The sequence below is a fragment of the Pan troglodytes genome, chromosome 3 (assembly GCF_028858775.2).
Source record: "Pan troglodytes isolate AG18354 chromosome 3, NHGRI_mPanTro3-v2.0_pri, whole genome shotgun sequence".
Classification (NCBI taxonomy): domain Eukaryota; kingdom Metazoa; phylum Chordata; class Mammalia; order Primates; family Hominidae; genus Pan; species Pan troglodytes.
The window spans coordinates 171660575-171730037 of record NC_072401.2 but is presented as its reverse complement, the minus strand read 5'-3'; the positions used below and the strand labels follow the sequence as shown (position 1 = coordinate 171730037).

The following is a 69463-nucleotide window of genomic DNA, read 5'->3' as shown; positions in this document are numbered from 1 at the left end:
GTATATAAACATCTCCATCACAGTTATTATTTTCCTGCACGTCTGGATGAGATGTTACATCTTTCAACAGCTAAAATTCTCAAGCAGAAATCTCAACCTCAAAGATCAAAGCAGCTGACCCCAAGCCCAAATCCCTATTTCTAAGGCAACCAGTGGTAATTATGTAGGACTGATTGAAGAGACGCAGGGCCTGGAGGAGGACCAAGATGAGGAACCTGACAATTCTCTTCACTGTGGGAACAGAAAATTATAAATTAGAGAGACTTATAAAAGCCTTCCCCATACTTTATTCAGTACTTTTCAACAATAACCAAAATTGCTTAGTCCAGCATTGCATAGATGAGTGCCTTGCTTTGGTTTTGTTTGTTTGTTTTTAAGTCACCATCATAGAATAGTCGATTTGTAAATCGACTTAGAGTTGCAGCTTTCAAGCAAGGGATTATTCCTCACCACAATCTTAACAAATCTATTTCTTCAAAGAAAACAGCAAGAAAAAGAGTGAGCACACACAGTGCCTTATGACTTAGTGTTTGTTTTTGTCTGCTGAGATTATCTTTCCCTCATTAGGAAACTATAAAGTGTTGGAAAAATGGAGCCTTATTCATTGCTATTGCCACTGTGAATTTCTCCAACCTTCTGGAAAAGCAGTTTGGCAGTGTCTACCAAGAAATGTTAAAATGTTCATACCCTTGAATGCAATGTGTTAGATACTGTGGATTAGCTCACTCAGCATAAATTCTAATTTCCTGCTTGTATCTTTGAGCACTGTAAATGCAAAATGCTCCATTTGCAGATGCCCCTGCAGCTACAGTGTCAGATATGGCTGTCATTCAGATGCCTGGATTCAGGGGTGAGTTAAGAGGGCAGCAAGGTAAGATGTAAGGCACGCGTTTTTCTGACACCGATCCTAGCTAAGGCAGTATGATTTTTATAGCAAATAGCTTATTAGTTTGGTGGCTTTCTAATTCTGGCAGAAGCGGTGAAATGCTGGTGCTAGAAATGGTTCCTGGAAGCTCCATTTACTTTTTTAGCAATTCCAACATCTTTGGAAACCACAGAATACGTGCTAGTAAATAATTTTCAACAATTTTGGAAATCATAGAATACATGACAATAAACACTTATTGCTTTAATCAGCTAGAGTAGTTTTCATTATCTGCAACTGATGCCAATCAGTATAGCCAGGGGTGTCAAGGGTCTCCAAGCTTGACGATTTACTAAATGGACTCACCTGTGATTGTGCATGGAGCGAAATCTGGAGGAAACTTCCAGGCACAAGTTTCCAAGTCTCCTGTCTCAGTAGAGTCTCTGTGAGGTCCCAAAGGATGTACTTAATTCCTCCGGCAAGGATGTGTGATAACACATGCAACCACGCCTCACCTCACCTGAGACTGGTGGCCCAGAGTTTTTCTTAATGGCCATCACATACGCATACAGTGCCTGCATGGCTGACCTCAGTTACTGAAGCTGCAACCAGAGAGGGAACGCAGGTGTTCACTGTAAATCACATTGTTAGGATAAACTAAATGGAAAAACTAAATGAAGTACAGTATGGCTGAAGACCTCCCAGCAGGCAAAATGCTCTATATTAGTCAGAATATTGCAAGGGCTCAGTTCCAAGGAGCCAGCCAAGGGCCAGTCATGAAAACCCCCATTCATTGGTAATGTGTGTGGTTTAAGTGGCCGAGATCCGCTCAGTTAACCCTTTCCTCCCTGCCAGGGATCCCACTTTTAGACATTTGTAGTAAAGAATTATGCAAACTATGGAAGATGCTTTAAAAATGTGAAGATAGTAATTGCAGTTTAAAATAGCAGAAAGCTGGGGACAGGGGCAGAGGTGTTGTGACTTTTAAAGATCTCACAATAGGAAAATGTTGTCAATTATGGTTCATCCACTTAACTGAATTTGAGGCAACCACTAAAACACCATTATGAAGCAGTATTACTCATTTTATGATGAGGCGGTAAGGTAAAAATGAGCATAATAGGAATGAAAACCCAGGGTATAAGCAGCATAGCCATAGTTGGCCAGGCGCAGTGGCTCACGCCTGTAATCCCAGCACTTTGGGAGGCCGAGGCGGGCGGATTACCTGAGGTCAGGAGTTCGAGATCAGCCTCGGCAACACGGTAAAACCCCGTCTCTACTAAAAATACAAAATTAGCCGGGCGTGGTGACACATGCCTGTAATCCCAGCTACTTGGGAGGCTGAGGCAAGAGAATCGCTTGAACCAGGGAGGCAGAGGATGCAGCGAGCCGAGATCATGCCATTGCACTCCAGCCTGGGCAACAAGAGTAAATCTCCGTCTCACCTAAAAAAAAAGAAGCATAGCCATAGTTTAATTTCAACTATGTGAACACAGAAAACATTACTGAAATGGTAACAGTTGGGTAATTTTTTCCTTATTTTCAAAATATTCTATAACGTGGCTCTTTTATCATTTACAAATACATTTAACACCTTAAGTGAACTGGTGACATGATCCCTTTTTCAGTTGGACAAACAGAGATTCCTAAAGGCAATGGTAAAAATATATAAATATCAGTGGCAAAGGGGCTACTACCAAGCAATAGGAACCACATTGAAAGTCACATCCGTGCAGTCACCGTCAGTGTGGGCCTGAACAAAAATTACATGGGTTTCCTACCGTGGTCTGCTTAGCTTCTGTGTGGAAGCCATGGTCTCCCTGGTCATGGTCTACAATGACTTCAAGCAGCTGGAGTAGCTGGTCCTGGTGGTATTCAACATGGCAATTTCAAGGTGGCCGATAATGGAGCAGTTGTCACTTGGCATAGTTCTCTTTTAATTTAAATTTGACTATTTGTCCACTCTAGGAATTTCCTCCCCTGCACATAAGATGCTTTCCCTGTAATTCATGTAGAGCATAGTATATCTTCAAATTTCTTTTCTAACACAACTAATTAAATACTCAGTGGGTAGGAAATATTAACTTTATCAAAAGTAGGTTTAATTATTTTAGAGAATCTAAAGTCTTAATGAAAGTGAAATATCGACCGGTCATATAATTTTCACTAGTGATGTGTGTTTATTAACATTTTAAGTTCTCTGAAGTCCAGAACCGTATTCTTTCTCTACGACCCAGTGGTAACTAGGAATATCTCATTTTAAAAAGGAATGTATTGGTTAGCATGCCTTCACAGTTAACCCTAGTTCCAAGCTTCAGGATTTAAATTTTCACATATATGTGCGTGTGTGTGTGTGTGTGTGTGTGTGTGTGTGTGTGTGTGTATATATATATTTTTTTTTTTTGAGACAGACTCACTCTGTTACCCAGGCTGGAGTCCAATGGCATGATCTCAACTCACTGCAACCTCCATCTCTCAGGTTGAAGTGATTCTCCTGCCTCAGCCTCCCAAGTAGCTGGAATTACAGGTGCTCACCACCATGCCCAGCTAATTTGTGTATTTTTAGGAGAGATGGGGTTTCACCACGTTGGTCAGGCTGGTCTTGAACTCCTGACCTCAAGTGATCCACCCGCCTCTGCTTCCCAAAGTGCTGGGATATAGGCGTGAGCCACCGTGCCTAGCCTTTACTTACATATTTTACTCATTCATTCAGCAAATATTTATTAAGTGCCTATTACTCTAGACTCAGCATATACCAGTGAACAAATTAAAGAAATTCTTTACCTTCATGGAGCTTATATTTGGGGTAAGGGATTAGTGAGGGATGACAGTAAAATGTATTAAAGTACATCATATGTGAAGTGCCACAGAAAAAATAATACAGGGTAAAGGGATAGAGCATGAAAGGGCGGGGGTGCTGTTTTTGTTTTTTGTTTGTTATGAGATGGAGTCTCGCTCTGTCGCCAGGCTGGAATGCAGTGGTGTGATCTCGGCTCACTGCAACCTCCACCTCCCAGGTTCAAGTGATCCTCGTGCCTCAGCCTCCCTAGTGGCTCGGATTATGGGCACCCGCCACCATGTCCAGCTAATTTTTATATTTTTAGGAGAGACAGGGTTTCACCATGTTGGCCAGGATGGTCTCGATCTCTTGACTTCGTGATCCACCCTCCTCGGCCTCCCAAAGTACTGGGATTACAGGTGTGAGCCACCACGCCCAGCCTGGGTGCTGTTTTTAATAGAGGGCCCAGAGAAGACCCCTAGAACAAGTGGCATTTGAGCAGAGAGCAGCAAGGGAGTGGGCCATGCAAATACTTGTGCAAAGATACCAGGCAGCCTGAACTTGCAATGCAGAAGCCCTGAGGAGGAACTACATCTGGCTTGTTTGAGGAACCATAACAGTCCAGAATGCTAAAGAGCAAACAGAGGTGTAATAGTCCACTAGGGTTGCTGTAACAAAGTACCACAAACTGAGTGGCTTAACAGAAATTTCTTGTCTCACCGTTCTGGAATCTTGAAGTCCAGGATCAAGGTGCCTGCAGGGCCATGCTCCCTCTGAAGGCGTAGGGAAGGATCCGTTACAGGCCATCTCCTAGGCTTGGTATTTCCTTGGCTTGTGGCAGCATCACTCCAGTCTTCACGAGGCATTCTCCCCGAGTGTGTGTCTGTGTCCAAATGTCCCCTTTTTACAAGGATACCAATCATAATGGATTAGGAGACCCATCCTACTCCAGTGTGACCTCATCTTAACTAATTACATCTGCAACAACCTTATTTCCAAATAAGGTCACATTCTGAGGTATTGGGGGTTAGGACCTCTAAACATGAATTTGGAAGGTAGGGAGACACAATTCAGCTCGCAACAACAGGAAAGTGGTAAAAGAAGAAAAGTCAGAGATAGGAGTGAGATGGCCAGACTAGGAAAGGCCTTACAGGCCATGTGAGTGTCCAAATTGTTCTAATGGAAATTGGAAGCCATTGGAGGGTTTTAAACAGCAGAACAGGTCAGGCACGGTGGTTTACACCTGTGATCCCAGCACTTTGAGAGGCCAAGGTGGGCAGATCACAAGGTCAGGAGTTCAAGACCAGCCTGGCCAACACAGTGAAATGCCGTCTCTACTAAAAGTACAAAAAAAATTAGCCAGGCGTGGTGGTACACGCCTGTAGTCCCAGCTACTTGGGAGGCTGAGGCAGGAGAATCACTTGAACCCAGGAGGCTGAGGTTGCAGTGAGCAGACATCAAGCCACTGCTCTCCAGCCTGAATGACATCTCTAAATAAATAAATAAACAAACAGAACAGCATGGGCTGACTTGGGTTTCAAAAGAGCACTCTGACTCCAGCATAGAGAATGGATCGGAAAGAACAAAGGTAGAAGCTGGAAGACCATGTAGGATTCTGGAGACAGACGCTCTATTTTAATTAGTGTGATGGGAGAGAACTCTGATGTCTTGGCATTTAAGGCAAGACCTAACTAAAGTGAAGGGCAATTCACAAAGATGTCTGAGGAGAGAAGCAAAACTATTTTTTCAAGAAAAACTGAATATAAAAAGGCCACTCAATGAATTTAAGGTAAAATAAGTATTATATGCCTTCTCCTCTCATATAATTTGAGTATATAACTCATCTTATTTCTCTCTTTAGTATGATTTGGCCAATTTGCTTTTTCTTTCCTTATTCCTGCTTTCAGATTTTTTAATTTCCATTTTATTTCATGTGCTTCTTGTAAACGACTTCGTGCCTTTTTTTATTTGGAATTTAAAACTGAAATTGAAATTTTCAGTACTAACCTGCAAAATGGTCATAATTTCAGTACCACTTAGTATTTAAATAGCTAGACTGCCCGGATACTACAATAATGTGTTCATCAGAGTCACTGAAAAAGCAATCAAAATTAGAACCTTATAGAGTTCTTCAATGACTTTCCATTTAAGAAAGAAACTAAGTAAAGAGAAAATAGGCAAAGTGTGGTGTCTCATGTCTGTAATCCCAGCACTTTGGGAGGCCAAAGCAGGCGATCGCTTGAGCTCTCTGGCCAGCATGGGAAAACCCTTTTGTACAAAACAAAAACAAAAACAAAAACAAAAATAGCTGGGTGTGGCGGTGCACACACAGGAGGCTGAGGTGGGAGGATTGCTTGAACCCAGGAAGCAGAGGTTGCAGTGAGCCAAGATCGCAGCACTGCACTCCAAAGGGAGACTGGAAGAAGAAGGAGGGGGGAGGGGGAGGGGGAGTGGGAGGATGAGAAGACTTCTCGCTACACTTCAGATCTACTGGAACCTGATTTGAATGTTCAGCATTTTCGATGCTCTTTATACTTGAGGCATTGCAGCTACCTGCCAGCCTCAGTTTGCAAAGATTTCCCATAGGGTCTTATTTTCCAAGGCTCCTGGAATCCTGTCTGAATCATCTTGAGAAGGAAGCAGCAAAATAGTAGGGGACTTGGAATTCCCTAGACACCTAAACCACCACCCTTCCAGCAATGTAATACATAGGAAAGGTTTAAGAAAAAAGAAAAAAAAAGGAGAGGAAGGGAGGATGGATCTGCATACATCTAGACCTAGCAATATCAGTTCTAGGGATTTGCCTTAAGGAAATAATTTAAGGCCCTTCATTACAGCATTTATTAGTGAAATAATTAAACAACCTACATATCCATCCACAACAACATTCCAGTCCCCCCACCAGCCGTTCTCCCTTCGCCTGCCTGACTCCTACTCATCCTACAGGGCTCAGCGTAAATTCCACTTCCTGGCAGGACCCTGCCCTAGGCCCTAAGACTAGTTAGGGTCTTCTGTTAATTACACATAGGACACGCCGTCTCTTTTCCTGTGTAGCACTTACCACACTAAGAAGTAATTATCTGTGCAAGTATTTGTTAATTTCTGCCTGTCCCCTTCTCCCCACAGACCATAATCTCTGTGAGGGCAAGAACTATATCTTCACAGCTGTAACCTCAGAACCGATTGCAGTGCAGATGTCTTGCTCTCAATAGATATGTGTTGCCATGGAATTGTACACTTTATTATTTGTTTTTTGTTGTTTTTTTTAATTTCTTTGAGATGGAGTTTCGCTCTTGTTGCCCAGGCTGGTGTGCAGTGGCACGATCTCGGCTAACCGCAACCTCCGCCTCCCAGGTTCAAGCAATTCTCCTGCCTCAGGCTCCCGAATGGCTGGGATTAGAGGCGCTCGCCAGCACACCCAGATAATTTTTTTTGTATTTTTAGTAGAGAAGGGGTTTCACCATGTTGGCCAGGCTGGTCTTGAACTCCTCACCCCAGGTGATCCATCAGCCTCGGCCTCCCAAAGTGCTGGGATTACAGGTCAATTGTACATTTTAAATGGGTGGATTTTATGGTATGTGAATTACATCTCAATAAAGCTGTTTTTAAAAAAGGTTACCATGAAAGCAAATTAATTGCTTGATTGATTAAACATTAACTGACGAAAACAGGTATACAGTAGTAGCCCATGATGCGGATAGAAAAATATTTGAATCGTATGTCTGTTGACATGAGAACACATTCAAAAAATATGAGACCAAAGAGTCTTTATAAAGCAGTTTCTACAATACAATCCCATTTTTATTTGCGAACAAAAGGATATGTTTATTCAAACTGTATGTATGGATGCCCACATTGCCAGGAATCGTTCTGAGTGTTTGTGAACTATCAGTGAATAGGTCCTTGTTATCGTGGAGCTTACATTCGAATATGGGGAAAGCCCATAAGTAATAAGCATAATAGGCCGGGCGCAGTGGCTCACGCTTGTAATCCTAGCACTTTAAGAGGCCAAGGCGGGTGGATCACTTGAGGTCAGGAGTTCAAGACCAGCCTGACCAACATGGTGAAATCTTGTCTCTACTAAAAATACAAAAAATTAGCCAGGTGTGGTGGTGCATGCCTGTAATCCCAGCTACTTGGGAGGCTGAGGCAGGATAATTGCCTGAACCCAGGAGGCAGAGGTTGCAGTGAGCCAAGATCACGCCACTGCACTTCAGCCTGGGTAACAGAGCAAGACTCTGTCTCAAAAAAAAAGGAATAAGCATAATAAATAAGTGGATTGCATAGGATGTTAGAAGTGTAAAAGGACCATGATGGGTTGGAGAGGGTAAAGAAGAGGGTCTGGGAGTGCAGGGGAGGAGCATGTCGCAGTGTTCAGTGGGGTGGTGCTCAGTCCTCATTGAGAAAGTGAGAAGGTGAACAAAGACTCATGTTAGACAAGTGGTGGCTGAGGGAAGAGCAAGGCCCTAAAGCAAGTTTGAGCCTCCTCAATTCAGCAGCCCAGGAAAAGGCAGGAGACCAGCATGGCAGCAGCAGAGAAAACAAGGCGTGTGCAGGGCTGCCTCACTTTATTGAGCTTTACTTTATAACACTTTGCAGAGACTGCATTTCTTACAAATGGAAGGTTCGTGGCAACCTTCTGCATTAGCACCATTTTTCCAACCACATGCCTTCACTTTGCGTCTCTGTGTCTCATCTGGGTAATTCTCACAATATTTCACTTTTTAATTATTATTATATATGTTATGTTGCTTGATAATTGTCTTTGACATTACTATTATAATTTTGGGGGTTGCCATGAACTGTGCCCCTGTAAGATAGCAAACTTCATCAATAAATGTTATGTGTGTTCTGTTTCACACACCAGCCATTTCCCCATCTCTCTCCTCAGGCCTCCCTATTTTCTGAGACGCAACAATATTGAAATTAGGCCAATTAAGAATCCTACAATACCGGCCGAGCAGAGTGGCTCACACCTGTAATCCTAACACTTTGGGAGGCTAAGGCGGGTGGATCACTGGAGGCCAGGAGTTTGAGACCAGCCTGGCCAACATTGTGAAACCCCATCTCTCCTAAAAATACCAAAAATACAAATCGCTCCTAAAAATACAAAACAAAAACAAAACAATACACCTAGCCAGGCATTGTGGCACATGCCTGTAATTCCAGCTACTTGGGAGGCTGAGGCAGGAGAATCGCTTGAACCTGGGAGGTGGAGGTTGCAGTGAGCTGAGATTGCGCCACTGCACTCCAGCCTGAGCAACACAATGAGACTCCATCTCATCAATCAATCAATCAATCAATCAATCAAAAATCCTACAATAGCCTGTAATCCCAGCACTTTAAGATGCTGAGGCAGGCAGATCACTTGAGTCCAGGAGTTCAACACCAGCCTGGGCAACATGGAGAAACCCTGTCTCTACAAAAACTACAAAAATTAACTAGAATGCTGGTGCACACCTGTAGTCCCAGCTACTTGGGAGGTTGAGATGAAAGAATCACCTGAGCCCAGGAAGTGGAGGCTGCAGTGAGTCAAGATTGTGCCACCACACTCTAGCCTGGGCGACAGAGCAAGACCCTGTCTCAAAAAAAAAAAAAAAAAAAGAATCTTGCAATAACCTCTAAGTGTTGAAGTGAAAGGAAGAATCTCAAGTCTCTCACTTTAAATCAAAAGCTAGAAATAATTAAGCTTAGTGAGAAAGGCATGTTGAAAGCTGAGATACGCAGAAATCTAGGCCTCTTGCACCGAGCAGCTAGCAACCTCCCGGAACCTCGGTTTCCTCCTCATTTGTAAAATGGGGCAAATCTGCTTCCAGTTGTTTTGAACATTAACTTAGGTAATGCATGCAAAGCACATAGCGTCATTGTTGTTATTTGTGAGCCTTAGAAGACTCTGCTATACATGTCTATTATCAGCAGTTAAAAGGTTCACCGAGATGTGATGCATGACTTTCTCCCTCATCTTTATTGCCAAATCCATTTTTCATTCTCGTTTTCCTTTCTCATGTACTTTGAAGACCTCCTTCCTTGGCAGACAGACTTTGCAATCCCAGGGACTCCAAGTTTCCTGCATCACAGTTAGCACCACAGAATTCATCTGGAGCCTGGGGAGAAATGCCCCAGGCGTCCTCCAAACATTTGAAGCTTCTCCAGCTTCACTTGTCTGTTTCTTACTTAGTCTGTGCGCATTCCGCCTAACTTTGTATTTGCTAGATGAAGGGGATAATGATTATGACTGTTTCAGTAAGCAAGAGCAAGTGAGGCAATTAGTTCAATAAATGTTAATTAAGTGCTAACTATATGCAGCTACTGTGAGAGGTGCTGGAAATACAAGATCAGGAAAAGAGCCCATGTCCAGAAGAAGTTCACAAAAATCTCTTAACTATTTTAATCCCAACAACAAAGTAACTTTCCTGGCTATTACATAATGTCACATTTGAATTTCTCAAGATTTCTTTTTTACCTTTCTTGGTCTTACAAACTTCACGTGCCTGAAATTTCTTGTGTTTGCCTTTTTTTCCTCAATAGAGTTGATAGATACCTCTGCTGGATGGGTCTCTCTTGGCAATCCTGAATAAGCAGTGTTCATGGTGCAAATTAAGCATTTGGAAAGCACATTCATCTTTTTAAATGCAGTATTTAGCAAGTTCTTGCTACCTGGAAAGTGTTCCATAAATATTTGTTTAATCATGAAAAGGATTTTCAAGTTGTCAGGGTACAATTTAATTTCAACATGCTCAGTAAGTTTGGGGAGAGCAGACAGGATGTGCATAATTTGGTATTCTTGGGAATAAGGAGAAGGTGGAGCAATGTCTGGGAACTGAAACTGACACCCAAGAACTTGCATCTGAACTTTGTTTCTTAGACCTGAGCCCCCTTGGAACTCAGCATCAGCCTCAGGTCAGGGCAGGTTGGTGGTTGAAGCATTTAGGGAAGGATGTTTATAACAACTTATTTTTAACTTATTATAGGAGTGCATGCTCATCACAACCAAAATGAGTAATTGAGGTAGTCAGGGGTAGAGCAGGCCTTCAAACTCAATTATCTGTCCCCTAGAGCAGGGTTGCCCAACCCCCAGTCCATGGCCCAGTAGGAACTGGGCTGCACAGCAGGAGGCGAGCTTCATCTGTATTTACAGCTGCTCCCCATCACTTGCATTACTGCCTGAGCTCCGCCTCCTGTCAGATCAGCAGGGGCATTAGATTCTCACAGGAGCGTGAACCCTATTGTGAACTGCACATGTGAGGGATATAGGTTGCACACTCCTTATGAGAATCTAATGCCAGATGATCTGTCACTGTCTCCCATCACGCCCAGGTAGAACCATCTAGTTGCAGGAAAACAAGCTCAGGGCTCCCAGATTCTACATTACGGTGACTTGTCTAACTTTTCATTATATATTATAATGTAATAAAAATAGAAATAAAGTGCACAACAAATGTAATGCACTTGAATCATCCCAAAACCATCCCCCCAACCCCGGTTCATGGAAAAATTGTCTTCCACAAAACCAGTCCATGGTGCCAAAAAGGTTGGGAACTGCTCCCCTGGAGTCATGATACAAGACTGTGTCACCTTAGGGCTGAGCTGAGGATCACCTGAGTGATGGGTGACCTCGGGGCTGGTCTCAGAGCCAGTGAGAGGAGTGGGGGACATCTTTATGCTGGGGTTCCAGAAGAGGACAAAGCAGCATTGCCCATATGTTTGTGAGATGTCGTCAGAAAAAGATAAGGTAGAGGAGTGCAGTTATGCAGCAGGTTCAGCAACACTTAGAGATCTCTCACCTACAGATGGATGCTTAGCTCACACTGCTCAAGAGAAAGGAGCATAAATGCAACTTAGCCCCTAAGTTGTACATTTCAAAGACTCAGAAATATGCAGCCAGAGATTTGTTATCAACGGTCATCAGGAGGGAAGGATAAACACGAAAGGTTTGTGGGAATGATAATTGTTAGAATGTCCAAGCATCAATAATTTGTGACAACCTAGGACATCTCAAAAGTCTGTATGTTGGATTGCTTTGAATTGGATTTATCACATCCTACGCTATCGTGAAAAACAAGTTTGAAATGTAAATGAGCAACACATCTTGACCAGCAGGCGGCAGTCTTACCTCATATAATTTCTTTAAAAGCTTGCAGAAAGAATTACAGTAAATTATTTTATTCTATGTGATATCTCAACAGGAATCTAAATATAAAACTCATATTTAGAATGAATTATAAATTGAATATTATTTAATCATACTGTGGCCTGGAGTTCCATGACTAATGATAACTAAACCTGTTCATTCAACTAACTGCAAAAATACAAGACACGTGTAGCTATTACTTGAATTTACCATCAAGACATATTTCAGCACACTAGATAGAAAAGTATAATGTCTAGACTACTCTTAAGTCATAGGGGGGCAAATACAGTTAAATATCAATTTTCCAATTAAGATATTTAATTTATTTTGCCTTCCTATGTCAGGCCTATATAATTTTATATTACATACCTCAGAAGTCTCATTCATTTTTTTCAAATGTATAAGTTTTCATTCACTCTAAAGAAATATTACTTTCAATGTTTTAGAACGGTTAATGTATGGTTGCAATTTTTATAACATTTAAAAGCATATGTCACATACTTAGTTCATTTTGTGTTGCTATAACAGAATGCCACAGGCTAGGTAATTTATAAGGAAAAGAAGTTTATTTGGCTCATGGTTCTGGAGTCCTGGAAGTCCAAGTGCATGATGCTGACATCTGGTGAAGACTTTAGTGCTGCATGATCCCATGGCAGAAGGCAGAAGGGCAAGAGGGGGTGAGAGCACGAGAGGGCCAAACTTGCTTTTATAACAAACCCACTCCTACAATAACAACATTAATCTATTCATGAGGGCAGAGCTTTCATGGCCTAAACACCTCTTAATGGTCCCACCTATTAAACCTGTCATAGGCTGGGCATGGTGACTCACGCCTGTAATCCCAGCACTTTAGGAGGCCGAAGCAGGTGGATTGCCTGAGGTCAGGAGTTCGAGACCAGCATGAGCAACATGGTGAAACCCCGTCTCTACTAAAAATACAAAAACTAGTAGGGCGTGGTGGCAGGCACCTGTAAGCCCAGCTACTTGGGAGGCTGAGACAGGAGAATCGCTTGACCTGGGAGGCAGAGGTTGCAGTGAGCTGAGACCAGGCCATTGCGCTCCAGCCTGGGTGACAAGAGCAAAACTCCATCTCAAAAAAACAAAAGCTAAAATAAAACAAAACAAAAAACCTGTCACAATGGCAATTAAATTTCAAAATGAGTTTTGGAGGGCATACTCAAACCGTAGTACATGCTATTCAAAATTAAAATGACAAACTCCACTTGGTAATTATAGTAAATTTATGTTTAGTTGCAAAATATTTACTGAGTCTATTACAGTAAGAACACATTTTTCTTTTTTTCTGTTTTGAGACAGTCTCACTCTGTCTCCCAGACTAGCGTGCAGTAGCGTGATCTTGGCTCACTGCAACCTCTGCCTCCTGGGTTCAAGCCTTCTCCTGCCTCAGCCTCCTGAGTAGCTGGGATTACTGGCGCCCACCACCACGCCCAGCTAATTTTTGCATTTTTAGTAGAGACAGGGTTTCACCATGTTGGCCAGGCTGAACTCGAACTCCTGACCTCCAGTGATCCGCCTGCCTGAGACTCCCAAAGTGCTGGGATTTCAGGTGTGAGCCACTGTGCCTGGCCACATTTTTCTTTATTTACTTTATTTACATTAAGGAAATCTCTGGCTTCACTAATGCTAATGTAATGCATTAATAAGCATGCCTCCGTCCCCAGAATTATGCTGGGCTTTAAGAAGTAAAAGAAAAGCTTCTTGCCTTCACACATAACCTTGTCACAGAGACAGGCCCAATAGAGTCTGATGTCCCTGGAAACTCTCAAATTCCCAAATACATGATTGAATATACATTCCCAGCAATTTGCTTATGTTATCAAAGTGGAAAATGGCGGCTGGTTTGCTTTTTGGACAATGTATAGTCAGCTGAGTACTCAATAATTAACAGACTCATTGCTACCTCACTGCTCAACTCCACCCCAACACGTTCACACATCCACTTTTTTTTTTTTTTTTTGAGACAGAGTCTCACTCTGTCACCAGGCTGGAGTACAGTGGCGCGATCTCGACTTACTTCAACCTCCGCCTCCTGGGTTCAACTGATTCTTCTGCCTCAGTCTCCTGAGTAGCTGGGACTACAGCCACGCGCCACCACGTCCGGCTAATTTTTGTACGGAGTGTCACCATATTGGCCAGGCTAGTCTCGAACCCCTGACCTCATGATCCGCGCGTCTCGCCCTCCTAAAGTGCTGGGATTATAGGCGTGAGCCACCCTGCCTGGCCTACATATCCACTCTTAAGATTAATTAAGGTGATTAATCTGAAGGCGGAAAAGTTTCATGTGCCTAAGTATCGGAGTTCCTTTTCATAATAAAACCAGAAAGTGCTCAATTTATAAATGCCAGGAACCTAGTAAATGCATGGCATGATAGATAACATATGGTGGTTATGCTTTAAATATCGGCTAGAAAAAAATAAGGAGACAGAATGAACCAAATTACTAGAGGTTGGTGGTGAAGATTGCAAGTGCAGAGTTGGGCAAGGTCCCTGCCAGTGAGAACAAAGATTTCCTAATGACGATAAGGTGAGCTGGAGCTGGGATGATGGGGAGATTCAGAGAGACAGAGAGGAGGAGAGGGGTCACTGGGTTGGGAGAAAGGCATGAGGAGCCTAGACGCAGTGCCTCATGCTTGTAATCCCAGTATTTTGGGAGGCCAAGGCGGGCAGATCACCTGAGATCAGAAATTCAAGACCAGCCTGGCCAACATGGTGAAACCCCATCTCCACTAAAAATATAAAAATTAGCCTGGCATGGTGGTGTGCAGCTGTAATCCCAGCTACTTGGAAGGCTGAGGCAGGAACATTGCTTGAACCCGGGAGGCAGAGGTTGTAGTGAGCTGAGATGGCACCACTGCACCCCAGCCTGGGCAACAGAGGGAGACTGTCTCAAAATAATAATAATAATAATAAGGTTGCATCCAAGAATCTTCCAGAATCCTACTGGTGCTAACCCTCCATAGGCTGGTTATTGTCATTATGTCCCCTCAAAATTCACGTCGACATCCACAGATGCACACAAAGGGAGAATGCTGTGTGAAGACTGGAGTTTGCTGCCACAAGACAAGGAACTACCAGAAGCTGGGAGAGAAGCCTGGAACAGATGATTCCTTAGTGCCTTCAGCGGGAGCATGGCCCTGCAGACACCTTCATCTTTGACTTCTAGCCTCCAGACCTGTCAGACATTTCTGTTGTTTGAGCCGCGTCTGTGTCCACATATTCCCATTTTATCAGAACACCAGTCATATTGAATTTAAGGGCCCACCCTACTCCAGCATGACCACATCATAACTAATTACATCTGCAACAACCTTATATCCAAATAACCTGACATTCTAAGCTTCTTGGGGTTAGGATATCAACATGAATTTTGGGGAGACAGAATGACAATAACCAACCTATGGAGAGTTAGCACCAGTAGGATTCTGGAAGATTCTTGGGTGCAACCTCTTTATGGTACTTTGTTCCAGCAAACCAAGCAGACTAATAACACCTATCAATCAAAATGCACTGCCTTTATCTCAATATTTTATATATATAAACATATACAGTGAAATCCAACATAAGTAGTCAGAGGTAGTCACCCCATTAGACTTGCAGATTGGGGAGAAACTCATGCAGAGGACTCTAAGTAAATTCTCATTCACCAATTAATTTATTTATATTTATTTATTTTGAGATGGAGTTTACTATTATCTTATTATCTGTTAACCATATTTCCCTACAGCAGGCTCAATAACAAAATATAACTCCTTCTGTAGGAAAACACAGTTTGTGAAAAATGTTTTGTGTATGTGTGTTTCTAACTTGCTCTTGTTGCCCAGGCTGGAGTGTAATGGGGTGATCTTGGCTCACTGCAACCTCCGCCTCCCAGGTTCAAAGGATTCTCCTGCCTCAGCCTCCCGAGTAGCTGGGATTATAGGTGTGCATTACCATGCCCAGCTAATTTTTTTCTTTTTTTTCTTTTTAGTAGAGATGGGGTTTCACCATGTTGGCCAAGCTGGTCTCGAACTCCTGACCTCAGGTGATCCACCTGCCTCGGCCTCCCAAAGTGCTGGGATTACGGGCATGAGCCACTGCACCAATTTAAACTTAAGTGTGGCCGGTGGTGGAGGCCAGTTAAAAAGTAGCAAAAGGGTCCATATGAGGCTACTCCCTGGGTTTTGCATGAGGTAGAAGGCTGGTTGCACCCATGCTCTATAAATCATCAGCTTGTTGGAACATCGTCCTGGCTTTAGGTGTCCACACTGACTTTCTTTGAGTCATTTTTCTTGTTCTCAGCCAAACATTGCCTCAGCTGGCTCATGTACCCTGTGCGGTGGAACTGGGCTTTTAGCTTGGACTGCCACTCTGAAAGATGATCCAGAATGCCCCTGATACTGATCCTCAAACCTATGACTCTCCATCTTCAGGGTGAATACTATGCTGATGCTGAGAAGAAAAAGAAAATAACTGTCCATATATCCTTGTTTATTTACTGTACTTATTTCATTGGCATCCCTGTTTCCAAAAAGGGCTTGAAATGACTTACAATAAAAACACCTGGCCAAGATGTACATTATCAACCACGTGGCCTGAAATGGACAGGGTAGTTACACATTCCATCAAGTCTGCTTTCATGGAATGGTAAGTTCTACTCAGATACCAAATGGAAATGCATGCCTGGTCTGTGCTATTAGAACAACATGTCCTTATGTTTTGGGATCTTTGGGGTGTTGCTTTTTCTTTGGGGTGTCCGGTGGCACCTTTGCCTGAGTTCTTGTCCTACGTCCTGGATTCTTCCTGGAAGAATCCAGAAAGAATGTGGTATTTAGACAAATGAAGGGTGAACAGGACAAAGAGGAGTTTTATTGAGTGCTGGAACAGCTCAGAGGAGAGCCACAGTGGGTGGCTCCTTTCTGCAGGAAGGTTGTCCCATCAACTCTGCAGCTCTCAGCAGAGAGGAGCCTCCTCCCAACGTGTGCTCAGCTCTCAGCAGATACTGTAGCTCCTCTCTGCAGCTGGTGGTCCCATCATCTTCCCAGCTCTCCACAGATAGGATAGCTCTTCTCTGCAGCTGGTCCTCTAGTGACTCTCCATCCTCTGATCTGCCCTGGCTGAGCTGGGGAGCGGGGTGGGGCTTGCGTTTATGGACCTCATAGGGTAGGAAGTATGTGCCAATTGGTCCATGGGGAGGCCAGAAAAGGCACCACAAGTCCACACTCCAGTGGGTGGATCTGGCAGCCCCTCCTGCAGCCTTCCGGCCCTCCCTGGCCCCTTCCACCCAGGAATCTGCCTCCTGCCATTCATGGCACCCAGGCTTGGCCAGACTTTGCTCCAAGATCAGAGCTGGTGCCAACAGTAGGGAGAAGTCAGGCAGCAGGAGCAGGGACTTCCAAGCCTGCAAAAGCAGGGGAGCCTTCCCAGGCCCCCAAGAGTGCAGGAATATCTAAGTCTGCAGCCACTGGTTTGGGCGACTGCAGCTGTGAAGCAGGTAGGAGCAAGGGCGGGGCTTCTGCCTGGTCCGTCCCTAAGACCCCCCAGCTCCACATCGAGATCCCTCTCTGCCTGATCTCCCTGCTCCCCTGTTGTGCTGCTCCCCGCTGCAAGCTGTGGGGGAAAGTGAGGGGGCTGTCTGCCTCCTCCCCATGCCCTGCAGCGGCTGGCGTGATGGCAGCCGCACCGGACAGCTGCTGCTGCCATCACTTTCAAAGACTGAAACAAGTTTTATCTGCCATGACATTACTTTTTACATAGAGCAGCTAATCAAAGATAAATTGGTCAATACAAATGGCAGAGAAAAGTCGGGGGAAGTTCTTATTTCTCATTCTTATTATCTGTTAACCATATTTCCATATAGCAGGCTCAATAACAAAATATAACTCCTTATGTAGGAAAACTCACTTTGTGAAAAATGTTTTGTGTATGTGTGTTTCTAACTTGTTCTTGTATATACTTTTTTTTTTTTTTGAGATAATTTCTCACTATCTTGCTCAGGCTGGAGTGCAGTGGCAGGATGACAGCTCCCTGCAGCCTAAACCTCCCAGGCCCAAGCAATCCTCCCACCTTAGCCTCCAGAGTAGCTGGGCCCACAGGCAGGCACCACCCTACCCAGCTAATTTTCTTATTTTTTGTAGAGACGGGGTCTCCCTATGTTACCCTGGCTGGTCTCAAACTCCTAGGCTCAAGCAATCCTATTGCCTTGGCCTCCCAAAGTGCTGGGATTACAGGCATGAACCACCATGCCTGGCATTTGTATGTACTCATTAGTGACAGAACTAAAAAACAAGAGACAGAAAAAACTATAATCTGAACCAATTCTATAACAGGAAAACAAGGAGCACACACACAAAAAAAACCCAGGAGAAATAAAAATGAATTAAATCAGTGAATAATTTTTATTTACAACAATACAAGCACTATAAACGCAATTCAAGAAAAGAGGTGGGAGTGGGGAATGATTTACACAACTTAAATGTTTTAACAAATTAATCTTAATTTTAAAAGAAGAAATCAGAGCCCAATAATTAATTTTAGAAAGAGCAAAATGATCATGGGCCTTTTCTCTGAGATCCCTTGAATTATACTAAAGTGTCCCAAAACAAACTAACAAAAAAGAACCATTCTTCAAATATATATATATATACATACACAGTAGGGTTGCATTTGAAACACAATTCCACATATACCACCTACAAATTACTCCATGGCAACACGGCATGCTCTACCCTGAGAGCTTCATTAAATCACATCCTTGCAGAAAGAAAAACTCAGCCAGTCATCTGAGCAGCCCGTCCGTTGCACTAACATGACACTAATATTGGCCCCTTCTTGAATTGTTAATCAATTGTCTTGTTGTAAGTCAATTCCTCTGTACTGGCAGACTTGAGTCACAGTAAGACTGATGAAGGATGGCACTATGTCTGTTTTGGATGAATGTTTTCTATTTCTTTCTTTCTTTCTTTTTTTGAGACAGGGTCTTTCTCTGTCGCCCAGGCTGGAGTGCAGTGGTGCAATCTTGGCTCACTGCAGCCTCCTCTTCCCGGGCTCAAGCGTTTCTCCCACCTCATCCTCTCCAGTAGCTGGGACTACAGGCATGCACCACCAGACTTGGCTAATTGTTTTTATTTTTGTAGAGACAAGGTCTCACTATATTGCCCAGGCTGGATGAATGTTTTCTGCTACTCATATGTGCACAGTTGTCACACAAACCCAGTAGAACTGAACCCGTGGCTTTTGAGTCTGCAACCCAGGCTGCGATTGTGCTAACCATACCACCTCACAAAAGTCATGTGACACTTTTATATGGAGCTTCACTTTCAAACAGTGCACTCCACACTTACATACATGAGGTCACAAGCATCTGAGAGAAAGACCATTATCCCCATTGTGGAAATGAGGTGGCGACTCAAAAGGTGGGAACTCACAGGTGGGAGGAAAGAAGGATGCATTGCAGGCTGGCCAAGGATGCTGGCTGGAGAGCCGTCTGCAGAGACTCCTACTCCTGAGTAATTCAGCGTGTGCAGGGGGGCAGCTACTCTGCCTCCATGTAATGCCAGCCCATTGGAAAGGGGTTTATTACACTGCACTCTAGGTTGGAGGTATGAAGTGAAATTAAAATGAGAAGAGCACAAAAATTTATGGAGCCCATAGAATCATGCTCTCCATCACTTCGTTTTTGCTCAACAGTGTGGCAAATGAAAGTGCTCTTGTGACCCCCAGGAAACCATTTGGAGCTGAAGCTCTTCATAGAATTTTCAGGAATAAATCTCATTGCTCAGTCAGGTCATGATGGTTGCTAATATTTGGAGCTCGAACTTAAGTCAGCATTCCTGGCAACTAAACCATTGTTTCAGGATAAATCTTGCACCAGCTTTGACCATACAGGTTCTTCATGCCCTGAGTTACAAACAAGTTACAAACAAGGCCCTGAATAGGCCTTAAATTAGTAAGGATCTCATTAAAAGAAAGGCTGAGAAATGTACAGCAGGCTCACAGCAATGGACAGAAATACTACATCTTTGCCCAAAAACAGTTAATGATGAACTTTGGATGCATAATCGACTTTAGACTGCTCACCAGATTTTGCATATTTTTCCCAATCATGGTGACACACTGCACTAGTGCACTATGCCTTATGCAGTCTCCCCTGTGACCATCTTAAGATGGTTGGGCAAAGTCTTCCTAAAACCCAGAATAATGTGAAATTAAATTTCAAACATAAACGATATTCTGGTTTTACTGTCACACTGTAGTTCATCATGATCTGAGAGCAGTAACCAACCAAACAGGACTGCATCAAGCAATTCTTTACTGGATCAAAACTTCTCTAAGCAAACCCCACTCCAGGATGGCTAAAGCACGAAGCTTTAGCAACTGCGAAAGGATGGAATTGAATCCGAAAACTGCCATGAATCTCCAGTCTCCTTTCACATCAGATAAAACCATATTCATAAGATAAAAGGGCAGTGGGCTCCCTGACTTCAGCATCTGGCCCTTCCCTCCATAACATACAGAAAAGGTGACTCCTTATCAGGTTTAATCCTCATAGTGATACATATTAAAGCCATCAAGGCTTAATATTAAGGCTGAATGGAGTAAATCCTGTGGGCAAGCAGGAGCCCCTTGGACATCTCACCCTAGCCTCCACTCACCTGGCAATTTGACAAATCCCTTCAAGACACATGGCTCTGATTGTCACCCAGACATTGGCATAGGAACTTTCCTTTTATCCCTCATTTTGGAAGTTTTTGTGTGCAGAAGAATTACTGCATAGATTATACACTCAAACATATGTTAAATTTTATGGTCAGTGTAAGGGATTTTCTAGATTCATTTTTACGATGTACTAACTTTGGAACCTAAACCTCCATGAGAAGCCACTTCCGTGAACACCAACTGGCTTCTAACCAAATAATCTTTTCTTTTTTCTTTTTAGGTGAACAGCTACTCAAAATGAAATCATTGCCTTTCTTTCACATATCTAGTTCCTAATATAGAAGAGTTTATTTGAAAACTGTATAATTATAAATCAATAGTAAGTTTATGTTTTCATTAACAGGCACTCAGCAATACCTTTATGTGTAGGACAATACCTGGATACAACAGATGCAAGAACATGAGATGAGTCCTTTGTTCTCAAGGGGCTTTAGCCCTAGTTTGGGAAGATGGGCAATGCACGTCAATAGAGTTTGCATAATGAAACAATTTTAATGTGAGTGATAAAAATAATATCACTTATTTTGTTGTGCAGCAAAATTCTTCAGACTGATTAAAAATGTAAAATTCATTTTATTTTTATTGTTGCTAGTTTTTTTTTTTTGCTGTAATCCTGTCACTGAAAATACATTCATCATGCTTAATGTTTTTATTAATCTTCCACCATAAATAAATCATGGGATAAGAGTCACTGTCCAATTTATTTTATGGCTTAAAAAAAAAGACATTCTAGTTCTTTCGTAAATGAACTGTCACTACAAATTATGCAGTGTTCCTAAACTGTTAGACAAATCTGGCCTATTTATTTTATAATGAATTAAAATGTAGGCAATGGACTAGATTTCCCCACTTATTCACAATACTTGTTTCACTGGTCTGAAATATTGAATCTAATCCATTCTAAAATGCATGAATCATATGGCTAATTTCTCATGGTGACATTAAGAGCAAATCGTACTGAAGCTCATATAATATTTCCCAATTTACCACTTCAGTGACACGGTGGTGATGTGTAGTCATCTTAATGTCTAGAATGATACAGTCTGAGAGTTAATGCAACAAATGAAAAACACTCTCTCCCCAAAACAATCAATATGCATTTGTTTATATTAAATATATTGATTCCATTAAAAAGTTACACTCGGTTGACAAGAGTATAAAATGAAGACATACCTACCTGCTTCTTAAATTCTGTTTCTTGTCGTTCCATGGTCCCACCCCCAGGCCTCTTTCAAGCAACTGCTTGCTCTTACTGTAACCCCAGACAGAGCTGCAATTCTGACAGGTGGACTAGATTTTAGGGGATTCTGAGGAAATCCCCAGGGGTCATCCATAGCACCCAAGGTATCTTGAATAAAACTGGGGCAGGTGTAACAGTGCCTGAAGAAACTGGCAAGAAACTAGCAAGCCCGCAGCCCATGCTTGGGGAAGCAGGGACAAGAAGAGGACAGTGGAAGAGTCCTTTCAGCCCCAACCCCAGGCTTCAACCTCTTCTGCCATCAGGAAGGGTTGGGAGGCCATTGGGTAGCTAAGGGCAGTGGTGAATGATCACCACATTCTTCCATCATCCTCAACCCTGGTGACCAAGGACAGGGGCCAGGAAGTGGCTGGTACATGAAGCAGGGTAGGACACTCCTGACCAAAGGTGACCTTGAGCACTCAGTAGGTCTCCATCCTCCTGGGCTGCTTCTCAGCTTCTGGGCCCCCAGGCACTGCTTACAGAAAGGTATACTCAGACCATGGCCTTCTCCTTGAGGAAGTGAGACCCTGATGGAGCCAGAGGCAGAGGAACTTCAGGGGAAGCTGAGGAGGTTAAGCAAGGACACCTTAAAAGGGAGTTGGAAATACAGCAGCCTCTTTGAAGCAGACAATATTGGTTTCTTAACACTTAAATGCATTCTGTAGGTTGATCTCACAGATAAACTAATGGTATATTCATGGTGAGTCAAAGAGCCAGAGATCCTTGAATTATGTAACTTATGTGTTCCTGACTTGTGTATCATATCTTATGTCTAATGCCTTAGGTTAGACAACAACTGCTATTTAAAGCAAACCTATGCCTGAGCCAGCGTCTTATAGGAAATAATCAACCATTTATGCCTGTAGCCTTTGAAAACTGTCCTGGAAGTCAGGCTGACAGGAAGGCCGTTGGAGGCTACAACGTGGCTTACATCTGAGAAGTCTTTTGGATGCTTCTAGAAATGGTTTTGGTTCCTCATTTTCCCATAAGTCTTCCCATAACATTACGAAAGAGGGCAAATAATGCTCTCAAGAAAAATAAGTAGCATGAGAGTAAATGTGAGCAAAATCAAGAGGTAGAGACAGAAAACCAGATTAAGACATTTAGAACCTGAAGCTTCCAAGTACCAAAACAAGTAGGCAGTCAATGCACAAACAAGTCCAAGCTGTAAAATGAGTGTAAGGCAGGGTGGAGGAGCATGATTGTCCTGTGATGACAATTTTGGTACTCTTGTAATACTGACCTTTTTAGAGCTGTCTTTGGTTCTCCCGCTTTTCTGGTGCCCTCAGAACAGGGGTCTGGTGCTAGGTGAATCACAGGCTGGTTAATGGCTAAGTGATAACCAGCAGTTGTGCTCAGAGTAAACTCATTACCTACCTTGTCTCTTATGGGCAATAAGCTATAGTTGACTTTTAATATAATTAAATATAATATTCATGTAACAGCCCAAGATTCCTAAAGGCATCTGGCAATTCCCTTTTTAATCTTAGTCCATTTTCAGTAATTAGTACTACAGGCCAAAAGCACATACACACACAGCAGTATACATCACTGAAATCAATCACATTGACAGAGATCTGCAGGGTCCTTTTATACTCCACTTTCTCTCTCTCCCCGTCACTGCTAACCCACATCAATATGCTTATTTGCAATTCTTAGCTGCCCTTCTTACCCTATGCGCCATACTTCTGAGCAGCAAGTTGTAATTTCTATTCATTTTAGGAAACTGTCCCAGTTCATTCACAAACACAATGACAACATTCTTCAAATGTTAGGGATGGTTCATTTCAACATGCTTTTAAAATTCCTATTAAAGCAGCAAGGAAGTCTCATTGGAATTAGCAGCGAGGAAGGCTCATTGGAACTAGCAGCAAGGAGGGTTCATTGGATTTAGCAGCAAGGAAGACTCTTTGGAATTAGCAGAAGAAATGCCCACCTACGATGAGACAGCCCATAAACCATGATGCTGAAAAAACAGCCGCTGCTTCAAGGTCATCCATACATTTGGCCATACGTTCATCATGGATTAATCAATTTTGTCTTTTTGCTGGCTGACTGAAGTCAGGGAGAAACATGTTGGTAACAGATCTGAAACATGTCACCAGAGAGAAAAGCAGAATCAATACCAAATAGACTTGAGGCCAAAGTCTGAATGATATTTCAGACCAACCAACTGGACTGATGGTTGCCTGTATTTTAAAATGCCTTCTTCCAGGATTCTCCAGCATGAGGTTCTTCCTGCAACTTCCAGCAGATAATTCAACAAAATGTATTGGCATCTCTTGTGTGCCAGAAACTTTACTAGATTAGACCAAAAAGACTCCTAAAGAAAAGCTGCAGAGCTTATAAATGCCTGAATATCATAAAAGAAACATAATTTCTTAAGAAATTAGGTCCAAATAAAGAAACCTACTTCCTCAGCTGGATAACTGCAGTTATGACATATGTTCCACATAATGCATAAATAAAGAAAAGCTATTGATGAGCATATTTATCCATGATCTAGAACAAAACAAACCAGCCAATCATTCCTGGAATGAAGGATAGAAATAATATTTATTATTTGGGGAAGACAGAGCCAGCATCATACTGAAGGTGACAGCATTTGGCCTCTAATCATGGGGAATAAAAAAGGTCCAATTTGTTAGGAACTTCATTTCTGGGGTTGAATCAAGTCAAAATTGTGACATCATCTAAAGTAGACTTTAGTGTCAAACACACTTTCCCATTGTGACAATCCACTTGCACATGGCCTGGGCCTTTGGGCTCCCCACTGTGAGGCCTCTCACGGTGGGACCCAGGCTTTGGGTAGCTGGCTCCATGCTCTAGCAAAGCCTCACTTAGCAGTGGGGAGGTCCCAAGAAGAGAAGCCAGATACCCATATAAAGCAAGCCTGCTTAGCCTTCCAGGGTCCTTCAAATCTTACCAAATGAAAGCCAGCTTGCTCCACCTACTGTCAAGCCAGCATCTCATTCTCCCCATTCTTGTCTCTGTAAGTCCCCCAGACACCACTACAAAGGCCTTTGTACACCTCTACCATCCACCTCAGCCTCATCCCTCCTGGCCTTGGCCATATCTTGGGGCTTCTCCTCAGCCTCTGCCCTCAAAGGAGCCACTGTGCCCACACCAGGATTTTTGGTGTCATGACTATCCAAAAGATAAAAAGACAAGGCTGGATGTTGTAGCCCACGCCTCTAATCCCAGGAGTACTTTGGGAGGCCAAGGTGGGAGGATCACTTGAGGCAGGAGATGGAGACCAGCCTGGGGAACATAGCAAGACACCCATCTCTACAAAAAATTGAAAAATTAGCCGGGCATGACAGTGTGCACCTGTAGTTCCAGCTACTCAGGTTGTTCAGGTGGGAGGATTGCCTGAGTCCAGGAGTTTGAGGCTGCAGTGAGCCATGATTGCACCACTGCACTCCAGCATGGGCAACAGAGCGAGACCCTGTCTCAAAAAAATAAATAAATAAATAAAAAGATAAAATACAGAATTCTGTTTCTTCTCTCTTAATTCTAGTAAACAACTACTCAAAAAAGGAGAGCCATGAAAGTCACCAGCCTAGAAAATTACAGTCGACTTCATGAGCTTCATTTGGATTTCTCATCATGCAATAGCAAAGTCACAGTTATTCCTACTGAGATCACAATGATGCTGCCAGAGCCTCCCCTGAGCTTGAGAGCCCCCCTCTTCTAAGCAGCATTTGGAGGTGAGTGGCGCAGCCTCCCTGTCAAGCCTGGGGACAAAGGATTCACCTGGTGGGCCACATTCTTGGAGAATATGTTGGCTTCTTTGCGTGTTTGTTTTCCCATATGTTGACTGCTGATGTTTGTTTCCTTGCTTATTCGTTTCCCTGGGTCACCCAACTCCAGCATCCTCCATTGTATAGTGGGAAAGTGGATGTCTGGCTTTCCTTCCTTCCTGAGGAAATTATGAACAAGAAGAACAAACTCCAAGCTAAATACAAGTCACGACTTTTCCAGAATCCAAAAGCAAAGTAACTGTGAAGTCAAATTCTTTACAAAGGGGTCCCCTCTAGAGCTCAGCCATCCCCATACTTGGAGTCTCCAGGGCTCTGTTTCATACTTCTCTCACCAAGACATTCCTTTTCTAACCTTCCTCTGCAAATATCCACCCACCTTTCAAGAAATGCCACCCCTACACACAGGAGGCAAAGTTCCAGATGCATCCTTTCTCCTGCCAATAATCCATGGCCCTACATCTGAGTTACTGACTAAAATGAAACCCTGGTGGGGTGGGAGGCTCAGCTGTGATGGTCATTAGTGTCCCAAGCTGGCAAGCTGCAAACTCTCCAGGAGGGAAGGGCTTTGGTGTGGTCTCAGAGGGAGGTCTAGGAAGGATGCGACCCTTCACGCTGGGTCTTCTGCCGCTGTGAGTTGCAGGCATGCCATTTGATCTCCTGATTCTTCCAGCTGGATAACCACTTAACCCACACACATGCACACCCCTCCAAGGGACCGATATCAATGCTGAGTCCAAACCCAGAATGAGGAAGGGGAATATTTTCCTAATACTGTATTGACTCAGCCTTTTCAAGAGGCCTTGCTCTCCTCAACCAGCAAATCACAAGACTAGAGAGAAGTACTGGGTTTCTTTCATTCTTCCCCTAACCCTCCTTCTAATTGTGCTGTTTCAAACTCCCAGGAATAAGGGATAGCCTAATGTAGGTAGCATCGTACACCTCTTATTGTCCTCTTCCAGGAAGAGGGTGAGGTCAAAACCTCCAATGCTCCACTCACTCTCTGTTGGAGGGGTTAGAATATAGAAAGGAGAAACTGGAGAGTACCATTGGGCCTGCATCGATTACCAAGCAAAATCTCTATGTTGTTCAACAAGTGCAAAAACAAGCAGCTACTTTACTGGGTTACTCTCCTATGTTCTCCAGACCCTCTAATATAAGCCAAGGCTATGTAATAAGCACAGATATTAACAACACTTTTATTAATGGGCAGATACCTCTCCCACCCACATAGATCTCTCTGCCAAAGAAAACCCAATACAGGGGCTACTTGAAGTTTTTGACCAAGAGTTATTATTTTTCCTTTTATCCATGTGACTTAGAACTGTTTCTCACATAGAGTGTGCAGAGTCACCAGGAGGACTTGTTAAAAATCACTGCCTCTTGGACTACTCTATCCAGAGGTCTGGAATGGGAACTTCATCCACCAGGTGATCCTGAAGCTGGTGATCAGTTCGCCCATAGTTAGTACCAGGTGCCCCCAGCAGACATTATGAGCTGATAGAACTGTAAAAAAATTATGCTAATTCCCAAAAGGCTAGTCTGCCCTCCTGGGGTGCCATGCTTTCAACAGAAAAAAATAAACTAAATCTATTCTAAGGAGTAACCACATAATTAGAAGGTTATTACCACGTTGTGGAAAGAAATAAATACAGTGATAAAGAACAATGGAATTTGTGGGTTAATTAGTAATACAGTGCTGGGCTTCATGCAGTTACAGACCAATAAAACAAGGACATCAGACTGGCTCACAAAATACTTCCTGATTTCTGAAGCTGAAGAAAATTCATTGGGCTTAAGGAGGTCAAATCTGAGAGCTCAATTATCTTAGTCTCCTAACTTATTGTTAGGAGCATAACCATTCAGCAGGTTGCATATGATGTGACTGTTCTGGCATTTTTTCTTTGCAATCTGTTTATAATTCTCAGCAACATTTTTTTTAAATTAATAAACTTTAAACATTATATCAGTCCATATGTTAAGTATTTATTTATTAAGTAAAATTCTATTGAAGACTAAGAACGAATACACAAAGATGGCTGAGACACAGCCCTTGCAATCAGGTTGCCTACAGTGTAGCGGAGGAGATGAAAGAAAAATCAATCAAGGTTAGGTGTCAAATGAAAACAGGTGAAGTACTCAAGAGGCATTCACCTTGGGAAGATCAGAGGACACCCTGCCTGAACTGGATCTCCAAGGCTTAACAGTTTGTCAGGTGAAGAAAGGAGAAAGAGAGACAAAAGAACTAACAGATATATGGAGGTGTGAATTCACATGGCAGGTAATTTGGACTGGTGAGGATATGGGATATTAGGGGACACAGGCTGGAGACTAATCTGGAAAGGAAGGCAGCAGCCAGTTCATGCTTAAAGTTTGGACCTTATCCTGAAGGCATTATGAATTCACTTAAGGATCTTTAGCAGACATATTGTAATACAATGGCTTAAAAAGAAAAGTCTGAGGAGCTATGGAGGATGGATTGGAGGGGACACAGAGAGAGGATCCATCTAGGAGTCTGTTGCTCTGTGGTTGATCAGGAAGATGACGGGGACTGGAGTAAGACAGGCAATGAGGCAAGGAAGGGAGGTGTTCAGAAATGAATAAGGACAGGATAGATAACGCCAGGAGACCAGCTGGATGACAGGGGAAAGGCAGATGAATGAATCTAGGGTAACGCCCAGATTCATCATGTAAGTGACTGAGAAGTTAGGGGTACCCACTAACCGAGCTAGTAAATACAAGCAGAAGAGCAATTGCAGGTCATGAGTTCTGTTTGGGTCACACTGCGTTCAAGTTTCCTGAGGATCATACCAGTTAAGATATTTGGTAGATCACATATAAAAATCTGAACTAGGGGAGATGTGGAGAGGAAGACGTGGTTCAGGATAAAAATGATATCCAAATTATTAACAAACAGGTCTGTAATCCCAGCACTTTGGAGCTCAAAGTGTGTGGATCATTTGAGGTAAGGAGTTCCAGACCAGCCTGGCCAACATGGTGAAACTCTGTCTCTACTAAAAATACAAAACAATTAGCCAGGCATAGTGGTGTGTGCCTGTAGTCCCAGCTACTTGGGAGGCTGAGGCAAGAGAAGCGCTTGAATCTGGGAGGCAGACGTTGTAGTGAGCAGAGATTGCGCCACTGCACTTTAGCCTGAGCAACAGAGTCAGACTCCATCTCAAAAATAATAATAATATATATATACACACACACACACACACAAATAGTATGGATAAAGGGAAGACGCTGACCTATCAGAACAACTGCCTGATCAACCAGAAAGGATTCCAGAAATGAACACCTAGCATGGCCATGTGAGAACATACCAGCTAACACCCCTTTGACAGCGGCAATCATCAGAGAGGATGACAGCTCTCGGGAAGAAAAGACCACAGAACACCTACAATGGGGCGGTGCAAAGGATGAGAATCTGGAGGAGGAGGATGAGAAGAAACAGTCAGAGAGAGAGGTAGGAGAACCAAGAAAGATTAATGTCATGACAGACTCAGGAACAGAAAGCTTCAGATGGATGGAAGTGGCAGTACAGACTGCTGAAAAGACATCTTGTCCACCTTTGTAAGGCTAGACTATTTGTGGTGTGGATGTCAAGGGGTACCTGGGCAAGTTCAAGGGCACTGCTCAGGGCATACCAGCAACAATGGATTCTCAAAGCACAGGAGGAGGATGAAGGGGACACTCCAGCACAAGCTAGGATTCCATGGTGGAAGCAGCTAAGTAAATGTATTCTTCCAGGAGTGACCTTCCATAGAGATAGTGTCCCTGACCACGCTGAAGCTGAACTGGAGCTGGGCAAGGCAGAGAGGTTCAAATGAAGGGTGACTCCCACTATCACACCAAGCCCCACTGGGCAGCTGACCTGCCTGCCCATCCTCCTCCTCCTTAGACAGAAAACAGCGAATTCCATTCGCCTTTCTGCTCTCAATGAAAGGCTCTCTTTGGGTTCTTTACTAATCTACAATCTGTAAAAGTACTTTCCCTGTGACTTTTCTCCATTTCAGTACTGTCTTCTCTAAATGAGAATTAAAAGCAAGTTCCCCACACCGACCTCAAGTGGTTTCTAAGATAGCAAGAGTGCATTTTGCAGGTTGTCTGAGAATTTAAAAGAGATGGGGGAGGGGAGGAAATAGAGTCAGAGTGAATGCAGAAATGCTGGAGAAGAAAACGGGATATAATACTGCGGAATATTTTAATAGTGGGGACACAAATGTAATAATTAATAAAGCAGGTGGAAAGTTCGCGCTGTGGTGCAATTGTAAAGAATGCTTATTAAATACTTAAAAACAAAGAAAATTTACGTTTCTCAAAAGGACAGCTGAAAAATTCCTTGAGCTAAAATGTGTTGCTATTCAAGATGCCATAAAACTAATGTTAAAATATGATATCTCATTTCAATCTTTTTGGGGGAAAAAATCAGGCTTTGACTCACTCATACGACAGATCCCACGCACCCACCCACCAACATGGCCCTTGGCATGGGCGACCTGCCCACGTGTCGATGCAATCGTGCCTCTCTAGAGCCCTGCTTCCATCCGTTTCCCGAGCTTCGATGTCGTGACGAGAGACCGCGGCTACATCAACCTTGGGCAACCAGATGCAGCCGCGTGCGGCAGCCTGGCACTGCCCGGAGCATGCTCAGTCTGGTCCTGACCCACTTCTGCAGGTCCGACCTCGGGGCGTGGGGTCAGAGGCACTACTTTGCCAGTTTGCCAGGAACAGAGAGGAGCAGAGAGACTGAGAGTTGCTAAAGCTCCTCTCTTGGCACAGCAATCCCTGACCCGGCGGCGGAACATGCCCAGTCTGGCTGCCGGAGCCGCCGGGAGCGTCAATGTGGAAAGTCCACCTTTCCGGGTTTTCGCAGCAACCCACCGGGAAGAGGGCGGTACGGGAGTAAAAAGGCCGGAGGGGGGTGTGGCCAAGAGGGCGGACACTAAAAAGCCGGGGGAAGGAGCCTGGTCCCGCCCCAGAAATTGAGAGTCTCTGTTCTCTTTTAAAATTAAAAAAAAAAAAAAGGGAGATAAGGAGGAGAAGAAGCCACTAACATTGCAGGATCGTGTAGCGAAACTTCTGTAGGTACTTAATAATTTTAGAATACTCTACTTTTTAATTAAAAAATCACCTTATGGTTCATTAGAAAAAACGTGGAAATTACAAGTAATATTTTTAAAGAAAATGAAAAAAAAATTCCTGGAACCCCACCACTCAGAAAGTCACCAGGGAACGGCCCGCTGGGTTTTCTTCCAGACTCTTCCATCTGTGGACTTTGCTTTAAGAGACGTTTAAGACTTACAGCGCAGTCGCCCGGGAAGGCCTGAGAAGCTTTCGGAAGCAAGGTGGTTTGCTCGTGATTGCATTTGATTGCAAGGAGACAGGGTAGGCTTGGGGGTGGGTTGACTGGTTCCCATTTAGCGCCCCAGGATGGGACCCTAAGAAGCCTTTTCCTGGGTGTCTTTGAACACGCGTGCGATGCGACGCCCACAGAAGTTGCGGTGGAAGCCCCGGGCGGGAGAGAGAGCGGAGTGAGAGTCCCGCGCTGCCGCGGAGGCCCTGGGCCTGCGGGTGTGGGGCTCTGGGGGCCGCCGAGGCCCGGCCCAGAGGCTGAGCGGACTGAACGCGGGACTCCCCGGCAACTACAGCCTCCGGTGGCTCCTCCGCGGGGCGGCTCCTCCGCGGGGCTGCTCCGCAGCTCCGACTGGCTCGCACCGCACCGCCCGCCCCGCTGCCCCCGCCCGCGGCTGCCGCGAAAACCCGGCGGCTATACCCGCGCCTCCGCGCCGCCCGGCGAGCCGCACTGGGCATGCTCGGCCCCGGCCGGCCCAGGCGCCTGTAGGTGGGAAGCTCCGCGCTCCCCGGCAGCCGGCGGCGCAGCTCGCAACGCTGTGAGGCGCCGGCGGAGGCGGTTCGCCCGCAGTAGGCGCTACCAGGCGTCCGGCGCAGAGTGCGGCGCAGCGGCCGCTGTCGGGCTGGCCATGGCGAGGGGTGCACGGCGGCCACCTGAGTGGCGCGGCGGTGTCAGGTTAGCGGGGGCGCCCGGCGGGCCGGGGCGGAGGGGCACGGGTGGGAGCCAGCCCCGCACCGGGTCGGCGGCCGAGTCGGCGCCGGGGCCGCGGAACTTTCGGGTGTTTGGGCTGGCTGAGACTGCGGCGGAGGCTGCGCCGCGAGACGCCGCAGGGTCCGGGCAGCGGGCTCCAGGGGGTCGCAGGATGCTTCGAGATCCGTGCGGGGCGGGGGCTGGCCGTTTGGGGACTGCCGCATCCCGGGCTCGAACCGTAACCTTCCGAGGGCTAGGAGCGCGGAATCCACTGCCAGCTGCCGGCGAGCCTCCTAGGTGTCGTGGGGGAAGGGGACGCCGAACAGCCGTGGGGGCTTTCGCTGGGCTCTGGATCTCTCGCAGCGCTGTGCCTCAGTTTCCCCGGACAGGGAGGAGCGTGCGCTGGCCAGGGCTCCGGAGAACGTGAATGCGGGTTCCGCGTCGGGAGGGCACCGTGTCCTGATGCCGCAGGAGTGCGGGCGGCTGTGGGTGCTGCGAGCCGCCGCCTCGCTACTGAAGCTCTCGGAGTTTGTCGCATTTGACTCCATAACAAGTTGACATCGAATTGCTTCATGGCGTGGAATGGGGAAACGTGCTTCATCGGATTAAAATACAGAGTGATTGCAGAACCGATTTATTTTAAGCTTGATCATTAAGCTGTCTTCTCCAGCCCTGAAAAAAAAAACTTGCAAGCTTTATAAAGCAAGGTAGCAAAAAAAGGTTTGTAGGTGTATTATCTGCTCACATTGTAGAAAACAGTTAAGATACGATCGAACTGTCATTATTTTTAAGGATACTTAGCAGAAAAGTTTGGTTACTGTGGCAATCTTTATTTTGCGTTATCTTCGATTTAATGTTAAAAACTTGGAAACCGAGCATTGCAGAAGCTCAGTGTTTTTTGTAGTTTTCTCACTTTTGTTTCTAGATGAAACACATTTTTTTCAGTTGCTACTATGCTGAACATAGTAAAATCCTTCAAGATGAAATACAAGATGGAAAAAAATGTCTTTTCATGAGACCATAAGTTATAACAGTGTAGTTCTTCTGACATTTTACTTACACAGAAAGTGCAATTTGTAGGTCCCAGTGTGGTTTCTACAGTTGTTTATTCCTAAAACATTTAGTACCATTAACACTATTAGGATTATTGTATCTAATAGGGGCAAGATAAACAATCCTGTTCTAGTGGGAACTAGTTCTGCTAACTAAAGCTAAATTCTCAAGCCTCTTTTCTATAAGTACCACTTAGTGGGTTCAGTTGTTTTATTCATTAAGCTTATTACAAAACAATTGTTTACATTCTTTATAGACCTTAATAGACTTTAGAAATGCATTGACTTTTCATTGAGCTGTGGGTAGGCTTTAAGGTTGGTGCTTGCTTGCAAGCCTGAGATGGCTCCAGCTCTAATTCTGGATACTCTCTGGGGTGACTTCCCCCAGTATAGAGTTGGCTCTGTCCTGTGATGCTGCATAACCGAGGTTTAATAATAGGAAAGGCTTGAAACATCCAGACAACAGCAGTAGCAACAACATGATTACCATTTTTATGAATTAGAACCTGCAGTCCCCCATTTTAGCCAAATAGTCTGGTTGGTGATGTTCACTCATCCTAAATTTATTTCTAAATACATTTATAGAAAAATAAGTTTGAAAACTCCAACACAAATATTGAATAATTGTGCTTCTCTTTTCTATAAAAATGTATCAAGTTTAAAATCTTTCATGAAGTACTGCCTGCATGTACACCTTATCCTGAACAGCAGGTCTCATATCCTCAGGTGACATTCCCCAGTAGAAGTAGCTAGAGTCTCCCCTTAGCCTTGGGTTCTTCCTGACCTGGAGGAAGCAGCAAGGCCTCAGTTTACTTTTTGTGAATGTGAGGTTTAATACAGATCAATAGGCCCCCTTCTCGATCCACAAATCCTAAGTACAAATCCTAAGTATTTTCTCAGTGTTAAGAGACACGATGAAATTTAATCAAAGACTTACTTACATACTGCCCTTGGCTTCAAAAAGTCCACATTTCCCTAACCTAAAACTCAAAAAAACAACAGGAGTTAGGTTGAAAAGGGGTTTTATTACTGCTCATGAAGAAAAAAATAGACTTTGTAGGCATGTTACCAAAAAAGGTGATCATTTCTTCTCTTTTGTAGTTAACTATTGGGTTCTTGCAGCTCACTTGCTAGGCACGTGATTTTTAGGTTTATTTCCATGTGTTTAGATTTCTAGACTGTATGATGTTGTTGGTGACATTAGACATTTACAGCAAATTACTCCCTTTAAAAATAGATCTACCCCCCAATCCCTGTGACCTTAATTTATCCAATTCCTATTTGGCTTGCAATTTAAATACTCGAGGCATTTTAAATTGTGCTTAATTTGGACTTTTTATTCTACTTTTTAATGCAAGAACTTTTAGATACTGGAATACAAATAAATATTGTAGCCAAGTTGCTTTTAACCTCAACACAGCCTAGCCAGATTTGTTAAACAAGTGTTAGTTTTTGGAATTTAGAAATCATGCAGATACTATCACTCCCCTAAGTTGGCATCTAACCCAGCACTTAGGGTGTGACTTGTCTTTCCTAGCCAAGGCCAGGAGGACACTTAAAACTTTGACAATGTTTTCAATCTATGGCATATCACATTGCGGTTAGAAATGGCCTTAAAATGCCAGTGGTTAATTTTAAGTCTGGTATAATACCTCCCTGGCATGGTTGAAAGATGGTTACAAAGGGTTTGGTTGATTATGTCATGGTGTAACCACTTAAGAGCTATCAGAAGTAGTTTATAAGTTATGCTCCAAACAGAAGTCCTATGAATGTATTGGTCTTGCCTCTGCTTCCACCTGAGGTCTTTACTCATTAAAATATCACATTATTTTTTTTCCACAAACTTTTATAGTTAGACTCCTGAGGCCACAAAAATGAGTAAGAGTAAGTCACAGTCGAGTCAGGGAGATATGCTTGAGGACAAATAAAACACAGTACAGGATGAGTGCTCCAGAGAGGGATGCACATGGGACTGAGGAGGTGGGGAAATGAACCCCATAGATTGGAGGAGGAGAGGACCTCATGCTTGGAGTGACATTTCCATGGGAAAAGTCATGATATTTCATTAAGGAATGCCCAAAGAATTAGAAGTCTTCTAAGCAGAGTAGACACTCCAGGAAGAAGGAACATCATTGGGATAGGCAGAATAATGCCCCCCACCAAAGGTGTCCACTTTGGAACTTGGCAGATGTGATTGAGTTAAGGGTCTTGCCATGGGGAGGTTATTCAGGATTATACAGGTGGGCCCAATGCACTTCTGTGGTGTGGGAGTTCAACGTGGGTCTTAGTGGGCAAAAGTCAGAGACTCTGCAGGGCGTTGTTCCTTTGGGAAGCCCTAGGGGAGAATCTGTTTCTTTGCCTTTGCCACCTTCTAGAGGCCACCCCCATTCCTTGTTTTGTAGCCCCATCCGTCTTCAAAGCTCAGAGCAGCCAGTCCAATCTTTCTCTTGGGGCATCACTCTGACGCTGACTTCTGCTTCCCTCTTTCACGTGAAAGAACCTTTGTGATTACATTGGGCCCACCTGAATGATGGCTTGTTAAGACCTGTTTGAACTTCCGTGCCCCAGAACTGCAAAATAAATTTATGTTAAATCCCTCAGTCTGTGGAAATCTGTTACAGGAACCATGGAAAGCAAATACAGCCATATCCACTGAAAGGTTTGGTGCAATGGACTAATAGGCAAGGGCAGGAGGAGGGGAACAAAGTGGTCCTTTTACTGTGATGAGCTCAGTGTCATGTGAAGGAGTTTGGATTCTGTCCTATTATAGAGAAAATATGGGAAACCAGAACATGAAATGGAACAGACCGATGCCAGATTTACTTCCTAAAAACGCAATGGATAACTAAACCCCAGGTTTCACAGGGCAGCTTGATAAAGGAAGTCCAACAAGAGGTGGTCAGTGGCCAGTAGAGGTCTGGAACCAGCATGCTGTAATTCAGGTCTCTGGATTCATCTGAAATGGCAGCATTTGTATGCATGTATGAAATTAATAGCTTAAAACTTTTACTCACAATAAGAAGGACATCATAAAGCAGAAGAGGCAAGTCACATTTCACTTTGTTTCTGCTCATTGTCCTCTAACAGTAATCAGCTGTTCTGCTGTCTGCGTACCATGCACACGTGAGCAAGGAGCTGTGAAAGCTAAAATTTAACATAATTAACTTGAGAATGATGAGATTTCACATGGGCCAACTCTGACCAGTTGGTAATAGCTGCTTGCAATGTCATGGGCTTGTACTGGTTCAGCTGGGAAAGTGCCACAATCAATCACCAATGTTTGCGATGGGCTCCATATTTGACGTTGGTGTTGGGGGATGTGGGAGTTGACAGCTATAATACTACATAAACTAACTTTTGGGTTTGAATATTAGAAATCTAGTAATTCTTTTCAAACATATTCATTTAGTCTCTCTTATGTACGAGGCCTCAATATCTACCTTGCAAAAATGTGTTGTCTCTTGGTTAAATTGACATCTCTGTGTCCAGAAATCCTAAACTGAAGGATTCTTCTATCTTAGTGTTATAAGAGTGGCTTTGAATTGAAACTGAACTGCATGTAAGAAAAACAAATTTTTCAGACAATGTGGTAAAAGAAGGCCTGGGTTAGCAGTATCTGACGCTGGAAACAACAGTAAGACTTGACTAAAATTTATCCTAATAAAACAAAACTTTATATTGTATAGCTAGCATCCATTTGTATGACTTCATAAGATTTTTACCCAAATGTTCTCATAGAATGATGCAAAAAAAATTGTTTTCTATTGTAAAGTACTAGGTCAGTGTAAACCATTCCCTCTCTCTTAAATCTTAATAGGGAAAAACCAGGTTGTGGTAGCCAGATATTTAGGAGTGAGAACCACCAGGACTCAGTGGTAGAGTTGTACTCTATCTATGGGCAGGGAAGGAAAGGAGGCATTTTAAACAACTCCCATGTAATTAATTGGATTATCTGTGTCAGGCTCTACAAAAGTGCAGAGGGCCCACCTGCTGTGGCCTTTGGAATACTGTGCCCTTAGCTATTCCCAATATTTTTTTTTATTGCTCTTTCTCCGAGAGCTTGTCCTCTGCTTTCCCTGGGTTCTAACCTGGGTCTCTTGTCTTGCTTGTGGCCCTCTGTGTTCTTTCCGGGTGACTTATTTTTCCTCATGACTGCATCAGTCACCCATGCACCAGTGTCCAGCCTTTCTCAAGCCCATATTCCATTCATTCATTAATTCATTCAACAGGTAGTGACAACCTGAGATTTTAATCTAATGAAGGGTCAAATGTGCAAAAAGATAATTATAGCGAAAATAGGAAGTTATGAGTAAAGGGTGGTGAGAAAAGGAGTGTCTGGGGCTACCTTGGGAGTCTTGGAGGGCTTTTGAACCAAGACCTCAAAGCTAGGGGTTTGCCAGATGTGCAAGGTAAGGAAGGGAATGTGGCTGGAGGTGGTGCCATGGGGAACTACTGGGAGTTGAGGAAAGAGAACTTGCTGGGGTTGGGGGGATGGGAGGAGGGAGGGGGGAGGGGGAGGCTCCAGAGATGCAGTCAGGGAGGTGGATGGGAGTCAGACTGTGAAGAATCACCTAGGTCCTGCGTAGGACTTGAGTTTCACACTGTTGACACAACGAAGACATGGAATATGTTTTAGATCTTTCAGAGTCAGCTGACTCTAGTAATGACATGGTACGTGGATTGGAGGCAGGCAAGACTAGAGGCAGGTCGGCAAGGAAGGAGTCCAGTAGAGATGATGAGCACATAACCCAGGGGAAACCCAGGATGTGGCAGCCCAATATTGAGGAGTGAGAATCATTAGAACTCAGTGATTGATATGTTTCTCAGGGCAGGGAAGGAAAGGGGACATTTTAAACAATGTCTTTATAGTGAACCAGATTCTGTCTCAGGTACAGCAGAAATATGTCTCGAGGATAGTGGGGTCTGAGCATCTCTCAGGGGTCTTCCTACCAAAGGCAAGACTTTGCAGCACCAGAGAGACTAACTTCCACTGCCTGTGCTTAACCAAAAGGGACTTCAGGCCGGGGAGGAGCTGCAAAGCCCCACACACAGCACCACATGCGAGGGAAGAAGTCGGAACCTTATCACAGGGCACAGACTTTGTAAGAGAGACATAAAAGAAGAAATTAACTCCCTGATGGACCCTCAGCTTTTGGACTGAAGCATTGGGGACTTGCTAATGAGACTGAAAGAAAGTTGTTGTGGGTTGGGCTTTCCTAATTCTGGATTGAGACTGTAACTTACTTAGAGGCTGTGCTGAAATTGACTCTAGTCAACAGGAAAGAGGAAAACTTGCTGAACAGATACTGAAGTATAATCCCAACCCCTTCCTTCCACTGAGGATTTGAGTTTGCTGATGGTGTGAGGAAGATCATAAGGGAAGGGTTTGCTCCTTGAGGAAATAAATGGGTTCGAATAAAGTGCTCCAGAATTGTCCACTTCTGGGACCCACCCAGTTCAGGTGCAGGCTGAGACTAATTCACATCATTCTCATCGGTTTACGAAAGCAGTACCTTTTCTTAACAAGATAGGATCCATCTGTTCTCGAGTCTCTACCTTTCATATGTGTGTGTATATAGATGAGGTCTCGCTCTGTTGCCCAGGCTGGAGTACAGTGGCATGATCATGGCTCACTGTAGCCTCAAACTCCTGGGCTCAGGTGATCCTCCTACCTCAACCTCTGGAGTAGCTGGGATTACAGGTGCATGCCACCATGCCCAGCTAATTAATTTTTTTGGAGACATGAAGTCTTGCTATGTTGCCCAGGCTGGTCTCAAACTCCTGGCCTCAAGCTATCTCCAGACTCTGCCTCCCAAAGTGCTGGGATTACAGACATGAGCCATGGCACCAGGCTGTATCTGTACCTTTCTGTTCCTTCTTGAAATTAGCAAGGGCTCTATATTTGTGGCAGTAATGACCACCCTGAGGAGACCATCCAACTCCTTTCTTCTCCAAAGGCCAGACGCCCCTGCAAGAAAGTAGGTAGATAAACAGCAACTGTGCTTAAAGATTCAAAACCCGTTTTCCCTGGTCCTAGGCAAGGAAAGGTATTTGAGTGAAGACTAAGTTAGTGTTTGGCTCCCAGCACCTCCTGTTAGGTCTTTACTGCCCAGGATGGCTGTGGATAGCATAAACTCTTTAGTAACCAGTGAGCGTTCTTGCTTCTCAGCTGCTGTTATGAAGTTCATCTTGAAAATTGCTGCTTACCTGCTAAAGCTAGGCACTGGGCTTCACTGCCCCACCCCCGGCCAGGCCTGCAGTTCTGTCTAATGACTCCCTGCCATTTCTGCTGGCAGCCCTACGTTGGTGGGAAGGTGTTTTTTTGTTGTTGTTGTCGTTTTGTTTTTCTTCAAGGTTTGGACAATCCTAGATTACTTGGTCTTTGAGTCCAGCTCTGGTTAGAACTTCTCAAAGGTAACCTGTTTTTCTCCATTTCAAAACACTTTTGAGGACCTTGAAATTCATTTCCAGAAAACATCTGAGTATTAACCATCCTTTGCCTTAATGGAGGCTGGTCATTTCTCATTGTGCCTCTGTACCCAGGACGTGCAGTGGACTTTTGATGTCTTCTTGCCTTTGGAAGGCATCTCATCACTACCTCCAAGTTATGGCCACCTCTCCTCCTTTCACTGAGTTGTTAGTTCTTGTGCCTAAGTAGTGGATCAAATGTTCCAAAGTCCTCTTTATCATTTCTCCTAAGATGCCCCAGAGGCCCTCATCTGGAATAGAATTTCTGAAGGAGTTCCCTGCTGTCCCAGAGCTCTCCAGACAGCCTTGCACAGCAGATCCACTGCATGATGCTTGCAAAAGCCAATGCCACCTAGGTTTTTATTACTTGCGTGCCGTGTTTCTTTCTACCCTTATTTGTCTAGACTAAACCATTACTCCTGCTAGGAGAACTGTCTGGTCTCCTTTTATTCATCCTTCAGGTCTTGGCCAACCCCAGGGAACATTCTGTTACCTTCCCAGCTTGGCCTCCTCTGAATTTCTGTGGCATTTACCTAGTTTAGCCCATAATTGCATATTGCTTTGTGTGCAGGTGTCACCAAGATTCTAAGCACCTTTGGGGTAAAGGCCTGGTCTTAAACTGTTTTTAATCCCCATAGTAATTGGTACTAAGTGGATAATAGTGGCCTCATAAGTACTTTCAGTTTATTTAATTGATATGACTGGCTCCTAATTGTGTTTATCACTTAGATAAAGGTGACTACCCAGCGGAGAGATGGGAGAGATCACCTGGAAAGTGTGCTCAGCCTAACAGGGCCCCTTTCCATCGAAGCTGAGAGAAAAGCAAAGTGGAAACCACTGAATCCCTATTTTCAGCTTTCTTCTGGTGATTTTGTTTAATTGCAACAATTTGCCGTGTTGTGACACTGAAAAACACTTAGGTGGAAGACTGATCTTAACCACTAAAGTCAGGAAGATTATTAAGATGGAATAAAATTCTGAAAAATATTGCTTTTATGAACAAAATTTTAAAATAATTAGCTACACTGTTATGAGGGTTGCTGAAGCTTTGGTGGGCACTCAGTGACCACTGTGTGCAGGTAACAGGAGCCCTGGACTGAGAGAAGATGTGAGCTCTGCAAGGGACTTTTCCTGCAGCATTGGTGGCTTGGCCCCAGATTCTTACGCTGTTGTGTGGGCAGAATCACAGGCCTGTCCCAGCCTTAGAGTGGTGCTGAGGCTCCGATGAGATAACATCTGTGGGGGTGTTTTGTAAACCATAAATGCTAGGTGAATTGTAAGGGGAGTTATCATAGCACTCTTAAGAATTAAATCCAGTAGGGTTTGAATTACAGGATCTCTTCTGATCTGTTTTTCACCGAGATCCAGTTCTTAGTGAAAGAGCCTATAATGACACTTTACATGTGAGATTCAGGGAAGTGTTCACGATGCAATTCCAGTTTGTGATAATGGGCTGGTAAAGAGGAAGGAGGAAATACTATTTAACTATCCTCTCCAGTTATTGAGTGCATCTTTTCAAACAGATGAAATTTTATCCTGATGAAAGAGGAAACCCTAGGTGATCCAGTTCCTACGCTGTGAATTTGAATGGTCTTAATCAAACAACCACAGACACAGAAATGAGGGACTGTGCGACATTTTGAAATATAAATTAAGTAGGTGATTGCTTTTCACTTCAACAATAACAAGAGCATACATTTCTGGCATCTCCGCCTCCTCTTCTGTGTTACCCTGAGCCTCTGTTCACAGGCCTGTCTTTATCACCAGCCTCTCAAATTCCACTGTAAGCAAATGATGCATTTCTGAGGACTGACTTAAAGAAATTTTGGGTTATACTTAGTTCTGTGGTTAAAGAACAGACATTTTCCAAAACTGTCTAAGAAATGAATTTGTACCAAAGGCGAGCAGTAAGTTAGTAATAGGTCTATCTTAGAGGGTATATAAGTAGAATAAATTCACTCCGCAGATATTCAAGTGTTTGCTTTGAGCAAAGTGTGTTTCTGAACAGTGGGGATACATCAGTAAACAGCGGCAACGACAGGAGCCCAGCCCTCTAGGAGCTCCCATCCTAATGGGGGCGCAGTATGTAAACACGTAGTAGTTAATGCTGTAAAGACAAAGGCAGGGTCGAGGTAGGTAGAGCATGATGGGGTGGGCACGGTTTCACATAGGTGACCAGGAAGGGCCTCGCTGGTTGAAGGCCTGAGGGTTCCAAAGGAAATGTTCCAGGTATCCCAGAACTCATTTCAGATGGTGGGAATAGTAAGTTCAAGGATGCCGGGGTTTACCCATTTCAGGATTAGCAGAGCCCAGGGAGGCTGATGGGGGGAGTGAGCGAGCGTAGTGAGGTTGGATATGGAGGCTGTGAATCTGTCAGAGGCCTACTGTCAGGCCATAGCAAGGCTGCCTCTGGCTTTTACACTGAATGACGAACTGCTGGAAAAATGTACATTGTAATAATTTAAGAATTTTAGCGTTTTATATTCATTATATTTTGAGACATTCTCCATGCACAGATTGTTACTAATCATTAAATAATAATAAAAGTAATGAATGCATGGTGCTAAGCACAATCAACAATATTTGAATACCAACTCTTTTTTTTAATGGGACAATTATGTTAATGATAAAAATTACATTCCCAAATTGCCAGAGTAGACTCAAGGCCTCTCTGAATTATCAAGTGAAATGAAGGTTTCAAGGCCCAAAGACACGGGCCTTGGTCAGACCCCCTGTGGAACAGCTCGGATTTACACAACCAGCAGTTCTTGGTCTGAAGAGGAAAGGTTGGGTCCGTGGCATGGCTACAGGCACTAAGTTCACCACCCACTCTTAGTCCAGGTAACAAGGTAAAAGTAGTGAGGCTCAGGCTTCACTCCAGGCTGCTCTGGTGGTGAAGTTGGAGGGAGAAACCTGCAGCTGTGCCCAAGAGGACCGGCCCGTCTTCCATATAGGAAGTCCTGGAGGAATCTGGGCTGATTCACACCTGCAGTGAGATGAGGGCATCTGGAGAGGGTATGAATGGGGGGCGTCCTAATACTTTCAGAGCTTGAATCCATTTACTCCCTCATTTTATTGTCCAGAATGTAAGGGACACACAAGAAGTTGTCTTGCCTATGGAGAACAAGTTCTCACGGGCTGCGTGGTGCACAAGCTGTGTCTGTGGCCATCTGCCAAGTCACAAATGGCTTGGCCATCACAGTGCTTTGCCCCAGTTGTATTTACTGCAATGGAATTTTTAGCAGTGCACCAAGAACTCTCTTGTTCTTTCCCTTTTCTCTGTACCCCTCACCGTTTCTTCCCTTTTCCAGCCCCAGTCTTACTCCTGGTTGTCATGATCATACTATGATAGATTTGGAAAGGACCTAAGAGATGGGTCTGAAGCTCGGAGAGATCAACTGACTCCCAGGCGTCATCTCCTAGTAAATAAAAAATGGAGGAAAGGAGTAAGTATCCTCACTCCCAGCTTGTGGGTCTTAATCCTAAAATTCTAAACTCATCTGCTCTTCACACATCACCCCAGAATTTCTGTTCTTGACCTTAACCTCAGAGCCCAACCCATCTCTTATCCCAGGCACCTGATCCTATCCATTTGCTGTATTAAAATCTCAGCTCCACGGCTGCAGGAGACCTGCAGTGAATTCTTCACACTGGCTGTTGCTAAGAACACTTGATGTGTTTCTGTTAGAAGTTATTCTGTGTCTCAGTTGGGTACTATTAATACTATCCTTCAGGCTCATCGTGAGTTGAGTAGCTTTATTATGAGCTGTCCCACCACAAAATAATTAACCACCCTTTGTAAGATTGTATGTGAAATTACCCTCCCAGTTCCAGAAAAGGGAGTTTTGTTTGGCCAGTTGGGAAGCTGTGTGTGCACAATCAAATGTGAGGGAGAGGTAGGAATTGAGAAAGGCTCTTTCATTATCAAGGCCTTGCGGGTTTGCAAACGATCCAGAATTAGCAAGAAAATGTAAACTCACAATTATTTCAGGTCCTGAGTCATATTAGGAAAGCATATTAAGAAGATTGCCCTCTGATTTATAGACAATGTGCTCTGTGGGCTGCAGAGAGGACAGGGTTTGCTTCCTCCATCCAGGCAGAGCGCGCACAGCCTGGACTTGTGGGCAGGCAGCCAGGGATCAGCACCTCCATAAAGCACCTCCCTGATACATGGCATCTTCTAGCCATTTTTCTAGCCAAAAAAGAGTTCTGACTCACTGATGTGTCCAGGCTTCCAGACATCCATCAGCTCCTGCCTGGTTTCACTCTGAATGTAGGAGCTTCACACTAAATACATCAGGAACTTCTTGGAAAATGGGCTTGAGATCAAATAAAAACAATTGAAAGCTGGCAGAAGTAGTGCCATCTACAGATTAGCAGGTGACATAAATTCATTGGACTAGAATGAAAATTCGAATCTCTACATGCATACTCCAAATGAGTAGGAAGAATGTTTTGAAAGGACATAATTTTTTAAAGGGGGGAAATGTTGGAACAATATTCTAATGAAAAGAAAGACAGCAGCTAGAGATGCTTCTGTACCAGCTTAGGTTGAATATAGACTCTAATAAGGACGGTGTCAAAGATCAAAGAAAAATGTGAATACAGCATTGTAACCCTCTGATGTGCATTGTGATCCGTTTTAGGGATTGGCCTGGCAGCCTAAAGGCCCCTGCATCAGTGTGTCTGTCCCATTTCTATTCAGTTTCCAGATTTGGCTAATTCCTTGGATCATCAGATTTCTGGAGAAATGTCTCTCTGATCAATTAAGAATGACCCAATTAATACGATGAGCCATGGTGGTGCCACTGCACTCCAGCCTGGGTAACAGTGAGATGCTATCTTAATACATGAATGAATGAATAAGAATAAGAATTTGACATTATGTGCTCAAACATCAATAAACTCTTCTAAATGATATACCTGTGATTAGAATAGCCTGCACTGCATGTTTCAAGTGCTAGAACAATTTAATAATTGGCTTTATGGAACCAAGAAAACAATCCCAGGTCTGATCTGAGGTTATTATTAGCAGTCATGGTCATTTTATTTTTTTTCTAAGCCACTAAATTAATTGCATGACCGTATGCAATACCATACCTTCTCTAGGCCTCCATTTTTTAGAGTAAAGAAAAACCTGTATGAAAATACGTCCAAGTTTTTCCAAGTCTAATGTTCTAGTTCTGAGAAGAGATGTGTAGACCTGTTTTTATCTTGCTTGATAATTATATATCTATAGAGAACAACCTTTAATGTAATTTTTTCCCTCCTCCTTTATAAGGGTTTGTGGTTCTTTTTCTCTTTAAAAGACTGTAGTAAAGGTCCCTTGAGTATCTCCCTTCTGATGATCAGGCTTAACCAACATTTATGTTTAGTAGGATATCAACAGTATCTCATCTCCATATTAGAGTGATTTTTTAAAATAATGATTTGATGACCCTGGGCAATTTAAACAGTATATTTCTGAGAGCTTTATTTTGTATTATTTTTACTTTTAATCAGAAAAACATACCATGTGAACAAAGTGTGGAGATTCAAGAATAGTTTCTTAATATTATGCCCCATTAAAAATAAAGTTTTATGAAGATGGCATCTCTGGGCCTATAGTTTGTTTTTAAGTTTGAAAAACAGTGATTTAACCCAGATCAGTTTTTGAAAAAGTACGTGCCTTCTGTGTATCAAAAAAAAAAAATAATAACAGCATAAAATAAAATTCTGTAGAGGCCGAACATTAGTGTAGTTGGAGTAATAATGTGGTACCCCTCTCAGTTGTTCCATGGGCTTAAACAGCTCATCTGGTGGCTGTTCACAGCAATCCGGCAAGTCTGGGTGTATATTTAGTTCTACCCATTAAGTAGCTGGAAATTATCCTAACACTACACAATTAATAAGTGCGTATTGTACCAAGAATGCCATGAGGTCTCTCCTGAGTCTCACTTTCCTCCTAAGGGCCAACTACTTTAAAAAGACAGGCTCTAATTCTTCTCATGGTGTGCTGCTGTATAGCTCTTAATTTGTGAGTTTTTATATGTAAATGTCATGACTGTGGTTTGTCATCACAACACCCTCCATCAGCCAGGGGTACAGAGAGAGAAGATGGTGAAGCTAGGAGGAGCAGTGAGGAACCAGGCAGGAGCGACTGTGTACTCTGCCAGGTCACTGCTAGCAGACAGGCCCTCATCCAAGAGTGGCAGCAGAGTGCAGAGTGCTGCCCAAGGGAGTGGTTTGTTGAATTTCTTAATTTGTGTATTCTACTGACAGTGCCAGCCATTGGTTTTTAGTAAATGAGACACTTGCTTCCTAAGAGCTGTCTGTATAATCATAGGTGCCACTGGTCAGGAGGTCTTGTACTACTTCAACCTGCTATCAGATAGTCATTCTGTACATTTTAATTCCTGTACCTCTTTGCATCTGCCAACTTCTTTCCTTCCCCACTGCTTTTGGTTCAGGCCCCCGTTCATTTCCTTCCTGGATATTGTATAATACTAGTCTCCTAGCCAGGTCTACATCGCAGCCATACGAGGATCAAGCTGATCTTTGTAAACACAGAACTAGCCCTGTCACTTCTCCTTTTCAAAACCTGTGAGTGCCCCCATCCTTGGCGTTGCATACTATCCGGTCATTTTCTGGGCCAGCCTGCCTTTCCAGCCTACTTCCCCCTCCTCTGTTCTTGCACACACCACCTGGCCATCAGTGCCTAGTTACAGACATTTCCCCAGGTTCTCTGTAATCATTTCTTTCAATATTCTATTCCTCTTTTGGGTCAGCTTCTCTCCCCTGGTCCACTTGGGTACGTCTTTAAAGAATCACTTCCAGAAAATTCTTCCTGGCTCATCCAAACTGTTAATACTTCCATCTCTTGTCTGGTGCCCCAGTGGATCTTTGACACCCTGTGATGGGCAGCTGTCACACTGTCCTGTAACTGTCGATATATGTTCCTGTGTCCCCTGCCGGATTCTGACAAGAGGGGAAAGTCCTGTGTCCCCTGCTGGATTCTGACAAGAGGGGAAAGGCCTCAACCCCTGGCAGTGCACCCAGCGCAGGTCATTTCTCAGGTAATGCATATTGATTTGGATTGAACTGATCCCCTTTAGATGCTTCTAAAAGTAACCTAAAAGCAATGCCCTTTCATACTTTCCTGTGATTATCACATTTGCCATCTGAATTAGGTATTACCTTTGTGTGATTAGAGGCATCAAGAATCTCTGTACAGAAATAGACTCTAGAACATGGACAAGAAAGGGCAAGAAAGGGCAGTATGAATCTCTGTAATAGGACTTTGGGCATTGAGATAAGACTTAACTGATTTATCACTTAAATGATTTGACTCTGGACTGCAGTAATTGCTAAAGGAACATTTTTTTCCACAGATTTCTTGGCCCTTGACTTTAGATTCCCATATGCGTCTGTTTGTTTTCATGCTGCTAATAAAGACATACCTGAGACTGGGTAATTTATAAAGCAAAGAAGTCTAATTGATTCACAGTTCCACATGGCTGGGGAGGCCTCAGAATCATGGTGGAAGGCAAAGGAGAAGCAAAGGCATGTCTTACACGGCAGCAGGCAAGAAAAGAGCTTGTGCAGGAGAACTCCCATTTATAAAACCGTTAGATCTCATGAGACTTACTACCACAAGAACAATGTGGTGGAAACCACCCCCATGATTCAATTATCTCCACTTGGCCCCACCCTTGACACATGGGGTTTATTACAATTCAAGGTGAGATTTGGGTGGGAACACAGCCAAACCATATCACCATAGTTTATATTCAGAGATCACCCTAATTATCTAAAATTCAGTATAGTTGATGCTTGAACAACATGGGTTGGGGGCACCCACCCCCCCCAATGCAGTGGGAAATCTGTGTATAATTTTTGACTCCCCAGAACTTAACTACTAATAGCCGGTTGTTGACCAGAAGCCTTTCTGATGACATGAACAGCTCATTAACACATATTTTGTATGCTATGTGTATTATATACGATTTTCCTACAATAAAGTAAGCTAGAGAAAAGACTGTTATTAAGAAAATCTTAAGGAGAAAATATATTTGCCGTTCACTAAGGGGAAGTGGATCATCGTAAATGTCTTCAGCCTCGCCATCTTCAAGTTGAGTAGACTGAGGAGGAGGGGGAGGGGCTGGTCTTGCTGTCTCATAGGTGGTGGTTGTGGAAGAGGGGGAAGGAGAGGCAGGCACACTCAGTGTAACTTCTGTTAAAAAAGAAAAAACCTGCATATAAGTGGACTGAGTGGTTCAGACCCATGCTGTTCAAGAGACTCTATGCTGATCCTGAAAGATGTTAGGTGGGATAGAATGAGCCAGTGAGAATTTTGTTCTCATTTTTTTTAATCGCAAAAGAAAATATTTTAAATTTTTGTTTAAAAAAGACATGGATATTTTGAATTCATTATGATATATGGGAAAGGAAGTGGCAGAAACATATTCATAACTGAAATGGCTTGAGTTGACTACCAGTTTTGAAAAGTTAGTATTCATGCCTTAATGAGTATTTTAGTGCCACTTTCCAATTCATATGAAATGGGGCTTCCCTCTCCATGCTTCATGAGTATAACCCTATGAAGAATGTGTTTTCATCCAGAAGGTAGCTTATGTGCCTGTGGCATCATTCCCACGTGAATTAAAATAGGGGTAACTCTCAGTAGGTGTTGCAACAAAATCCAGTTGTATCACTCTACAAATTATTCATCAGAGTAGTTGGGGCAATACCCAAATTGACTCTGCCAAGAAAAAACAATAATATTCATTTAGTACAAAACACCCCTTACACAAGAGGTCCTTTTCCTTCTAGCTCCAGAAATACATGGGCAACAGTCTTATTGATTATAGGTGGAAAAAGAAGAAATAGGACTGAACAAAGCATTTTATTAAACATTTTTAGATAAAATCCAGTGGCTGGGAGGTAGGGAAGGGGTCAAAATAAAGAACATTTGATATTTGCGAAATATTTCTCTTTTGTTCTATTTATAGAAAATAAAGTAGTCTATCAAAGTTTTCCCAAAGATTATGAGGTTTAACAACTTGTCCATTGTAGCTTTTGTTAAGCCCTGGTTTTGAAAGCTGTGGTCTTTGTTCTTGTATCTTGAAGGACTGCATTTTAAGCTGCTGGATTATAGTACTTAGGGTTTACTCTTTGCTGTCTCAAATCCCTTTCACAATGTTAGATTGTTATTTTACTCTTTGCTGGCTCAAATGTCTTTCACAATGTTAGATTGTTATCAACTAAACTTTTTTTTTTTTTTTTTTTTTTTTTTGAGACAGCGTCTTGCTCTGTCGCCCAGGCTGGAGTGCAGTGATGCCATCTCGGCTCACTGTAACCTCCGCCTCCTGGGTTCAAGTGATTCTCCTGCCCCAACCTCTTGAGTAGCTGGGACTACAGGAGCACACCACCACGCCCGGCTAATTTTTGTATTTTTAGTAGAGATGGGGTTTCACCATATTGGCCAGGCTGGTCTCGAACTCCTGACCTCGTGATCCGCCTGCCTCAGCCTCCCAAAGTGCTAGGATTACAGGCGTGAGCCACCATGTCCAGCTCAACTAAACTTTTCATGGTGCTGTCTGTAAGATCCTAATCCAACAAGCTGAAAAGGTACATTTGCAGAATATTTTGCCAGCGTCCAGAGTCACGTGATATCTTATGTTCTTCAGGCAACACATTGTAATGTTTTCTTAAATAATTGCCGTTGGATTACATATAAGCATGGCTTCATACAGCAAGTGTGTAAACGTGATTATGGGTGCCTAGCAATAAGGAAATCCTACTGAACTATATGTGCAAGTTTTTGCTATCCAGGAGCTGTCCTTGTAATCGAGAAGGAATTTACTCAAAACAGAAAAGTGCAAGATCATACATCAGGGAGCAGTGTCAAGTTTGGTAGGTGCACATGCGATGGGGTGATGAGAAGGACTAGAAGTTTCTACCCTGTGAGCCATGGGACTCGCAGAAAGGGAAAGGCAGAAGAGGGCCTGGATGCTGGATGGGCAGTCAACAAACATCATCTCTAGGTGGCACCCAAGCTGTTTGGTGCCCCTCCTTCCTACCCAACTCCAAGCCCATAGCATCTAGAGAACATATTGAAGTTATCTGTATGTCTTTCCACTACTAGACTGTGAGTGGACATGGTCTGTGGTTTATTGAGCTTTGTGGCACTTCCCATCCCCTAAATCCTGGCAGTGTGCCCGGCACATAATAAATACCTTTTGAAAAATCTGAAGTGAAAGAGTAAATTGAAAGTAAATTCTTACTAAAACTATTAATTCATTAGTGTTAATTCAGTGCTTACTTTGAATCAGTTTTCACAGAATTTTAGAGTAAAACGCTTTGATACAAACAACCTGTAAATGATGCGTTATGTCTTCTGTACCTTAGTGACTTTTCCAGATGGGAGAGGATGGGAATAAAAATGAGGAAGAGGGAAAACATTTTGCTAACTGAAATCCCTGCATAAAACGAAAGTCTCTGCTTCTGTATCTCCTAAGGTCTCTAACAGAACTATATTCCATTTCAGAACAGTTGGCTGTGTTTCTAGCCCAAAGCACCTACTGACATTATTAAAATATAATAGCACAGCAGTATCCCCTTCTCTTTACTCTGCTAGCACAATGTGTTTGAACGTAGAAAGCCAAATGTGGAGAGCCTCTGTTTGAAAACAGCTCTTGAGATACACATGTTAAAATTCAGTTTGATTTTCCATTTGTGGCATTTTCTTTAATTGGGGGGAAAAGTTATATTTACCACCCATATTTATTAGAACCCATCTCCCAATCTGTCTTGTCTCTGATTCTCCCCTGTGGTATTTAGCCAGGCATCTGCTATGGCTCGGGCACCAGGGTGTCAATAATGAGTGACCCAGCTCCTGCCCTCAACATGCTCACCACAGAATACACCTAAGGGGGCAGCTCATGCATTCTCAGACTTGAGCCCCTGCAAAGGACCCAGTGCTGAAAGTCATTTATAATTATTTATAATTTATAATAATGTTTTAAACAAAACTCAAGATCTGGCTTTTAGAACACATAAAAATAGATTTGAGAAGCATTTCAATAAAGGATGCTTTATACATTGTGCTAATAATTCTTGTTTATCAAGGCAGCAGTACATAGGTGTTTGATATACATTTGATTGTGAATCCTTATAATTGTCTTGTACTTGCCCAAGACATACAGCCAGCGAAGGTGGTTATGTCCAGAATCCTGGCCTGGTCTCTCTCAAACCTGAGGCCATGCTCTTCACAGCTATTCTGTATCGAATAGGTCAGCTTTCCAACCACAAAGGAAACCACAAGTTTAGCCAAGTAAAGAAAGACATTTGCAAAGTCATGGCAGGGTGTCTATCATACCATTGCAGTCTGTGCTATCTCCCTTCGCCACAGGGTTTCAGCTGGTGGCATAATGTGTTAGCTTCCTAGGGCAGGAAAGCACTCCAGTTTAGTGGGGTTTATGGAAATCTATGGCAAAACAAAACTCTTTTCTTTCCTACTGAAAAAAAATATGATCTGAAGCTAATTTATCATCACCAGGTACCCCTTCAGTGTTGTTGTAGGCAGAATTGAAATAATAACTTCTGCCTTTGAAGAAGGCATGGCTATAGGATTAGAATGAAATGGAGGATAGAGGACTAGGTGAAGGTTAGATCTTTGGACATAGAAGTGCCGCCAACCGTAATGTCTGGTGATGTTCCCCAGCCTGTGGGAGGCAGATGAGATTGAAACCAGGGTGTACATGAGTGACCTGGAGCCCATAAGTAACAGTAACACAGAGCAGAGAGCGCTAGATGAGGTGGAGCTCAGAGGAGCATGGGAAGTTGAATGAGACAGTAAGGAGCATTCTGGAAGCTATAATGGGTAGTTAGGAGAATGCCAGAGTGATTCTGATGCAGTCCTTCCAAATGCCGGCAGAGCCCAAGCTGTGACCAGTGACGTAGACTGGAAGTCCCGTTTACTGGGAGAGAAGAGGTTAAGGAACACCCAGGTGAACAATTAGGTCCTCCACAATGAAGACAGGTAATGTGGAGGAAAGAGAGCTTGTCATGGTAAGTGAAAGCAGCCTGAATCCATTTTTGAGCTCTATGAAGCAATATATAAATTTAATATAAGAAATATTTGTTCCTATAAAATCTATATGTTTTGATAGCAAAAAACAAAATTATGATTTCTGTGAAAAATATAATTCACATCCGGAACATCTTATGGTTGTGTTTTGTTTAAAAAGTATGTAGGTTTGGCCGGGTGCAGTGGCTCACGCCTGTAATCCCAGCACTTTGAGAGGCCGAGGTGGGTGGATCACCTGAGGTCAGGAGTTCGAGACCAGCCTGGCCAACACGGTGAAACCTCATCTCTACTAAAAATATAAAAATTAGCCAGACATGTTGGTGGGTGCCTGTAATCCCAGCTACTTGGGAGGCTGAGGCAGGAGAATCACTTAAACCTAGGAGGTGAAGGTTGCAGTGAGCCAAGATCGCCCCACTGCACTCTAGCCTGGGCAACAGAGCAAGACTCCATCTCAAAAAAAAAAAAAAGTATGTAGATGTTTGTATTTTAGCTGCATTGCTAACCGTTTATAGTGTTTTGAATGGATGAATGCTAATGTTTATGTGTATATATTTTTGTTTTCTTAAAAACAGGTTCTTGCTCAAGTACCAACTCTATGGACCCAGGACAGGTTTGTCCCATGACCTGCTGTGAACAGTGTGTTGTCTGATAGAAGATTCGGTTGGCAAACCATCTCTCTATTGCCTTACAGAGCAAGCAAAGAAGATGGATCGATTGAAGAGCCATCTGACTGTGTGCTTTCTACCTTCTGTGCCCTTTTTAATCCTAGTATCCACTCTAGCCACCGCTAAGAGTGTGACTAACAGCACTTTAAATGGCACTAACGTGGTCTTGGGCTCTGTGCCCGTAATCATTGCCAGAACTGACCATATCATAGTCAAGGAAGGGAACAGTGCCTTGATTAATTGTAGTGTTTATGGCATCCCTGACCCACAGTTCAAGTGGTATAATTCCATTGGCAAGCTGCTGAAAGAAGAAGAGGATGAGGAGAGAGGAGGAGGTAGGCTTTAAAGTTGTATCAAATGTCATAATAAAATATAAACAGGAGCTTTGCAGCCAGCACCCGTGATGTTAGTTCTTCTCATGCAAATGATTTAAAGATCTCATCTTGTCTTGTTTTTCTAAGGCAGGAGAGAATATATATCCTTAAGGATTCAAAGAAGCAATTAATTCATTTTTTCCCCTCATTGACACAGAAGACAAAGGACAAACACAGAAGTCTTTTTAAAGGCTTCTTGGAATTTTGTAATATAATACATCCAATACATTATAGAGACAAATGTAAAATGGATTTTCCTAAATAATATATTCAATTTTTAAGGGAGTTTTATTTTCTTTCATGGAGATGGCTGGAATAAACAATATAGCCGTTGTTTATCATTAAATGTCCATTTAATTCATTGGCCGTGGATTTAAAGACCACACTTCTGAAAGAAACCTCAGTGCAAGTCTCAGCCACTGGCTGGGATTCCTGGAGACCTGGCTGCAGTTTCTAGGCTGAGGCAGGGAGGGAGGGAGGATGCAATAACAAGGAAGGATGTGGGACAGCAGGAGACTGCTTGGTTTTTAATAAATGCATTTCTGACCAAAAAGTGTGAGTCACCTCACTCCGGGAAAGACTAGCCAGAGAGAGGATTGGGTCTTCGGGAATCGGTGCATTTCTTGTTTTAGATGCGAGAAGTAATTGTCTGAAAACCCAATCCTGGTCAGATTGACCAGAAGGAGTTAATCTGCTTTCCTAGGCATTTACTGTGTGAAGTAGAGGGGTTGGGGTGGGGGAGTGAAAAGAACATTGTTCTAAAGTAGCAGCTTATTAGTTTCTTCCATTCACATTGCCCTCCTGTTCCACAATTCTTTAACCAATGAGCAATCCCCAAAAGAGTTTCTGCTCCAGGAAAACCTACATTTTAAATCTCTTTCTCTCATTTTATCTTAATTGCCCTGAAAAAATAGAGGCTAATGCTGTATATCTCCTTAGGAGCTAAGTGAATGGAGTTTTCTTGCAGTTGCCTACTTCGGGTTCACAGCTGTGTTCCGAATGGTTGAGGCTGCTAGCCGTCTAATTGGCCAGGATGTGGGGTTTGCTGTAGTGCTGTCACTTACATTGCTTTTGGTTAGCCAGTCAAGGTTGTAGAGCATTATAAAGCTTCTTCCTTTAAGTCAAAATATTACATATTATGAATTGCGTTTAACCTAGGAGAGTCGAACTTTTACCCACCAAGAGGAATTGTGGGACCATAGCAAAGTTAAATTAGAAGGCACCTTGAAGACATTATAGTTCAAATGCCCATTTACTGAAATTTGCCCAAAGTCCTGCTATTATTAAGTGGCTATGACTAGGCCTGTAATCCCAGCACTTTGGGAGGCCAAGGCGGGCAGATCACCTGAGATCCAGAGTTTGAGACCAGCCTGGCCAACATGGTAAAACCCCATCTCCACTAAAAATACAAAAATTAGCCGGACATGGTGGCACGTGCCTGTAATTCCAGCTACTCAGGAGGCCGAGGCAGAATAATCTCTTGAACCCAGGAGGCAGGCGTTGCAGTGAGCAGAGATCACGCCACTGCACTACAGCCTGGGCGACAGAGTGAGACTCTGTCTCAATTTTAAAAAGTGGCTATAACAAGAACCTTCACTACTGACAGTGGAAAGGTGAGGGAACACAACCCCTAGCCCACACTGGTTTTGGTTCCTACAGCCACTTCCTCCAGGACAAGTCAGAAGGCAGTGATGTCACACTTGTGAATGGAGGGCAATAGCCATGGTAACAAAGACACTGCAGGCCAGGTACCTTAGCAGGTCTTTCTGCAGGGCTGAGCTATCGCTAGGGAACCCACGGTGACTGAATCAAAGGGAAGAAAGACCCAAGACCTGGATCTCCCTTCTACATGGACCCTAAAGCAAAGGTTATTCCTGGGTATTAAAAAGCTGGGTTGGGGCACTGAACTCCTCAGTCCTAGAGAGGAAGAGAACTGTGGGAATAGCATAGTGCTGGGGCCTGAATTTCAGTTCCAACATTTCGAGGATTATCCCAAAGTGTAGTATCTTACTGTGTCTGAGATACATACGTGGTATCTTAGCGAAAAGGTCCTTGTAACTGCTGACTCAGCGTTGGCAAGCTGACTCTGCACCGTGCCTCCTTCATCTGTGTATTGAGGGCATTGAACTAGTTGGTAGTTATATTTGGCTCCATTTTCTTTTGTTTGTGGGTGCTAAGATGGACTATAGTAGTAGCCTGTCAGTAGACCCCAAGCTAGTGGCCGCCAGTCAAAAGCCTTTGCCACAGAGAACTGCTCCATCAGAATTCAACACTCTGGTTTGTAGCCAGCAGCCTTGCTGATAAATCAGTTAGCTATTTTAAATCTCTTTAAAACTTTCAAGTTTTAAAAAAAACTCGCGATACTAGTACTTGATGTTCCAGCTCAGCTTTTGTAATTACAATGCATGATGGTAATTTCAGAGCATAAGCAACATGGGATAATATACAAAGCAGTGTACCTAACAACCAAGCAATACACAGAAAACAACAGAAACGAGAGATTCTTGCTCAAAAAATATCAGAATCTGAGAGCTGGAATGGCCTATTGGTAAACCCATAGTCTTTAACTTTTCATTTTTGAAGGGGGCAATGTCCATATTATAACATGGACATAGATTTCCATTTTCAGACCAATAGGCTAGAAGTTTATATGGAGCGGTGTTTTTTGTGTTTTGTTTTTTGTTTTTTTTTTAATCAACAAAGAGGTGATTGAATATAGTATGAAAAATACTAGGCCAAGCGCGTGGCTCATGCCTGTAATCCCAGCACTTTGGGAGGCCGAGGTGGGTGGGTCACGAGGTCAGGAGATTGAGACCATCCTGGCCAACATGGTGAAACCCCGTCTCTGCTAAAAATACAAAAATTAGCTGGGCGTGGCAGTGCATATCTGTAATCCCAGCTACTCAGGAGGCTGAGGCAGGAGAATCGCTTGAACCTGGGAGGCAGAGGTTGCAGTGAGCTGAGATCACGCCACTGCACTCGAGCCTGGTGACAGAGCGAGACTCTGTCTGAAAAAAACAAAAAAAAGAAAAATGATACTAATATCCTAGAACCTTACCTAGGTACACTAAGACTACTGTTAGAACCAAACTAACAAAATTATAATTTTCATTAACAACTGCTGCCATTTACTAAGTCCCTGCACCAAGTGACATATATTATTTCTAATCCTTATAATAAGCCCTACAGTGAAGTGTTATTAATCCTCATGTATACAGATGAGAAACCAGGTGAAACCAGAGGGTATGACACAACCAGAGTGTGGCCAGCGGGTATTCATTCTCCCTCTGTGCCCCATCACATCATCCTTTAGGTCCTGTAGGTGAAAAATGTTGAAGAGCCTCTCACTCAGACTGAGTGAATATGAGAAGAACTCCTAGATGGAAAAGGCATCCTCACTACCGATAGCAAGGTCAGACAGTGTTAGGATTTGTGCCGGAACATGTGTGTGTACATGGCATGCACATGCACAAAAAGGCGTTCAAAAATCATCGGTGAGTCACTCGAGGAGCACACTGCCATTCACTTTGTGATTAGCCTGGAAAGGAGCAATTTCATGTCTCGTTTCTGCTGAAAAGGTGAGAGAGCTGTTATTCATGCCAGCCCCTCCAGGCCCAGAGAGAATGGGGCTATTTCCTGTCATTGGCAGGAGCAGCAGCTGGTTTGCTTTGCTTGCCTGGTGCTGTCACTTCAATTCCACAGGATCAGGAGAGGCTAATGTGTGATCTCTATCTGGAAGACTTTTGTTTTTGTAGTTCAGCAAAGAACCTGTTTGAGGTAGTCCACCCACCATAAAGCAGACAACATGAATAACCACAGATGGCCACGAAATATACTGTTTTCAGTTTTCCTTTTGCTAGAAGTGAGTAGAAATGTATAGTAGCCAGAAATTAAGTCCTAACTATTTCAGACACTAATTATCCAATGTGTTTTCACTGTTGCTTCTTACTGTGACTTTAAACCATTTACATTAACATTAGCACCTCTCTGAGATAAGTAATGAGGATTTCAAGAAAGTCAGCTGGTTTCAGCCCTTGTAAACATGTCTGGGTTGTTAGAGATTAAGTTTGAAATTCTTCCATTAAGTTAGGTTTTTTACTTTTCTTGTGGATTTGTTTTCTGTGCTCTTGTAGTGTCTGGTTGCCAAAAACAATTAAGCACTGAGTCTACAATTGTCACAACTGCTACTATAGTGCTATGGAATTCATTATTATAAATTTTGCCTCTAGTTTACTTTGCTTTATTGTTTTTATCCCTCTACTTTTGCAGGTTTCTTTGAATAGATTGTAATATGCCTTTTAACTAGTTCTGCAAGGGACCATGACAAGCTGTGTCAGCCATTGATAAGACTGTAGTTATCACCTCCCTGCTTAATATTTATATATCAATAGGTCGGTGTCCACAGCATTAGATGTAAATTATCCTTTACCTCTAAGATCAGTGTGAAGTGGTGTATTAACCTGTTATACTGAATTCTTGTTTAGTATATTAAATACTTGAGATTTAAAACACTCATCAAGGCCATGTGCAGTGGCTCATGGCTATAATCCCAGCACTTTGGGAGGCCAAGATGGGAGGGTCACTTGAGCCCAGGAATTCAAGATCAGCCTGGGCAACATAGTGAGACCCTGTCTCTATGGGAAAAAAAAAAAGTTAGCAGGGCTTGGTGGCACATACCTGTAGTCCCTGCTACTGGGGAGGCTGAGGTGGGACGATTGCATGAGCCTGGGAGTTTGAGGCTGCAGTGAGTCTTGATCACAATACTGCTTTCCCGCCTGGGCAATAGCAAGATCCTATCTCAACAACAAACAGAACATCAAATGGTAGCAAACACAATTTATGATTTGTGAACATATGTACATATTATTGGAAAATATGTAATTATGAATATATGATTGGAAATTGAGAAGAATCGCCCTATATAGTCTTTAAGGAAGTTCTTTGACTTTTCTCAACCACGGTTTTCTAGTCTGTGAAATAGAGATAATCCTTTTTTAACTACAAGTGGGACTGTGAGTCTTAAATGCTTAGCAGAGGTACCTGGAATATAGCAAGCTCTCAGTAAGTGGCACTGCTATTATTATTGTTAATATTATACTATATCCTCACAATAATAGGTTTCAATTGCTAAAAATCCCTGTTTCTTAATATAGTGTGTTTTGTAAAGAAAGAGTTTTCTGGGTAATTTAATATTCTCTCTCTCAATTTCTCAACCTTTCCAAAACTCAGTAAATGCAAAAGAAATTCCTGTCCCTTAAATGTTATTTGAAATTTCAAAATAATGTCCTGACTGCTATGACAGTGAGTTTGGGATTCTCTTCTCATCAGAGGCCTCCTTTCCTGGTGCATCACTTCTGCGTACAAAGGGCCCTTTGATATCTAATGTGCTTCTACCTCGGACGAAAGCAGTGTATGTGGAAATTACAAAGCATTATGCACCAGATGAATTTTGCATTTGCCTAACCCCGTGGTTCTCAGCTGGGAACTGTTTTCTCCACAGAGGACACGTGGCCAAGTCTGGAGACATTTTTGGTTGTCATAACCAGTAGGGTCAGGCTGGTTGTGCTCCTGGCTTCAAGTGGGTAGAGGCCAGAGATGCTGCTAAACAGCCTACATTGCACAGGACAGACCCCTACAATAAATAATTATCCAGCCCCAAATGTCAGTAGTACCCGAGTTGAGAAACCCTGCTGTAACCCAAAGGAGCAACCCCTTGGCTAACTAAAGAATCGTTCCAAAGTAGATCCCATAGAAGCAGTTTAATTTACATTACTAAGGTTAATTTTCTGAATTGAGCCATATCAAATGCCAACATGGTAACCACCATTTGTGTGTTTCTTCAGTGAGTTGTGCTCCACTTGGGATGTGAGCCCAGATAGCTTTAGTCTTAGCAGTGAAAAGACCCTTCCAGATCCATTTCAGATATGGATGACAGCTAAGATTCCCAAAATGGAAGTGATTAATGTGAACTAAGTGTAGAGTGCTGTTATTTTGGGGGACCACCTGTAGCTACTCTCTAGAAAAGACTATTATGAGCCCATGTATTATGATTCCATGTTCTATGGAATTACATGCTTGGCACTTCTTTAAAAATTAAGATTACCAGACCAAATTAGCTAGAGGAACAGATGTTTCCTTTTCCAGGAAATAAAAAGACAGTAGGTTATTTTCAGATATTAGTACCTTGAAGTAGAACAGAACTACAGATTCTGAACAGCAAAATCCTTCCATCCCCACCTTCCTGAGTTGAAAGCTTAGCTAAGCCTATATTATCCCAGGCCACCTTCGCTCTACATGATGTAAGAATTAGCTTGTTAGAGCTGCCCTAGTCCTCTCTGAAGAGGTCTCTTGGGAGGGTTGTGGGTGGGGTTGGGGAGGCACAAGAGCACTTGCAGCTTCTGGGATTCATAACCTGATGCTGCAGTGGCTTCAAGGAGCTGTCATCTTCTGCAGATGCCTTGTAACAGGTGCAGCCATGCAGTGCTAAATTTGCTTTCAATTATGTTTGGTAAAAAGGCATGAATCCTATCTCTTCAGTAGCCTGTATTTCACAAAATATGTGCCACATTTATAGATACAAACACATATGCACACATTTTGTGCTTTGAAGGGTGCTGATTCTACGCAATCCTCGTTTGAATGAATGTTGTATTTCATTTATTGTTTGCATAAACATTTACTGGAACTCTCACTATCTGAATATTTTTAAATTAGTTTCAAGAAACTAACATACTCGTTTTGGCAGATTTAATTCTTCTCCTGGAAAAGCATGGGTGTGTGAGGCTTAAGAGCCAAAGTGTCTAAACAGGATCGTTAATACTGTTTTAATCTGTTTATACCACTCATTGGGAATGTAGACAAACCATACGTCCATCACTGTTTACACACACGCATTCATAAAAAGATTGGAAATTTTAAAAGCTTAGCATTTGGGTATAATTTTTTTTTTTTCCAGTCAGCTTTCTCAAGTTGAAAATGTTAATTTTTAACGCTCAGTGATCCTAAGGTAAACCTGGAAAGATTTAAGGTTTCGGTAGAAGTGGTGTTTGGAGAAAAGCTGTGATTACAGTATCTGTGGAGGTTGTGCTCTCACTTTCCCTGTGATTCTTCAGTTCAGAATGCATTGCTCATTGCTGCTCCTTGCTGTACAGCAATAATTTGCTCAGAAGTTGTTTGTGTGAGCGTTAGTTCTGATGTTGTCATCTGTTGGTTTCACACTAAGTCACAGTCACCCCTGTACCATAGAATCTCTTGCGTTTACAGGTTTAATTGTAACCATAGGATGCTATTGATCTGTTCTCTCATTGCCAGATGGGCTACCTGGCACTGTCCTATTGAGGAGACATTGGGCCATACCACGTGGGCATGCCACCATGGCGAGCACCGTGGTCCCAGGTCAGCTGCCTTCCCGGTGTGGAACCCACCACGGTTATGGCTTCTCCCAGAGAAAGTGAGCTGGAGAGGAAAGCTCTGAACTATGTCCCTGGGAAGAAACACTGTTCTTAAAAAGATTTTTTTTTATTATTACGTTGGTTGGTTTACATCATTGCTGTTTTTCCAGTCAACCTAGGCTTGCCTGATTTGAAGAATTTCAAGAAGTCTAAGAGTGGATCATAGGCTACCTTCATTTTAAGTTGTGATCAAATCATCCTTCCAACAGTGTTACCAGCCTGACAACTACCTGCAGTGCATGGGAGTGTCCCTTACCCTACATTCTCAGCAATATTAAAAAAAAAAAAAAAGGAAAAGAATTAATGAAAGGAGGCCGAGCTGGGCAGGAGTCGGCCATCCAGGCTGCGGTGAGTTGTGTGTGATAGAAGGGCCGTGAGCTACCGGGCCTGCCCCTTATACCTACCCAGCCAGGCAGCCGTCACTTTCCACTGCCGACAATGTCACTAGCGACTCCCCTTTATTCTGGCAACCTGAAAGTTGAAAAAGTTGTTTTAAAAATGACTGTAATCTCTATAAATATAATCATAATTTACATATTAGTGATTTTCTACACATAGACACCATTCACATTTCTTGTTTTTGCCAATGATCTGTTCATAGCCTTTTCCCATTTTTTCTTTTGGGTTTGTCTTGACTTGCTTGATTTATAGCTGTTCATTATGTTTTAGAGTCATTAAGTATTTGTCTGTCAAACATTCTAGAATTTTCTCCTGGCCCGTCATTTGCTTTTAACTTTAATATGGTGTATTTTATATTGAAAAAAGTAAATTTAGGGGAAATCTGATCCACTGGTGTTTTCCTTTACAGCTTCTGAGGTGTTTGAAATGCTTAAAAAGGACTTCCTATTTCCAGGTTATAAAAATATTTTATATCCTCCATTAATTTTATACTTCTAATTTTACGTTTAGATCTTCAGAGTAGTTGGAATTTATTTTTATGTATCACATAAAGTAGGAATTTGCCTTTATTTTCTTGCAAATGAACAGTCATCTATCCCAATAGTCTTACCCCCCCCCCACCCCAACAATTTGAAATGCTGTGGTCTTCATCTTTAAACTTCTCACGCTTGGCTGCATCTGCTTCTGGACTTTCAGGTTTCCTCCACTGATTTAATCAGAGTTCACACAAGGCTTTATTGGGAAATGGAGCAAGACTTGAGGATGGGGTCTTAACTGGGCTAAATGTGTGAGGCTGGGACTTGGGGTGGGGAGGAAGAAGGCCTTGCAGGCAGAGAGGGAGCATGAGGGAAGGTCCTGTGGCCCCTCTAAGAAATACAGTAAGGCAAACCTGTCAGGGGAAAAGTCATGTAAATGAGGTCATGAAGCAGGCGGGGCTCCAGGTCTCCTGCAGGATAGATATAAAGCTCTTGCATATTTGGGGGTCCTCCTGTAATCCAGCCCTGCCTTCCTCCATCTGAGCCCTTCTCGGTTTTCTAGTGGTCAGCTCCAGCGGCTCAGTGTTCTCTCTTGCGCTCATGTGCTCCCTGTGACCTCAAAGGTTCTTTTCTCTTTTACTCGCACTCCTCTCCCTACCTGTGCCAGCGGATCTGGCTTAGCAGTGGCCTCCTCTAGGAAGCCCTTGCTCTCTGTCCCCTTCAGTCCCTCCCAGATGCCATTATACTTAACCACATGATGCTGTGGTTGTGTCTCGGAGTCTGTTTTTCTCTTGGAACTGGATGTTTTATTGCAGTCAGGGGTCGTGTCTAACTCATCTTTGTATTCCCATCATCTAGCGTGGAGCCTGGTACACAGTTTGCTCAATGATATTTGTTGACTGAATTAGTGAACAAGATAAAAAAAGATCACTGCCCTTCTACAAATGTCAGCTTTGTTGTGTGGCATAACCCATGCCCTGCAGTACAGCTCAGAAACAACATCTGCTAGCTTTTGTCTTTGCAAAGGAGAGACTGTCACCACAACACTGTTACCTACCTCTGGGAGATTTTCACATTTAACTCGTGTGCCTGGAGTTTCTTGGGGAAGACTGTGACAGGTCCCTGGCAATTTCTGGTCTCCAAGAGACGTGAAATGCAGCAGCCTTTGTCCTGCAGCGTGTGTGAGCATTTTAGCCTAAAGCCTCAGGTGTGCATCACTTTCCAGAACAGGAGCTGAGAGAGAGGGGATGGAGGAAGAGTATTTCAAGGCTGGGGATGGGGGGTGGCGGGGCTACGGTCTGCTCAAGGAACAGGAAGTGTGTAACTGAGCCCAAGTGCAGGAAGAACGTGAGAGTCTTTTCTATTCAGAAGGTTATGGCGAGATGGCTGCCTATGTTGTTTCCTCCAAAATCATTGCATGTAGAACTGACTTGGCATCTGCTGCTGACATTTTGGGTTTTATTTGTGCTGAAGCAATGCAGCTTCATGAACATTCAGTGCATAAGCTTGACATACCCACTCAGTTACAGTTTAAAATACATGGGGACTGCACTGTGTATCCCCACTTCGCGTGTAAAGCCCCGAAGATCTGTGATAGTCACCGTGGGTGTTTGTATAACTTTCTGGCAGCTGAAGTCGGGACCCTTCTAGAATGAGATGCAGGGCCAGGTATTTATAGACCGATGCGAATGGTAACGTGCAGCAGCAAGAACGTTTTCGAGATGTTCCTGTCTGGACAAGTGCCGTGTGGATGGAGATTCTTCTTGAGCATGAGCCCAAAGCTGATGCGGGAGGAGCCTCCAAACAGAATTTGCACCATCTTTAGTTTTCAGAGCTGTACGTGGCAGTAGAATGTGCAGAAATCTTTATTTTTCACTAATGGAAGGGCAGGCTGAGGCTGAGAGGAAATATTTGGAGTCTTGGTTCCCAGAACGAATTAATATACTGGCCTTTACAAAAAAGGGGGTGGGGGAATACAGACGTACACAACCTTGGAGACTGCAGGACCTTAGTTCTCTTCTATGATAGTCTTAGAACTGTGTTGGCTTCCAAAGACTTGGACTCGCTTTGTGGTCTGGTAATAGTATGTTTTAATCCAGGTCACATACTCATTTTATCATATCTCACCCAGAATTCTAAGTGACATTAACGTTACCTTAACCCATAAAATAAAGATAATGATTGTTTCCAGAGGAATCTAGTAATGGACTGAAAACGAAAGAGACGTTTTGGTATCCTTGTCTTCCATTGGAAACAGGAAATTGCTGGCAGAGAGAGCTGTGATGATCTCATTTAACTAGATGGTTACAGCTCATGCTATAGGTAATAACCCACCTGCTTTAGGATTATAATATATGCACTCACATTTGTCATGGTTTATAGTTAATATAGTCACTTCACAGATATATGACTGGGCTTCAAACTTTCAGAACAAATAAAATTAAATATTGGATAAAGTATATGAAAACCATTAGTCTGTGGACCCAATGTGCTGGGCTAAGAATCTGAATATACTCCTAAGTAATAATTTATCTGTTAGACATCTCACAGATTTCCCCAAAATGAACCACACATATCACCTAATTAGACTGCATTTGATTCCAAGCTATGCCCCTTTTAACAATGTCACAAGAAATGTTTGAAGTGCCTATAAGTAGTTGTCTAAATTGAACTGCTTGGTTGTAGATTAGAGAAATACATATCAATACACAATTAAAATCATATCTGAAAACTCAAAGTTCACGTTCAGAAACATTTTTAAATATTCAATAGAGGAAAGCATTGGGATGTTGTAACTAGTATTTTCACATTTTATTTTTCTATAACAATTAGAACATAATGATCACTAAAGTTGTTACTTAGGTTTGGGGAAAAAGCTGTTGGTATTACCATCAGATGCCTGTCTTGTTAGTGTTCTCTTCTTCTGTACCGAGGTTCAGACTACTTTATCCTTATATTTACAGATAACTGTTCCAAAAAGTGGTACGGATGGGGAGGAGGTAAACAAACTGATCCTAACCATTCTTCACACAAATAACCTCACCTTCTCACCCTCCTCCACTCTATTTTCTGCTATATTTTCCAACAAAAGGAAGGTAAATATGAGAAACGACAAGCATAGCCTGTAAGTCTCTAGAACCCAACGTCTTCTCTATGGAATAAGCTTTCAATCAGTTAGACTTTTGTTCTGTTTTTGTCCATGCCTGCTGCAGTCTACTTTTATAAGACATGCAAATTATAAGAAAATAAATTGACAAGGTAACTTTCCTGGCCTCAGGTCATTGTATATTTGAAAAAATCTGCAGCTGAAATATCAAAATTTATGTTCATGGGATGAAAGTATTAGAAGCCTTGCCCATGTCCCATCTGAATTAGCGAGAATTTCACAGACCGAGTAGGTTGGTTTGTTCATACACATTCACAAGAAGCTGAAAATTCACTAGATTTTCCAAGCCAGTGTTTTCTACTCTTGGAGGAAATACACTGGCTGAATTGTTAGAAAAGGGTTACTCAGGGACACCAGAAACTGCTCTTCACAGATGTTCTTTCAGAAGGCACAGTCATGTGAGAGCATCCACCGAGAGGCTCCCGCCGGATTCCCCCTGGCCAGTGGGCAGGAGGAACTGTAGAACCCCGGGAGGTACCTCATTGACACGTCCAGCTTCCTTAAGAAAGTTCCTTGGAGCAGAGGACACTGCGGGAAAACAGGCCCTGTGTTGCCTTATTCCGTAGTCCATTGGAACCCTGTATTAACAACAAAAAACAACAAAAAAGAGTTGCTTTTGGGAAATACCAGGCTTTCTATTAGAATTAAAACTCACTACCATAAGGAGAGCAAACAAATAATATACAGTGCAATAATAGATACTTAAAAGGAAACTCTGCGTTCAGTTGCCCCAGCTCTCAGGAGAGGTTTCTCTAGTCGGCTCGGGGAACTAGAATGTTTTTATGGAGAAATATTTGCCTGTTCCTTAGAACTCCCCAAAAGCCTAACTGGGATCTTCATTTGCTCTATGGGACAGTCCAGGGAGGTAGGGTTTCAGAAGGGCTCAGACCTAACACCCTGAAGCCACGTCTAGTATCATGTTTCACAGGGCTCTTTGACCTGCAGGTAGATGGGCAGGCTAAATTCAAACCAAAGTGTTTCACTGAATTCAAAATATCATTCCTGAGGCGATGCTAGATCCTTTCCAGAGAGGGTGGTGGGGGTAAGAAAACTCGCATTTATTATCAATATGTGTTCTCCTTCGTGTCAAGCTTATTTTCAACTTGATGGGTCTGTAATTTATTTGCAAGGCTAAAACAAATTGATATTAATTCATATCCAGCCTCTGAATACTCACATTGTTAGCTTGTAACCTTAAATAGTATAGATAATTCACTGTGGAGTCTCAAAATGAATGATACAAATTATGTTTAACTGAGATCATACAAGGATTACTTCAATCTTAAATTTGAGAAACTCAGGTAAACAATTTAATTGCATTAACCTCCCCAGTGAACATATATTCAATGGAGGCATGCTCACTGGCAGGTTGGAGAATCAGTTGCTTTTAAAGTTGAGGAACTCTTCAATAAGAGCAGTGTTTTCCAGATTGTTTCTCTCATTTTTCACTAGGATGTGGAGTTAGACAATATGGTTTGGTAGTTAAGAGTGCAGCCTCTGGAACTCAAGTTCATCTTCAGTTCTACGGCTTCCAAGCCGGTGCCCTTGGGAGTGTTGTCTAACCTGACTGTGCCTCAGTTTCCTCATCCTGTAAAACGGAGGCAGTGTCAGGGGCCACCTTGCAGAGTTATTGTGAGGATTAAATGAGCTGATGCATGTCACCGCCTGCCGCATAGTAAGCATGTGAAGTCGACGTTCATAGACTTCATAGATGTTCTTCATAGATGTTCATAGATAGATGTTCTTAGAAACGTATCAGTTTGTAGTCATGGGAGCTCTGTGTCCTTGGTTGAATTCTCTTCTCTCCCTTCCGACAGGAAAATGGCAAATGCACGACAGCGGCCTCCTGAACATCACCAAGGTATCCTTCTCAGACCGAGGTAAATACACGTGTGTGGCTTCTAACATCTACGGCACCGTGAACAACACGGTGACCTTGCGTGTCATCTTCACTTCTGGAGACATGGGTGTCTACTACATGGTCGTGTGCCTGGTGGCCTTCACCATCGTCATGGTCCTCAATATCACCCGCCTGTGCATGATGAGCAGCCATCTAAAGAAGACTGAGAAGGCCATCAATGAGTTCTTTAGGACCGAAGGTGCAGAGAAGCTGCAGAAGGCATTTGAGATCGCCAAGCGCATCCCCATCATCACCTCCGCCAAAACTCTAGAGCTTGCCAAAGTCACCCAGTTCAAAACCATGGAGTTCGCCCGCTACATCGAAGAGCTTGCCAGGAGCGTGCCTCTGCCGCCTCTCATTATGAACTGCAGGACTATCATGGAGGAGATTATGGAGGTGGTTGGGCTGGAGGAGCAGGGACAGAATTTTGTGAGGCATACTCCAGAGGGCCAGGAGGCCACAGACAGGGATGAGGTCTACACAATCCCCAACTCTCTGAAGCGGAGCGACTCCCCTGCCGCTGACTCGGACGCCTCATCGCTGCACGAGCAACCTCAGCAAATTGCCATCAAGGTGTCAGTTCACCCGCAGTCCAAAAAAGAGCATGCAGATGACCAAGAGGGTGGACAGTTTGAAGTCAAAGATGTAGAGGAGACAGAACTGTCGGCGGAACATTCCCCCGAAACTGCAGAGCCTTCTACCGATGTCACGTCCACCGAGCTAACATCTGAAGAGCCAACACCTGTTGAGGTACCAGATAAGGTACTGCCGCCAGCTTACCTGGAAGCCACAGAGCCAGCAGTGACACATGACAAAAACACCTGCATTATTTACGAAAGCCATGTCTAATACCAACCCCGAAAAGCTATGCATATCAAGAAAATCAGGGGCTGCTCCTTGTAATACAGATGTAGTACGCACTTGCCGCTAAGCCTTACCAGGAGACTCTCATCCCTTAGGTAGGAGTGATGCCACTTTAAAAGGAGAAACACCTGCCTGCAGTGAATGGGACTGGAATTTCCCCAGTAGAGAAGGGTGCGAGAAACATCAGGGTGCAGAATTGATATCAGACAGAAGGTGTCTATGTGATAATGAGTTTTAGAGGCTGATCTCTGCCAAATACCTTAATTGGTGATGCCTTCTTGGCAAAGAGTACACCACTGTAAGATATTCTGAGTTCAAGAACCCTGTCCAATGCACCCTGCATTGCTTTTCCTTTTAAAAAATATAGGTCTGCTACAATAGCAAATGCACGTACGTGGGTTTTTTGCACTTTCTTCTCAGTTTTAATTTTGCTTTTCCTTTATAATGGGGTCATTGTTATTAATACTAATTGTTCTTTCTGGTTTAGTCCTCATTGCCATTTTTGTCCTTATGTTTCCCTAGAACACGTACCTCAGAGACTTTGGTATCAGTCACCAGTACCAGGGCTGATATCTACAAGTCACATTACATTTGTCATGTTCCAAAGTAGTTACGAGGCTTGTTATTTTTTTTTTCATTCCCCAGGCCTATTTCCATAGATAGCTTTTTTTGTTTGTTTCCAACGAAGCTGCTGTTAAACGAAACTGAGAAAAACTTTGCCCCGGAATAGCACTTTAATAGTCAAAAATGTGTTTACCTGTCTGATTGAGTGAGCCTTTTGGTGAGCTCAGCTGAGATGTAGAGGGAGATTGTAAAAGGTTAAATATACCCACACCACCCATGAAAGTCACTGTTTAAGTTACATCATCCTCCAAATAAAGACTGATTCTTTACCTGGAAAATGTATTGCTTCCAAAGACATCGGATTCAGTGGATTCCTGTAGGTTATAGAATATTGGCTTCCAAACAGGCTTGCAGGGACCATATGCTGTTGGATGACATATAACCAGGTCCACTTTTGTGAACTGCATAGCTGACTTGGCTGTCCTTAAAGGGGAAAGCGAAAGGTTAGGGTAATAGCAAAGGGAACTGTGCCATCAGATTTTATGCCAAAACTGTTGAATAATTATGCAGTCCTGCAAGAAAGTGGTTATATGTGAGGTGCGTGATGTTATGGAAAGAACTCAAAATTAGTCATCCAAAGGCTTAATACCCACTGTGCCAATAACCAGCTGCCTGGCTTTGGACGAGTCTGGACCTCATGTCCCTTATCTGTAGAAGGGGCAGATGACATGAGCTCTGAGCACTGTCGAAATGGTATCACTGTCTCACAGAACCAAACCAATATTCACATCCTTGCTCCTTTTCACAATGACTTTAAAGATTTTTGCTTTCATCTCTTGGTCCACCTAACATTTTCATGCTTCATTACTTAAATAAGAATGTTGGTTTTGAGAAATAGCATTTTAAACAAATTGTGGATCTTCTCCTTCCAAAAACACCATTAGGACCACATCTGCAATTAAGATTTAATATTGGTGAGAATGAGTGGTTTTATTTAATTTTCCCTTATAAGCAAAGGAGACAGTAATCTTAATAAATTCATAGGGGCCGTGGCCACATCAGGTAATGGGGTTATGATGTCCAAGATTGCATGGATCACATTGGTGATGAGAGCAGACCCAGATGTTTAGTCCTCACTCTGTCACCATCTGAGGAGGTGACCTTGGACAACTCCCTTCCTCTCTCTGGGGTTTAATCTTTTTCATCTGTAAAATATGCAGGTAGTACTCGAGGGTCTACAGGATCCCTTCTAGTTGAAACATTTATAGTTCACAGAAAGTTTGCAGTCTTCCAGGATAACCAACCCCCATTGCATGAGACAAGCAAAAAATGGGTCCATGAAATTGGATACTTTTGCCATCCAAACTTTACAACAAACATTATCTGGCTCTGTAATTGAGAGCAGTGGGCTTGGTTTTAAACCTAGCCTTGATTAGTTTGTTTATAGATAACTGTTGTGGAAGGTGATAGAACTAGTCATGGAGTTTGATCAGACATCTCTTGAAAAGGACTGAACTGTTGACTTCTGGTTAGAAGTGCTTTGGGCAGTCACATAAAGAAATGAGCAGTGAGAAATCAGGAGAAATTATGACTCCTGTTGGGCTTTCTGGACTAGCATTGTATGTTTTTGGGTTGCAGAAAAGTTTTAACACCACCTCTTAGAATATAAAAATTTTCCAGTTGTCATGGAGGTCCACAGATTCATTACCATGGGTTTATATGCCCAAAGCAACAACAGAGGACTTAAGTTCATTTTGTGATACTGTATGGATGTTACCCCATCCTATTCAGTTGTCATTCCACCCAAACCCGTGTGTAGGTTTCCACATGGAAAGGAGAAGGCATCCATTCCACCTAGACATTGAATAGTGATAATAAGCTAAAAGTGGGCAGATTTTCAGTGGAGCAAGAGCAGAAATATGCGGCCAAAGAATGTTTCCTGATTGGTTTTGCTGCTTTAGACTGCAGTGGGGAGAGCTTATGTAGATTTTCAACACTTTCTCCCTCTTTAAGGCATCATAATGCTCTCGGTTTTGATAATAGCTGACATAAAGGGAGGTTGACTTAAAATGGGAATTTCTCCTTCCAAAAATGCTACACTCTTCCTATCCATCCTACAGCTTCTTTATGAAATGAGAGAGGCCCTCCTGCTAGAATATGAAATGCAGAAGACCTCATGACTTTCAGCTGATTTTTCAAAGATAAAGTGAACTGTTCAGCTTCATAGAAATTCATGCGAGTGTGACTGAACGTGTGTGCATACACACTCGTGCACATTGGACTCATTTGGGCAGTTTTAAAAGCTTCACACTAAATCCAAAGCCTCGTCCTTTGGGTCGTATGTAGTCGTTTGTAAAATCAATTTCTGGCTTCTGAGTCATCCTGGTCATATCTCTAGCAATGTTTTTCTTGAAATTCTGAAAATGATTCACATATGTGTGTACATTTAATTCACTTAGATGATCTGTAAACTT

The 69463-nt window shown here is 43.1% G+C and overlaps 1 protein-coding gene across 7 annotated transcripts; it reads left to right on the top strand.

The window, feature by feature from the left end:
- Nucleotides 1-30426: 30426 nt before the first annotated feature.
- Nucleotides 30427-67327, top strand: MFAP3L (microfibril associated protein 3 like). Of its 7 annotated transcripts, none has more exons than XM_063809989.1 (5): nucleotides 31303-31525; nucleotides 42372-42506; nucleotides 51703-51740; nucleotides 51822-52130; nucleotides 65479-67327. In XM_063809989.1, the coding sequence occupies exons 4-5, from the start codon at nucleotides 51836-51838 to the stop codon at nucleotides 66408-66410; spliced, it is 1227 nt and encodes a 408-aa protein (XP_063666059.1). In that variant the 5' UTR covers nucleotides 31303-31525; nucleotides 42372-42506; nucleotides 51703-51740; nucleotides 51822-51835; the 3' UTR covers nucleotides 66411-67327. The 7 variants fall into 7 exon arrangements, with proteins under 7 accessions (XP_063666060.1, XP_009446843.3, XP_009446847.1 ...); XM_016952503.4 differs by lacking the exon at nucleotides 42372-42506 and adding an exon at nucleotides 50978-51111 and having other exon boundaries at nucleotides 31313-31525; XM_063809990.1 differs by lacking the exons at nucleotides 31303-31525; nucleotides 42372-42506 and adding an exon at nucleotides 30427-30842.
- The last annotated feature ends 2136 nt before the right edge of the window (nucleotides 67328-69463 follow it).

Coding starts and splice junctions, on each gene's coding strand:
- MFAP3L (XM_009448568.5), top strand. CDS start 31,479: ATGGCGAGGGGTGCACGGCGGCCACCTGAGTGGCGCGGCGGTGTCAG. Junction 31,526..51,702: donor GAGTGGCGCGGCGGTGTCAG/GTTAGCGGGGGC, acceptor TCTTAAAAACAG/GTTCTTGCTCAAGTACCAAC. Junction 51,741..51,821: donor ACTCTATGGACCCAGGACAG/GTTTGTCCCATG, acceptor ATTGCCTTACAG/AGCAAGCAAAGAAGATGGAT.